This window comes from Haliotis rubra, unplaced genomic scaffold (assembly GCF_003918875.1).
Source record: "Haliotis rubra isolate DU_JTF1 unplaced genomic scaffold, ASM391887v1 Scf850, whole genome shotgun sequence".
NCBI classification, from domain to species: Eukaryota; Metazoa; Mollusca; class Gastropoda; order Lepetellida; family Haliotidae; genus Haliotis; species Haliotis rubra.
The window spans coordinates 8,721-69,668 of record NW_025767580.1 but is presented as its reverse complement, the minus strand read 5'-3'; the positions used below and the strand labels follow the sequence as shown (position 1 = coordinate 69,668).

Sequence of the window (60,948 nt, the reverse complement as noted above, 5' to 3'; positions counted from 1 at the left end):
ATGTGACACGCCTTTATCCAGATGTTTGCTTCCTGCGTAATCTGGAACAACTGGAATGTGAGCTGCAACAGGCTTGGAGATCTTGTGGATCCTTGCCGATTTATGGAGAACGCCATTGTGGAGTTGTCCGTGTGGATCATCAACATCTTGTTGTTCAGCAAACTCGACCATAGTTGTAAGGCGTTGATCACTGCTTTCATCTCTAGTAGATTGATGTGGAGCTTTTATTCTGTTTGGGACCACTTTCACGAGGCCACTTGATCGTTGAGATGCTCCCTCCATCCTTGCATCGAGGCATCTGCGTAGAGGTGTGTGTCGAAGGCCGGCTCTTGTAAATAGACTCCTTCGCAAACATTCGACCTGTGTGTCCACCATAGTAGATACCTCTTGAGGTTTTCCGGCAGCAAGATAGACGCTGTCTAGATGTTTTATCAGGAACCGTTGCAGTGGTCTTAGCTGTAATCTTCCTGTGTGCGTCAGGTCCTGCGCCGAGGTTAGTAGACCCAGTAGAACTTGCCATGATCGTAGTGTTAACGGAGAGGTGACTGCTGGCGGAATCATGGCTTGTATCTTGACCCAGCGATCCTCAGAAGGCATTGCGTAGACCATTGATGATGAAGGTATGCGACTATAGGCTTGGTTATTCATGTGAATAGCCACTGGGCCCAAGATATTCCAAACGGTAGGACGTTCTATTGGTAGTACTTCCGTCTGAACAGGAATCGTAGATACTTTCTTGATTCTTGATGTATCGGGATGTGCAGGTAAGCATCCTGCAAGTCCATGCTGGCCATGTTATCTGCTGAATGGACGAGTTGTTTCAGTTGAGGTGGGTGGATCGTGCTGAACCTCTCTGGTTTCAGTAGGTAGTCTCTTCTAGAATTCCCCAATTCTTCCAGTACCCTTGTAGACGTCCACTCACTGTCGATAGTTTTACAGGAACGGCTGGGGGTGGAAGACTCCAGTCATTCCGAACCCTGATATCAACGTCTGGTACCTCTGGAAACTGTGGGGCCGCGGCCTCTTCCTGAGTTTCCCCTGTAGTTGCCGGAAGGGCGACAAAAAGAGTCCTTCCCGCCTCTGAAGTTGGAGTACTTCTTATCCTTAGCTCTCTGTATTCCGGAATACTTGGACTTGTTGCTATACTTCTGGGACGTATGGCGGATGACGTTGGCCAGGATATCTATGGTTTTAATCATCATCACATCTCGGGAGTCGTGTGTGGCTTGTTTAGCTGCATCATCCAAGAGACCTCCAAAGATGGTAGGCGCCTCCCACGGAGCTCGTAGTAGTGGCTGCGTAAATCTATCATTCCAGGAGCAGGACGCCAGTAGGCCCTGTCTGCGTATTAAGGTGAGCCCCGCCGAGATGGATGTGAGGTGGTCCGACACGAAGAATTGATCCTTCTTTTGTGTGATGAGGGCCGAGTAGATCATCTTATCCTCTTCCGTCGTGGAATTCTGGAATTTCTTTATCAATGCTTCATTGATGGCTCTAGATCTTGCCAGTCCAAAGAAGGATGTTCTAGAAGCTGTATCCAGTTGTGATAGCTTCTTGTCATCCACTTTGTACACCTTACTCCGGGGTGTCGTTCACTAGCTTGATGTTGTCATCCCACTCAGGCGCCTTCACAAATGGTTCCATGTGGTGTAGGGGGAATCTCCTCTTATTAAAAGATGGTAGTTGCTGCGTCTGGTACTTGGAAGCCTTCTCGAAGGCTGTGCGAAGGTTGTCCGGTACGTTGGATATAGGCTCGATCGGCGGGAATTGTGACGGAGATGAAGTCATCATCCTTCATCATGTAGGTGTAAATTTCATTCCTATCCTTAGAAGGAGACTCCAAGTTCAACCCGCTAGCAATCCATGCTGTTACTTCTGAGTCTGAGAAGACGGGGTCCGTAGTGTCCTGGGTAAACGAGCTGTGTCTTGTTGAAGTATCTCTGTGCGAACCTGTATCCCTTCGCGAACCGTCATCCTGGGTTCGCGAACCTGCAGCTGAAGATTCCTCCCTGTGCAAACGTCTATCCTGAGAGTGTTCTCTTCGCGAACGTCTTTCTCTGGATTCATCTCTTCGCGAACCTCTGTGTGGTGAGCTATGCCTTCGCGAACGTCTGCGTTGAGGCGATCTTGACCTAGAGCGGCTAGGTGTAGAGGCAGGATCCTTGGAGGTTCGCGAACGTTGGGGGGTTCGCGAACCTGGACAGCGTATCATCTTGACTATCTTGTAGTATGACGATGTCGTCCGGTTGTGGAGCCCTTTGCGGAGGTGTACGTTCACCAACGTCATCTGCAGGTGTAGCTCTGATGGGTGTAGATTCGCGCAGGCCTGAGGGTTTGCGAATGGTGTCGGCAGACGGGAGGCTCTTCCTTGTCTTCGATTCTTCCTGGAATCTCCGCTCCATCAAGGCCATCATCTGGTTGGTGAACTGCGTCATGAATTCTCCAGGGTCGAAGTTCTGCATCTGTTGACGCTGCTGCGATGTTGTAGAAGCGTTCGCGAACGCTGATGGGTTTTGTGCCTCAACTTCTCTCCTCGAAGTAAGAGGTCTTATGTCGAACAGCTGGCCTGCTGTGACATTCGTGGGGGACGATCTCGTAGTAGTTGAGGTCGACTGCATCGTTGATGTCATCGATACTTCGGGTAGAAGTATAGGGGGGTCGTCAAAAACGTCTTTCTCGTGAGGCGGTACAATCTCTTTATTGAAGGATTTCTGGTGCATAGCAGTGCTAGCACGTGTAGTCTTGCCCTCAGATCTGGTACCCGTAGACTTCTTCTGCGTAGTAGAAGAGGACACCGTCTTTTTCTTAGACTGGGACGCCGTAGACTGCGAGGTAGACGACCTTTTCTGAGCCCCCTTTGCAGCAGACTGGCCCTGTAACGTACTAAGCATAACATCACTGTTATGAACATCAGCAGCAAGTAACATACGGTTTGTAGGCTGATCTGCAGATTTATCACACGTGACTAGAGATGCTTTTTTCACCCGATACATGGCACATCTATAAACATAAGACAAATATTGATTAAATTAATGCAATAAGTACAACGCAAGGTGGATGAACATGGATCTGTACACGAAGGACATTGGGGGGTGAGGATCAGCCACGGACAACCTGTGCCTACACACACAGCAGGATTTCATGAATTGTAAACAAATACAACACGATGAAAACAGATTCAAAGTCAATAATTTTTACCAAATTTGTACAAATACAACATAATGATTATAGCCAAATCCATACACAGCTTAATTTAGAAGAATAGGCCTAAATAGAAACGATAAATTTGCCGTATACAGGACTCCAGAAAAGGGAGAGAGTGACAAGTATGGGCACGTCACATGGTACGTTTGCGCGGGAAAGGGCAATGGAGGTAACTCATGGGTGAGTATTTATACGTCCGCTTCGGGAACTTCAAGGGATTCAAGTGTTCCACTACCATTCGAAAGGGAAAGGGAGATAACCAAAAGTCAGGATCAGGAAAAATAGTTATTTTTACAAATGAACCAAGCTTACTCAACACTCAAATGACATTTTAATGACTAAGAAAATATGCTGGCACAACCTCATTGCCAAAAGAACTACTGTAGAGCTTGGCTTGGCTAACCGATGGGTCAGCATGAGTTTTCCTGCATTAGGTACACTCTGAAATAGATTTCATCATGCTTAATAAGCTGACATGTTAGCAGATATATTCTGATATATTCTGTTACACACAACATTAGCTCACTTGATCTATCAGTTCAGGTGTAAAAAGAATGGGGTTAGACATTTTGTTTGTTAAGATAATGGCCTATAGAAACCTGTAATGAGGCCAGGTACTGCCTCTTCTTGCGGAGCCTTGGATCAACATCAGGCTGGATATCTCGTGCGTCATACAGAATTCGCATCTCAGTGGCATCTGCATCTTCAGCATTCTGGATCAACTCCTGTTGAAGACAAAAGCTTTAGGTATGTGAATTTAAACAATGGCCATTGATAAAAAACTATGATCAGAATTTGATTCTATATATGTTTGTTGATCAACTTGTTTCACTTTACTGATTGTCATAATATGATTCTTGTCACATCTAATTAATAATGGTATGGAATTCAAAATCAACTCAAAACAGCACAGTCATTGACTCTTTTTCCTACAAGATCTAGCCACTTGTCCAGCTGGTCCAACACACACCTACCTTGAGGGTACTGGTCCAGCACAGACTCACCTTGAGTGTCTGTCCATCATCAGGGTACTGGTCCAACACAGACTCACCTTGAGTATCTGTCCATCATCAGGGTGCTGTTCCAACACAGACTCACCTTGAGTGTCTGTCCATCATCAGAGTACTGGTCCAACACAGACTCACCTTGAGTGTCTGTCCATCATCAGGGTACTGGTCCAGCACAGACTCACCTTGAGTGTCTGTCCATCATCAGGGTACTGGTCCAACACAGACACACCTTGAGTATCTGTCCATCATCAGGGTACTGGTCCAGCAGACTCACCTTGAGTATCTGTCCATCATCAGGGTACTGGTCCAGCACAGACTCACCTTGAGTATCTGTCCATCATCAGGGTACTGGTCCAACACAGACTCACCTTGAGTATCTGTCCATCATCAGGGTACTGGTCCAACACAGACACACCTTGAGTATCTGTCCATCATCAGGGTACTGGTCCAGCACAGACTCACCTTGAGTATCTGTCCATCATCAGAGTACTGGTCCAGCACAGACTCACCTTGAGTATCTGTCCATCATCAGGGTACTGGTCCAGCACAGACTCACCTTGAGTATCTGTCCATCATCAGGGTACAGGTCCAGCACAGACTCACCTTGAGTATCTGTCCATCATCAGGGTACTGGTCCAGCACAGACTCACCTCGAGTATCTGTCCATCATCAGGCTACTGGTCCAACAATGACATACCTTGAGCGTCTGTCCATCATCAGGGTATTGGTCCAGCACAGACTCACCTTGAGTATCTGTCCATCATCAGGGTACTGGTCCAGCAGACTCACCTTGAGTATCTGTCCATCATCAGGGTACTGGTCCAGCACAGACTCACCTTGAGTATCTGTCCATCATCAGGGTACTGGTCCAGCACAGACTCTCCACCACGAGTATCTGTCCATCATCAGGGTGGTAGTCCAGCATAGACCTACCTTGAGTATCTGTCCATCATCAGGGTACTGGTCCAGCACAAACTCACCTTGAGTGTCTGTCCATCATCAGGGTACTGGTCCAACACAGACTCACCTTGAGTATCTGTCCATCATCAGGGTACTGGTCCAGCACAGACTCACCTTGAGTGTCTGTCCATCATCAGGGTACTGGTCCAACACAGACTCACCTTGAGTGTCTGTCCATCATCAGGGTACTGGTCCAGCACAGACTCACCTTGAGTATCTGTCCATCATCAGGGTACTGGTCCAACACAGACTCACCTCGAGTATCTGTCCATCATCAGGGTACTGGTCCAGCACAAACTCACCTTGAGTGTCTGTCCATCATCAGGGTACTGGTCCAGCACAGACTCACCTCGAGTATCTGTCCATCATCAGGGTACTGGTCCAACAATGACCTACCTTGAGTGTCTGTCCATCATCAGGGTACAGGTCCAGCACAGACTCACCTTGAGTATCTGTCCATCATCAGGGTGCTGGTCCAACACAGACTCACCTCGAGTATCAGTCCATCATCAGGGTGCTGGTCCAACACAGACTCACCTTGAGTATCTGTTCATCATCAGGGTACTGGTCCAACACAGACTCACCTTGAGTATCTGTCCATCATCAGGGTACTGGTCCAGCACAGATTTAAGCTGCCTGATGAGGGTTGGTAGCTCCATGCAGGTGTAGCCATCATCCTCAGAGTCAGATTCTAAACAGAGTGAGAGTGTTATGACAGTGAAGCTTTTCAATATGTCTGCCCCTGGGAATCTGTGCACAGCACAGATGAACATGTCTGCTGTCGGCAATCTGTGTACGGCCCAGATCAATATGTCTGCTGTCGGCAATCTGTGTGCGGCCCAGATCAATATGTCTGCCCCTGGGAATCTGTGCACAGCCCAGATCAATATGTCTGTTGTTGGCAATCTGTGCTTTGCCCAAATTAACATGTCTGTTGTTGGCAATCTGTGCACAGTCCAGATCAATATGTCTGTTGTTGGCAATCTGTGCACAGCCCAGATCAATATGTCTGTTGTTGGCAATCTGTGCACAGCCCAGATCAATATGTCTGCTGTTGGCAATCTGTGCACAGCCCAAATTAACATGTCTGCCCCTGGGAATCTGTGCACAACCAAGATGAACATGAATGCCTCTGGGATCTGTGCACAGCTTAAAGGGGCACTGATCTAGAGCAATTCCCCAGAGCTGGTTGTTGCTTTAGTTATTTTTTTTCCAGTGGGTACCCGAATGATATCACAGAAATCTTGACTGGTACACGACCTCTGCTACAAAACCCTGTGTAACCACAATTCATGGCTTTAGGGCATATCCTCACATTGATCAACAAAGATAAAATACAGTCCATCTTGAAATTGATTGGAAAATGTGGTCATGTTTGTGACCAATTAATGTTTCAGTTATTTTACTAACTGGTTGTAAAACATGGCCATCAAGTGTATTATCATAACAATATAAACCATTTTGAAGTTTAATTTCATCCTCAAGTGACTAAAAGTGTTAGGTTTGAAAGTAAACAGAATTCAGTGTACTTGATATTTTAGGCATATAATCCTAGCATAATTAATCCATTATATTGCTTTTATGCACTTTTGAACTTCATAAAAATTGTTAGTAGATTTCTTTTTTCAGTGAATTTGAGACTGACTGAGTATGGCTTTGGGCTGCTTTTAGCAATATTACAGCAATATCACAGCAATGGACACCGGAAATGGGTTTCACACATTGTACCCATGTGGAGAATCGAACCTGGGCCTTCAGGGTGACGAGTGAAGGCTTTAACCACTTGGCTACCCCATCGTCCCTATGAATCTGTGAAATGACTGTAATATCCAAGCATTTCATAAATTACCTCAGTGAATATTGTAGACATACATGCCTACAACAAAAAGGCTTGTGAAACAACAATTTAGTGTTATCTGTCTTGCATTGAGGAAATTCCCAAAGATAATGTAACATAACTTAATTCTGTTCCATGTTATAACAAATGAATGAAAACAAAATGCAAATATAGTAAATTACAACTAATATATCTCTGACATAAAGGAACAATATCCCATCCACCTACAGTTGACAAAGAAATGTGTTCCATATCACATGCCCTCTAACAATCTATCGTAATATTGTACAATATGTATAACTTGTGATAGTTTCTCAACTGGTCTCGTAACTTTGTTACAGTTTTTTTGCATTGGCATGAAGTCTCATTGGTCAGCTGAGATAGTATTTTCATAATGTCCACGAATCTTTGAAACAAAATCATCCAGTAAGACAACAATGAGCAATCCACAACAGTTGGTTAAGCAAACGACATTATGACACGTTATGAAATGTGAAATGCACCACCCAGGAAAAGGAAGTACAGAGAGTTATATGCTCGGTCTGCCATCTACAGGATCAGCTCCAGAGAAGACAGACTTCGACTATTGACTTTTTTCGTGCTGCAGGCTGGGTGGCAAAACAGTTTTTGTAAATTCCCTTGAACTCTTTCCACAGCAATGACCTATATAATTAGCTGAATACATATTGTATGAACCTAGTACAGCTATGATTGTTTTGTTTTTGTATATTATTATGGTGGAACAGTCTACTTGATGGAGGAGAGAGAGCTAGTAATTAATAAACATTTGACTGGAACAGGTTGTGTCTTGGATGGGTAGTCAAACTGGGAGTAGTCATAATGGGAGTGAACCAAAGATGGGTGTATTCGGTCTGCGTAAAGAAATATGCAGATATAAATACTAACTTGTGACAAATCCACTGTGTAAATTAACACAGTGTATTACCAGTTAATCCTCTGATCACTGTTTTTTTAACTCATCTTATAATTCCTCTCTTGTTGCATTTCCATCTGCAGATTACACAACACGTAATACATTTGCCACATCAGACCTGACTAAATGTACTTGTGTAATTACCCTGACATGAGAAATGTCAAATGGGAAGCTTTGTCAGGTAATGTCAGAGTGGTGTTACCACTATGCCTGTTATGCCGGTTACAAATTCATCAACTGAGCATAAAGTGACTGATGGCATACAGGTGTAGGTTTATATAAAAAAACATGGATTACAACAAGGGAGTAATAATTGTTGTATTGCATGCAGTTTGGTTGCCTAAAGAACTGTAGGTTCCATGTTGTTTTTAGGATATGAATGGAACTAAGTTGCTGCTTAAAAAATTCTGCTCTTACATTTCTGTGTACAAAAGTTAATAATTGTATACACATAATTACCTTAGTGAGATTTTAAAATGTAGCAACGGCAAATGGGGTTGATTTTGTTTACGGGTTCAAATAAATGAAATGTGCGTTTAAGGTCAACGGACGTGACAATATTACCTGACGTGCAGAAATGGAATCCAAATCCATATTTGCTACCCTTAAAGATTGTAACTCCCTCTCACGTCACGCTCAGTTGTGTCAGATGGCATATCGTCTCGTGACATCTAATGACACCTGGGTGACAGTGTTAGCCGGCCATGTTGAAGCCAAACATCAGCATGACTTCAAATAACCACACATGCAGCATTTAAACTGTACACAGCTTTGAAGAATATGTTCACATCTTGGAATCAGTGTACAGCCTTAATAATCCCATACACAACATGGAATATGTCAGCAGAAGCCATACATGTATGGTCTCTGATGTCAACTTACCCCGACTCATGGTGCTGCCTCCCTCTGACCTGGAACACAGCTTACTTCTCACCACTGAAATATTGAAAAGAGGGCAAGGATCACCTCCTGGACCAGAAACCTTTTTTGAGTCAGTGAATTTTACACACAAGTCAACTATCACATTGGGCACTGATAGTTTCTTTGCTTTTGTTCATATATTACTAGTATTATATGTACATTCTTGAGTCCAGTTTGTAGGATATATTGGGAGGACATTGTTTGAAATATTCCTGCTTAAATGTTTATTTTGTATCCATATGTGCTGCCCTAAGTTTATGCATTATTCACGGCTCAGGTTCACATATGTGTGATTCCTGTATTTCTGCATTAAGTGAAGATTTGTCAAGAATGTTGAAAAGGAAGAAGGGAATAATTAGCAAATTGTGATTTTACTTTGGCATTGTTAAAAAAGGGTCTAGGTCAAAGGGCCCTTGGTACAAAAGCCCCTCGACCAAAAGCCCGTCACTCTATGTATTAATTGGGAAAATAAGATTAAAGACAAGAAATGATTAATGACATGAAACGTTTAATTGCTTCATAATATAATGACCCTAAATACTATATAAATTAATATGTAATTAGCAAATAATTCTTGTTTGTTTGTAGTCTTTAACTCCATGATCAAGTTTTAGTGAAATGTTTTTCACCAAAATATATACACCTGGTTCATACTTGTGCAAATTAGCTCAGTTAGAGTTAGGTTTTGCAAGATACATTGATCCCAGTGTAATAGGAAGAAAATTATTTACTAAAGTGTCACATGATGTACATCATAAAAGGCATCATAGAATATAGACATAAAATTGAGTACAACATCCAGCCAATATGGCCTACAAGACACTATATTGCATTTAGACACAAAGGTTAAAAATAATGAATAAATTACTAACAGCTATTAAAATAGTCTAATATTACTGAGAATGCGAAAGAATAGGTATGATGTGTTTGTTTGGCAATATGCCCATTTCCTCCGTGGGAAAGCCTGGGTTTGGCTGTGTTTGTTTAACAAAATACTAAGTTCCTTTCCAGGTTGCAGACTTTCCAAGTAAGAAATTATCACATTTCTCCATTTCCTTTACATTGGTATGATAAAATACTTAATATACTTTATATAACATATGTAATGAGAAAAGTTCCTCATACTTTATAAAATATAAAATACTTTTTCCCACTTAAAATACAGTATAAAATATATAAGAACCATAAGAAAGGTTCATTCTTTTATGAAATGCATGAATCAAGGGTCTTTTCACAGGGGTGCTCAAATTAGCGAGGGGCTTTCGTCCAGAGAGGCTTTTGAACCAAGGTGCTTTTTCGCTGGTCCCCCCTTAAAAATATGCCATGCATATGGTTTAAACATATTTTATTTGGAAACAAAAAGCAAAGGATTGGCAAACAAGCCGCTCCATAATACATGTATAAGTTTACATATATACATAATGTTGTACTTAATAATTGTAACAAGTTGTGAATATAAGAACAAGCTATCTCTGAATGATAACCATCTTGGATATTAACAAATTACCTTAGTTTAGTTTCGTGGCCAGTTGATACAAATAATAAAATAATAGAAATTTATTATTAGAATCTACAAGGCTTCTATGAATCAAATCGTTTTGATGTAATAATGAATTGATGCACTGACTTAGAATATCCATATTCGTCTGATGTGATACTGAGTTATTGCCATTTAGCACATCTCGATAGCGTTCACTAACATGAACAGCGTCATGTTCACTAGAGAACGCTATGTATCGTAGCTAATAGCTGGGCTTCAGATAAGATGCGTATCTGCGTAAATTACGGATAATTCAGATATACGCATAAAAAATCAAATCAACGAGTGAAAGATACGTATAACTTTCTCAGAATACGAGTCAGATTTTGTTTACATGCGTGAACCATACCTGTCAAAATATTGTTTCAGTCCCACACATCTCGAATAGTGATGTTGTCTGTATTGAAGCGAAGATTGTCGAGTTTTTCCGTTTGATATCCGTTAATATTTCTAATCCACGTTCGGTTCACAATTTGTTTAAAAGCCTGCCCTTAAAGAGCGTTACTATCACAACGTTTCCGGCCCGTATCAGTAATAATACAGCTTTAGGGCTGCTGTATATTACGTGATGGCCTTAAACGAGCGTAGGAAAACATTTATGTCAACGCGCACTGTAATTTATTTCCTGTCGTCTGCAGTAAGAATGAGTAACCAAAAGAAACTCGTCGAGTTGTTTTAAATGAAACTGTTTCAGTTAGCAAGGAAAAGTAATAAACCACGCAACCTGTGAAATACTCCTCCTTTTATTTCCATATGGTATTTTACTCCTCAATTTTAATTTTGAGGAGTGAAATACTCTTGAGTCAAAATTATTATCTGGAGCCGTGACTCAGTTGTGATACATGAAGGGGAAAGTCATTGTTGTTAGGAACAAAGAAGGATAAGATAACAAGGCAGATTACAACCATGATCTGCCGGTAGGAAAGAAAAAAAGAACATTTATAGACTTTATGAGAAAAGAAAAACGACTGATAAAGTTAGAAACACCAACTGTGAAAAGAAATATGAACCCTGTTTGCAAGATGTAAACCTGCATACAAAAAGACATGCAATAAAAAAAATACACAAATCTTTCTCATATTATATTGATTAACTTCAATAGCATAAAAGTAATAAGCCAATACAATCCAACTAACATAAAGAAAGAGAACTTTAGTGAATCGGTCGTGCCATGTCAATATCGCATGCTTCTCTGAGGGTAACTGTATTCATGCTCTTTCATATCATGATTACACAATGTCATTTAGAAAGTGGTCATATGTAACATATGTTAAACTTCATATCATGTCGTGCATGATTAAATCGGGCATCAAACATGATTAGATATCATGCATATATATTATGACATACATATGGGAAACTGTTTCTGTTCTCCTGAATAAACAGGATATTCACATGTAAAATAGGACTTGTAAACCTGAGTATTGGCAGGCCTTATCTCAGGCAGAAATTTCCATCGAAGAGGCGCGTATCATATGCTGTGGATCACTTAAATATGAAATAATTCTGTTTCAATTTTCCATAACTTCAGTGGAAATTACAGCTATTTAAAAAGGGGAGCACTTTTATTTTCTGTGTTTCTCATCGCCCGACCGACCCTTCTTATTTGTGTTGTCGACCCCCGTAAAAAAACGTCTTTTTTTACATTCCAACACCGTTGACTCGAACCTAAATCAGTCGCTGCCATAAGTCCAAAGTCCACGAGAAGTTATATTAAAAAATATAATAAATGAGAATCAAGAACACTCTTCAGATAAGTTTGTCTTTATTAATTTTTTGTTGTTGTTGTGTTGTTGTTTTTGTTTTGTTTTGTTTTTCTTTCCCGACCGACCTACCCATGTTCAGAATTTGGTGGCTACGTGAAACACATAAACATAAAATAAACGATGTCCAAATGACCAATTACAGTGAATCACTAAATGCATGATAGTCACCTGCAATAGCCATGGCTTTCATTTAGAAAATGGCATGATGAAGAGGAACACTTATCTATGGATAGACAGCTTCCAGATTGCAATAGATGCGACGTTTGGTGCAGATCCTAACACTGTTATTAAGTAACTTCCCTTATCAAGTAGCATCCCTCATCTATCTGTCTATCTGTCTGTCTGTCGGCTATATTATTTACTTTGAAAGATGGCCGAAAAAACATTAAGTTTAAATTTGATTCCTGCAATATAAAAACAGTTGATTTTCATAAACAATTGGGTTTAACCTTCTCGTCTGACGGGAGTTGACATCATCACATTGAAAGCATTGTCAAATTGAGATCTAGAATGATTGGAGCATTTCAGAAATTAAACTTTCTACTAAATTGAACAACACCAGTTTTTCTTCAGGATTCACTCCCACCTGTAGTAGGCAACCGGACAAGTTATGAGTTAAGAAACTCAGATAATTTTAGCCAACCATGTTCAAGACTGAGGTACTCAACATCATATTTTATTGCATAGCAGTTACAATTTGGAATAATATTCCCTTAGCTATTAGAAATTGCGACCCTGTTGCATCATTTAAATCTTATAGCCACGTGAAAGAAAAATGTGCACCTAAATATTATTCATATGGAATAAGGAAGTTATGTTTTGCAAACAAGACGCATCATGTCAATGTGACCATGGATGTGAGAATGTTTTTCATTACTTCCTCGAATGTCCACTGTGCACTATTCAAAGATATTAACTGTTAAATCTTTAGAAAATATTGTTAAAAATAGTAACCTTATCTTACATGGCAATGCAGGTCTCTCAGTTACTGAAGACCGGAATGTTTTCAAATATGTACATAATTTATGTTATCTCTCAGACAAAACGTTTGCTCAGTTAACGTCTGCTTTACATATCCTTGCCTTGTGTATGTCTGTCACTGGTGTACAATGTTGTAAGATCGATTCTGTAATTATTGGGAGAAGGCTTTTCTAAGTTGGATAACCTGTGTCCAAACCTTTTCTTGAATGATTAAACTATGTTTCCATCAATAAACACAATCAAACCTCTCGGTGACAAATCTGTTTTTATATTCGATAGTAACTGATAGTAAAAACCATTTTGCGAAGAGAAGACACATTATCATTTAATCACAACAAAGTTATGTTTACACACAATCAAACTTCTCAGTAACGAACCTGTTTCAGGCTCACCCTACTCTACTCACTGGACAGTGGACTGTTCCATTATACCCGTAGGTGTTACCCTAATTAACCTTCTAGTTCAGTGTCTGTCATGGGAGATAACCTTCCCAAGCCAACGCGCACTGCATGTGCGAGTAAACCATACACACTGCCCCGCCAACGCCTTAAAGCCTAATGATGACACTTCTTCGTGTTCTTCTGTAATCTGTTCAAAACCAAATCACCAAATAAACTCTAGTTGCTGTCCGGCTATTTATTGAGAGGGACAGGCATAAATTAAGCAAGTTACAAACGAGTTAACGACGTACTTTAGAGGTGAGGTGAGGTGAAATTGGGTTTTACGTCGTACTTGAGAATATTTCGCTCATATGACGACGTGCATGCGTGTATATGTGTATGTGCGGCTGCTTGTACTAGGTCAGACTTAAGCGGGTTTTATAGTGCTAGCCCACTGAGATACCCGCCGCAGTGAAGCATGAATACCCCACTCAGACACAATATACTGACTCCGAGCCGACCAGTCCTTGTCGTACCCATTGTTAATGCCGAGCGCCAGGCAGGGACCATTAGTTCCATATTTTAACGTCTTTTGGTATGACACGGTCGGGGATCGAACCCACGACCTTCCGCTCTCCGGACGGACGCTCTAACAACTACACCACGGAAGCGGTCTACGTACTTTAGAAAGGTAACACATTTATTAACTATTGATTACTAAAAGAACAAATACATTCTCATATACCAGATGTGTGTGAGCTGTTGGTGGCTGTAGTTCTCAATTCATATATATTTTTCAAATCCATCTTTATTACCTTTATTCTCTGAATTATCATATAAAGAGCCGCTCCCTTTCCCTCCTTAAAAGTTAAACGAAATAATGACTAATGAGTAGCAGATTTGGGCGAGCCCATATCGAAATAGTCTCAGTTCATCAAGTAAAGTAAAAAGGGTCCCTCTCTAGACCCTCGTCAAAAGTATATAGTCAAGTCAAGTATTTTTATTCCGTATGTAGGCCACAGGCCCATATACAACATATACATTTGTTTACAAATATACATTTGTTTACAAATATAGATACGCTTTAAAGGGCATACATATCAATAATACACGTGTTATTTGTTCAAATAGATTTCTTGTCAGTATAAATATAATATTTAATATAAACATTTATACACACCTTTATAAACATTTAAAATGGAAAAATGTGTGGTTTAGAGAAAATTTATTGGAGTTTGATTGCTCTGATTTTATAAGCATGAAAGATATATTTACACAAATTTCTTAAAAGTGTTTCATTATTTGTTGATAACAGGGACTTAAATTTATAGTAGTTTGGTTGTTCCTGATATACATATGGCAAGTATTTTAATCTAAGGGAGTTATATTCAGTACATATAAAAATAAAATGATACTCATCTTCCACACCCAGCTTACACAATGGACAATTACGTTCTGCAACCTCAACATTTAACCATCTTCCCTCATTATACTTTAACCTTAAAATTAACCCACATCTAAATTTGATCAAAATATTTCGAAACTTTTTGTCCAAGATACATGATAAATATTTTTCTGGAGTTAACAGACGTTTGAACTCTCGGTAAATACGGTATCGTGAACTGTTATTCAATGTACAATTCCAAGATTAAAAAAAAAAAATTGATTGCAACAGTCTTGAATCTATTTACAAATGAAGCTGCATCACCAACTGTCTGAGACATCCAGACGTAACCAAATCCATGTGAAAAAAGTATTTCTCTAATATATGAAGCATATGTCATATATCCACAGTTATCGTAATACATTTGCATTTTGTACACTTTCAAGGGAGTTCTATCTTGATGCATATGAATAACCTTTAACCAATACTTTAAAGTTTTACACAATAGCAGTAGGTGTTTGAGGGCTGACATTCAAAAAACGTTTGCAAGCTGTTAGATGAACCTTTTCAATTTCATAAAATTTATGTATTCCCCCAGATTTCTGCCCCATACAGTAATATCAGCTGTATCTGCGCATCAAATATCTTAAAATACACACTGGGGTCTACTATTCCAATTCCATTTAAATTACTTATTACTTCCATTAAAGCCCGCTTACCCTCAGTGCTAAATCATTGATGCAATTTCTCATCTTAAATGTTGATGAAAATATAACTCCCAAATATTTATAAGTATTTAATGTTGTTATTGGTTGGTCATTTAAAAACCACTTTTCATTTCTTGCTAAACGCCCTCCCCTTCTAAAAACAATATTTGTCTTGTCTAAGTTTACTTTTAGACCTGAATATTCAGTGTAATTATGTAGAATATTAAGTTGATTCTGTAAGCCTGGAATTGTATCAGACATAAGAACAACATCATCGGCAAACATAAGTAACATGATTTCTAATAAGTCTGGAAATAACTGCACTCCATATTTACCATATCTAGATATGTCGTCTGATAATTCACTAATGAAAAAGGAAAACAATAAAGGGCTAAGAACACAACCTTGCTTTAAACCAATTGGACAGTCAAAATACTCAGTATATCCGTTATCACTTCTAACACAAGCTGTTACCGAGCTGTAAATACTCATTACAGCAGTTAGCATTTTCCCATGTAAACCAGATTTGAATAAGCGCTTATATAACTTAGAACGGTCAATTGAATCAAAGGCTTTTCTAAAATCAATAAAAGCAACATATAACTTTTTCCTTTTCTTAATTAGACATTTTTCTATAACACCATGCAAAGTAAAAATATGATCAATCGTAGAGTACCCTTGTCTAAAGCCTGCTTGTGTTTCGGGAACTTTATTCCATATATTTGCCCAGTTCGTGATACGGACATTTAAAATAGATGTATATAATTTACTTAATATACACAATAAAGAAATCCCCCTGTAATTATCTGGGTTTTTGCGATCACCCTTTTTATGTAAAGGAATAACTATTGCTTTCCTCCAAGCCATGGGAAAAACACCTGTGTTAAAAATACTATTAAACAATATCTTTAAAAAAGGCATAATAATATGTATAGATGATTTCAACAGTTCAACAATTACACCATCTCTACCAGCTGACTTGCCATTTTTCAGATGAAAAAGACATGAACTTATTTCCTCATCAGTGATAGCAGACTCAAGAATACAGCGATCAATGTCATTTAAAGGAATATTTACATCAGAACTGAAAACATCTTTCTCAATGGTATCATCAGCTTGATTTTGGGATGTGAACAACCTTTTAAAATGATTATACAATAAAGTTTTATCTAATGGACAACGGGAGCTCTTTGTATTATTCAGACTTCTCAACTCTTTCCAAAAAGCAGAAGTGTTACGGATAGAAGATTTTAACTTAGAACTTTTCTTTTGCTGAAATGTTAACTTAGCTTTTCTACATTCATATTTGTATTTATTCCTTAGTTCACAATATCTGCGTCTACTGATATAGGTACTCTACAACATAAGGGGTTCTCTATGCAAAGCGTCACTGTAGAAATAGTCTTGAAATATGGACGGCGCCTTCGGGAGCCTGGCATTTTTCGTATCGAAATACTTGAAAATACGGGTTTGAAATATATATTTCTTCTTCCTTATCCATTTAGCCATCAGATAAAGTAAAAGAGTCGTCCCTAGCCGATCTTCAAAAGTACACAGATACCCTACAACATTATGAGGCGTCACTCAGATTCCGATCCACTACTTCAACCAATCAGAAGTGTTTGCTATATTTAGCCCGTGTTGTGACATAATCGATTCTGTCCACCACAGCGTATAGTCTCGCCCCTGAATTCGGAAGGTAGATCTATAGTTCTGTATTTCAGTCCTTCAGTCTCATATTGTCAATTTAAGATGTCACTTATTATCAAATCAAAGGTTTCGGCTAGGAAGTACGTTAAAACGTCACCTTTCTTTATACGCATGTCTACAATGCAAACAGTAATTACAGTTGGTCATTGAAATGTACGCCTTCAAATCTTCCGTCGGGACAGCAGTGGTCCGGGGTAGCAGTTTGTTTGAGCTCAGAATATGGAATGATCTACGGGACGACAGAATATTTTGTGTCATTACACGGTATTGTACCACGAACAGAGACATGGAGACTGACATCAATATAATTATTAATAGGCGCTGTTTGAATGACAGTGACAACGAAAGTTACGCATTTAGCAACAGTCACTGAATTTCAGATTCGTTCATGTACTCACCGTCTGTTCACGCAATCGTTTCGGAGCGTTACTGATAACTGCATGCATGATACAGGCTTCGTTTGGAACGGGTTTTGAGTTATGTTCATCTCCAACAATCGTTATGTACCCCAGCTATCACGTGATATAATCTAACTCTGGATTTCCCAGAACCCCGCCCAGGGTTCATGGAAGGCGCCCTTTGTACTTAGAAATACGTTGAAAACACCTTATTCGGGCATAGGCGTATGTAGTGTGATATTGGAAACACCTATCGATCAAAAGATTAACAGTGATAGCATTTGCTAATGTAGGCCTAAAGTTTTCAACTGCATTCATGCATGACTTGCTACGTGTCCAGCAGCGTACTTTATGAGAGAGAGAGAGAGTTAGCGAGAGGTGGGTGACAATTTGTTAGGGGCTTCTTATCAAGGCTGTACGGCAAATTTGCATAAGCCTTTGAGTTTGAAATTTAGCTAGGTTCGCCCAGGGGAACAAAATCGATTTCGCCGAAGGTAAGAATGCATTACACCTGTTGTAGTGTGTGTATGGTCCCGAGAAGGACACTAACGTGACTAAAATGGTGTTAAAGTCCACGTCCGACATGGGTAACCACTGTCGCCAAGCAGAGGGCAACTGACTGGTAACATTTACCCCTTGTTGAAACCTAACTTTCCCCAATTTCTTGCTATCCATGGCGGCGACGCTACGAGTAAGAGGTGCTTGCGAATATTTCGCTCATATGACGACGTGCATGCGTGTGTATGTGTATGTGCGGCTGCTTGTACTAGGTCAGACTTAAGCGGGTTTTATAGTGCTAGCCCACTGAGATACCCGCCGCAGTGAAGCATGAATACCCCACTCAGACACATTATACTGACTCCGAGCCGACCAGTCCTTGTCGTACCCATGAATGCCGAGCGCCAGGCAGGGACCAACAAGTACCATATCGTGCCCTCAGAACCACGTTGTTCTATCTCCAGTTTTGGTCCAAAATGAGTTAGGTTCATATTCTCTTTTTGGACTGTTTGTTCTATGTCCTTGTGAAGTTATACAGTAATACCATTACGAGAAACACGTATTTTTGCCTTTCATCATTATCCTATGTCCAAATTTGAAATTTAATCTCAGTTCCAAACTATTCTAAATCCATGACCAATCATATAGCTTCCTTTGGTCACGTGATGAGGAGTTAGAACACTCTGGAAATCGCACATAGATGGAAGTCACATGTAAAAGGTGAGTACATTTTGAATAATTTTATCAAATACCATCATCACACATCCCTTTTTTTGTAATGTATATTAGCAGTCAAGCCTTAACTTGTGTCTTTTATTGCAGTGTTACTTTGCCAAATATATTTTCCTGCAAAGTAAATGCTTTTTAATCTCAGTTGGGAGATAGTACATTTTGGTTCTTAATTTCTATGGAACTTTTATTGGTTATAACTGTGACATAGAACAATATCATGCTCTATTGCAAAACTAAGTTTGTGTTCTTATTTTTCAGATTGAGTGATCTTCCTAATGAAGTTCTTGTAAAAATTCTTCTCCTTGTACCTATTCAAGATCTTTTGCAAAATGTAGCCAGAACATCAAAATCGTTACATTTGCTAGTACATTCAGTTCGGCAGCTTTGGAAACATATAGATCTGTCTTTTCAAGAACTTTCTGTTGTGGAATTTCATCGAATTCTTAAGAAATTAAAGTATTTTGAAACTTTGAATCTTTGCCATATTTCATTCCACGAAAGTGTCTCTGTGGTAGACTACTCCTTGACAACAGGACTAGTGAGGGCGGAACATCTTACCAAGTTGGACCTATCCTTTGTGAAAATATCTACTCTTGCCTTCCTAGTCAGTGTATCCAACCTCGAAACCTTGAGCTTGGAGCACTGCTCATTGTAAGTTGATGAAGACTTTGAAATCATCAAATACTGCCGGAGTCTTCTGTCGGTCAATTTCAATTTTACAAAGGTGTCCCCAAAAAAAAGCTGAAAGACATTTTTGAGTACACTAATAACTGCTGTTGTCTGGAAGCTTTTGGTATTACATTTGATCTTACAAGTTGCTTCGACTTCCTTGAGGTTGCCCATCCGAACCTGCTGTTCTTTGACTTGACTCTTGAAAACACCGTCCAATTGGTTGACTTTACACATCTCATTGTTGATCGATTTGTTGACTGCACCTTTTGTGTTATGTATTAAGAAAGTCTAATAATGGCTGATACTTACAACTTAACCGATGTGCTGATGATGGTCACCTCAACTGTTCCTGATGATTCAACAGATTCGCAGGAAATTCATGAAGTGGAACCAATTATCCGACTGGAGCAAGATCATCTTGACGTCTCGTCTGTAGTGGAAGTATCTTCTGGTGCTGCTGCTGATATTGCCACCCTTACCCAAAATGTGAACAAAGCTGAGATGGACGAGTTCACGCTTGACTCACAGGACTCTCAGGACTCTCAGGAACAGATCACAGAAGATGAGGACAGTTCTTGTAGAAGTAGGAAAAGAAACGTCACCCAGGTGAATGGACGAAAAATCAAAGAAAAAGAAACGACAGTCTGGCCAGAGCTACACAAGTGCGAGGGGAAAAGTGTTCCAGAACGAAAGATCAAAACACTCTCAAGGACTGTATTGGGACTTGTAAATTTAAATGTGGAAGAAAAATTTCTACTGTTGAAAGACAACAAGTATTCAATTCATTTTGGTCCTTATCAGATGATGAGAAAAATCACTTCTACAATAAAACTGTAGACAGGATGGAAAAGAAAAGACAGCGAACTAGAGGCCAAAGCAGAAGAACCTTTTCTTTTGGATATTTCTTCAACATCAATGAAAGTAGAATCCGTGTCTGCAAGGAATACTATCTGTCCACACTCAACATTTCTCAGAGAAGAGTTTCATACTATTTTGAAGTCAAACATGATCTGACTACCACCAATCCAAAGCAGACTGACATGAGAGGAAGTCGACTAAAGACCGAGTGCCATTTGAACAGAAAACGTTTGTCCGGTCACACATTAACTCTTTTCCTAGGGTCGAATCCCACTACTGCAGGGCCAAAACACAAAGGGAGTATCTGGAACAAGGACTTTCTATAACCAAAATGTACAGACTTTACCTTGAACAATGTGAACAAAACAATCGGCTACCTGTCAAAGAAAACATTTACCGCACCATTTTCAACAGTGAGTTTAATTTGGCATTCCTTACACCCCAAAAGGATAGATGCGATATATGTGAAGAGTACAGGATCAAAGAGGAGTTCAACCAGCTCGATGAGGAACTCTGTTCAAGACATGAACGTCACCTGGCATCACAGGTAGCAACAAAAGCAGAGCGAGACAGGGGTCGACAGAGCACAGAAGCTGTGGTTTGCTTTGATCTGGAGAATGTGATATCCTGTCCCAGAGCAAACATATCTAGTTTCTTCTACAGACGTAAAATCGGTGTATATAATCTGACAGCACACTGTTCTCTTGATTCATCTGCTTATTGTGCAATATGGAACGAGAAGCAAGCTGGGAGGGGTGCCAATGAACTGGCAAGTTCCTTGATTGCAATTTTGGAAAAGATTTATGATGAGCATTGCCCAAAACGTCTCGTGCTGTGGTCGGATTCTTGTGTTGCACAGAACAAAAATTCTGGTATGGTTTTTGCTTTGAAGGACTTTATGCTTCGTCATTCTGTTGAGTCAATAGAACATAAATATTGTGAACCAGGTCATTCTTCTATTCAGAAAGTCGATAGTATCCACAGTCGCATTGAGAAGCAGATGAGCAATCATGAAATCTTCAGTCCAGTAGGAGTCTTAAAAGCCGTGAAAAGAGCTTGGAGTAAAGCACCGATGCACATCATTCAAATGAGGAGAACCAGTTTAAGAAATACATGGAAACAGCTAAACTCACGAATATGAAACAAGTGCCCTTCACCAAAGTGAAGTCAATAATGATCAGGAAGGATGACCTCTACAGCCTGGAATTCAAGACTTCATTCACAGAATCATGGAGTACAGTCAGCATCCGTCCAGAAACAATGCACTTCGTTTGTCAGCGCAGAGTCCTTTATCCATTGAGTGGCCTAAAACTAAAACTATCACAAAGAAACCAGAACTCACCAAAGAAAAGATTGATGATGTAAAAGCAATGATGAAGTTCATGTCTCCAGCTGACAAAAAGTTCATGGCGGGACTTCTATCTTGAACTTTGATTTTGCAACAGTTTCTGATCGTGAGATCCTAATGGAGTGTCCTTTTAAGACATATTAAGTTTATTGCTGAGTTAGGCTGATGTAAAAATGAAAGCAACAGGATGGTATGTCCATTATTTCAGTTATGTTTGTTATGATTATAAACAAGAAGCTATTCAAATTATCCACTGCAGTGCACGTGTGGTGTGCATTGAACTGTTAATGCTGAATGTTTTGCAGAGGGGGTATTTTCTTTTAGTTGGGTATAAAAGCACTGTCTATTGTTACAGTTGGTGCTCCTCTTCAGAAACTAATACGGAAAAAGTCATTGTATCTTTCAAAGTTTGCGTTTATGATGTGATTTTGATGGGAAAGCAATTTTTGCAAGGGTGTTCCTTGAATCATTTTCTCAGATCCAAAGCGTTGTAATGTTTGTGATTTTGGTTTGTTTTTGTTGCAAAAAGATGTTCCTAATAAAAAGATTTGTTTCTAATCTCAATGAGTCCTTTCATTGAGTAATTACATTTGACGATCACTACGAAATACAAATTTAAACCCAACCATACACTAAATGATGGCGCTTAGAACAAGGTGGAACTACAACTTTTTGAAAACTTTTAACATATTTGTTCTAACTCCAAACAAAAAAAGTGATTTTTCGGAAAATATTTGCGTTTTCTTAAACATATGAAAGAATCATGTAAGTATATCCATGCGAAATATTATCTGAATACATGGACAATCATAAAATATAGTAAGGTTCAAACTTTCAAATGCCTATAACTCGAAAAGTGTTTTTCTGGAGTTAGAACAACGTGGTTCTTGGGGCACGATATTTTAACGTCTTTTGGTATGACGCGGTCGGGGATAGAACCCACGACCTTCCGCTCTCCGGGCGGACGCTCTAACCACTACACCACAGAGGCGGTCGCTACGAGTAAGAAGAGAGAGGTGTTTCAAATTAAAGCATGTCCAGAGCTACATATGATTTTGAAGCCAAGTGCTATTTAGCAAGTGCCGATAAGTTGAAGACTATTGACATTCTTATTTCATGCTAATTCAAGATGTAATTCGAACCAACTGCAAAATATTTCAATACTAAAAAAGGGAAGCGCCGCGCTTTATCTGTGTTTACAGACGGCTGCATGGGTCTTAAACATGCACGTTGATACGCTCCGCCCACTGATGAATATTCATGATTATTCTACACTTAAGCCCATTCTACATTTAAGGTCACAACATACGTCGTCTATTACCTGGGCTTGCACGGGGAAGGTGACAAATCTGCGGACAATACTGTGAATTGTGAGTGAATCAAGTGTTCGTAATTCCTGAGATGGTGGGATCTCAGACTATGGTCATCCCCATTATTCATCTGAAATTCGCCAGTAGCAAGATATCGCAAAGTGACAATCACCTAGGTAACGAAGGTCAAGGTGCATCTTAGTTCCTGCTCGAGCAAATTTAACCATACGTCACAAATATACACAATTAGTGCAGGGGCTTGTGTAATTCCGTGGGAATTACATGTTAATTGTTGGAACCAATACTAATTGTAATCACTATTGTGTATGGATTCAGAAAAAAATACATGGTTCCATTTTTTCTGTTTGCTATAAGTGTCATACATTGTGGGGTAATTGAAAATGAGTTCCCAAAAATTGCATCATTTCGAGACAAACATATTTTCCTAAACTTATGCCAACATAGTCATGTAGCATATCCAAAGGCAGCTTATGATGCATGATATAGAGATAACCACATAATATGCTTCTAATTTCAATTTGGTGACATAAATATAACATAATCATATGAATTAATCAAATATTGTCTTTCCTTCAAAGGACACCAACATTGTAAGTATTGGCCTACATTAATGGAAACCATTTGTTCAATTAATATATTCTCCCATTTCATAATATACTGAACAGCAAAAGAAACGCAAGTTTCGAAAAAATGAAATCTCATGAAGGTAAGCGTTCATGTTTATGGAACGTTCATGGTAAAGTGACGTAATGATCCCAGATGAGATGATGTCATGCAATTTGACGTCCATACGAACCATTCGCACAAACACACCAACAGTGCAGCAAAACCATAATTTTAGCACGTACGTACACGGTTCTGGATCGAAAGCATGCATTTCACTCTGAGGTATTCTTTATAAAGGTTTGTGTCAAACAACAGTTCAGTATTGACGCTAGGAGGTGTAAACGCCACACAAACGATGCCTAGACTAACGACTGAGCAGAGGGGAGTGGCCATTGGAAAGTTGCACGGAGGTAGCTCTGCAACCGCTGTAGCTAGGCAATTGGGCTGTCATCTTACCACATTACGCGACTTGCTCAACGTCATCAGCAAATCGGAGTTGCTGCTGATCGTCCCCGTACCGGACGGCAACGAGTGACAACTCATACGCAAGATCGGTTCATCCGGGTCACTCATCTAAAGAACCGAACTCAAGCAGCAACAGTAACAGCAGCCTTAGTTCTTGGGTCAAGTGGAGCAGTGTCCAGCGATACGATTAGGCGTCGTCTTCGGGCTGCCGGAATCCACTGCCGACGGCCATATGTGGGGCCAGTTTTGACACGTCAACAACGCCAGCAAGGATGTTGATGGATCATCTGGCTCAGAACAGCGTTAACATTTTTCCATGGCCGTCTCTTTCCCGGATATGGCTCCCTTTGAACATTCTGGGACGAAACTGGACAGAGGATTGGGGCAGGTAGACAGCCACTCACACTTGCACAATTGGAATACAGATTGGTGTTTGAGCGGAACCAGTTGCCTCAGGCAGTCTTTCAGACTCTAGTGAACTCAATGAGGCCACGTTGCACAGCCTGTGTGCGAGGTCAAGGTGGCTTTACGCGCTACTAAAGAGACTGTCACTTTTCGCGTTCAGGGTTATCTCCATTTGACGGACTGTGATCAATTTGAACGTATTGCAATTCAATGTCAACAGCAACTTTCAACTGTTAAATTGACAGTGTTTTCTATAGAATAAATGATTAGACATGATTTTGGTTGTTTTCTATTAAAAAACTTGACAAAAGCCAGACTTGCGTTACTTTTGCTGTTCAGTATACATACTACCATGACACACTTATGTAGTAATAAAAGTGCTATCATATAGTCATGCATGCACAAGTGTCAAATCAGGCCTACCAGTACAGTCACTCGTGTGTGTTTAATTAAATGACAAATGACATAAAGCCAAACCTGCAGTCAATATAAACTGAATGTATTAATACTGGAGTGACAAATTATATCATAGTGAACGGATAACTACATAATACAAGTTGGGTATGCAAGTGCAATATATAATGTGTACTAGTATATTTATTTTAACTTCCCCAAGGATTTAGCATTGTTAAGTAACTTGCATTGTCATCAATCCGTCATTAACCTGCAAAAACAAAATATGCTGTTGAAATCCAAGCTTCGAAACTATTTGACACACAGACACAAGCATGACTTCTACGCATATTTTTTCTTAATTTGGAAACTAGAAGGGCCCGCGTTAGAGAACAACATGCCTCCGCCTTGCACAGCAATCTCCTTTCACTATTACATTTTTAAAGTATTAATGTGTACTTGTACTTTAATGTACTTTTACCAAACCGTACGCAAATAACCCTTGTGTCATACCTAACATAACTACCAAGATTCATTCAAATCCAATCCATCTCGTTTGTGGGATCTTTTTGTGCATTCCAATTCGACAAGTGATCATCCACGACCAGGAAGACCGCGAGTCACCACACCAGCCCAAGATCGGTACATTCGGGTAACCCACCTACGTGACTGCCATCGTTCCGCCCGGAACACAGCACAAGAACGGGTTGGAGCCCGGAGAATGTCCAACCAGACAATCAGGAACCGTCTCCGAGAGGCAGGTATTGGGTGCCAGACGTCCAAAAGTTGCACCCTCTCTGACACGATGACATCAACGTCCGCGAGTCAGGTGGTGTAACACTGTGCAACCATGGAAACTGAGGCACATTATATGGTTCAGAGAGTGGTATCCCCTCAAGCGACGTGACGGAAGACAATGTGTCTACAGAGCACGCAATGGACGTTTTGCACCCAACTGCATCAGGCAAGTGGACAGATTTGGTTGAGATGGTGTCATAGTGTGGGCAGCCATCTCATACACCTGCAGATCGGAAATGGTGCTCGTCCAAGGCAGTCTAACGGCCGCTCGATATATCGACCAGATTCTCTGTCCTCACATGGATCGCCTTGTCGACCGCCAGAGGGAGCTGTAACAACATGACAACACCAGACATCACACAGCACGTGTTACAGTGAACTACCTGGCCAATAACAACACAAGTGTTCTCCCCTGGCCCTCCAGATCCCCGGATCTGAAACCAATTGATTATCTGTGGGATCAGATCGATAAACGTGTAAATCAACGTCGTAATCCGCAAATGACCCTTCAACAGTTGTTCAGCATCAGGAGGAATGGAGAATGATTCCACAACGAAACATCCACAACTGATTCGATCTGTGTCAAGGAGGTGCCATGCAGTTCTAGCAGTAAGAGGTGGCCATACAAGGCAGTAATGTCAACCCCACCTCGTGGACAGCAGTAGTGACTCTGTTGACTGTCATTCTTGTGAAATTTGCACGAGATACCAATGTATTGCTCTACATAATTTCAATGCTGTACCGTTTATTTTCGTTGATTTACATATAATTGAATAAGACCAAATTTTTCAATGATATTTTGCCTTTGCGTTTCTTTTTTGAAGAGTGTACTTTCTTCAACATCTAACTGATTTGCCCTGGGGACATACCCAAGAGATCCAGTATGTTTCATTGAAATCCATCGAGTAGTTTTTGAGTAAAGTTGCTTTACAAACAGCAACGAATACATACCCTTTGCTACAAACCTTCGGTTTTGGCAGAGGTAATTATTATGATCATAGTGATTATTATGCATACATATATTACTGAGATTCATGATATATAATTGTAGTTGTAAAACACCCATCACAAGGTATATTTTGACATACTACATGCCTATGTTGTGCTAGGTTTATAAACATATGTTTTTCTCACATTGGTGTTGCAGCTCGATTATGGGTACCGATGTTCAGTTACCCCAGAATGACACTTATAATCATCCGAAAAAAATGGAACCATGTTTTTTTCCGAATCCATATGCAATACTGATTACAATTATCAGTGGTTCCAAAAACTTAACATGCACTTTTCACGGAAAGCATATGTGCTACATAAGCCCCTGCACTAAATACTGTCAAATTTGTACCACTGTTTAAGTTAATTGTCATCAAATGAATGTGAAACGTCAATATTCTTCAACTTGGCATACATACATACATACGCACGCGCACGCACGCGCACACGCACACACACACACACACACGTAAATGCAAATGCTGATATGCCCATAGCAGCGAGCGAATGAGTGAAGATCTTTGGTCACCTCGGCAGTCTTTAAGCCATATCGTGACTAAACATGTCATGACATAATAATAAAAACCAGTCGACAAAGGACTAGAATGTCACAGATATAGATGTAAAACTGGCATGTAAATCTGAAACTACATGTATTTACTACTGAGGACAAAGCAATATGAAAACTGTCCATAGATCAACAATAACTGAAGGTTGATACAAAGTATTCGTGTGTATATCGTGAATGGCCAAAAAGACAATCACCTAGGTAATGAAGCTCAAGGTGCATCTTAGTTCCTGCTCGAGTAAATTTAGCTATAAGTCACATATATTGATAATACTGTTTCTGTCAAATTTGTACCACTGTATAAGTTCATTGTCAATGGATGTAAAACGTCTCTTTGTTCATTAAATATTCTTGGACTACGTCTGGCAGCCATTTTGTTTCTCTTGTTGATGAACTCGGGCAAGGGGAGTCTTAATAGTAAAGTCTATTGATAAATATGACTTGTAAGTTTTACCACAAATAAACGATGATTTTTTTCATTACTTCATTTGTCTGAAAATACGACCCCTGGTTGTATCAAACCCTTCATGAACTATTGAGTGCAATGAACATCATATGATACATACAATTCTGAATGTGTTAGCTAATGTAATCATTCAAATCTACTCGTTCGGAACGTTGATTTGACCTTCATTGTGATGCCTATAAATGCGTTCCTAAGTGTTCAAATGGTAAGGAACCAGGTTGTTGCACCTTTACTGATATTACGAGTAACTAAGAACAGCACGACACATTGCAGGGCTATTTACTCTCTGGTAATGTCTATCTGCGTAAGGGAGTTTTAATGACATGTTAAAGGGTAATTAAAGCTTGATATAACTGTGTCTTCTGTGAATGTCTAATAAGACGACTGGGTAGGTGTTACCGCATGTCCTGGCCGAGAATGAACCATCCTCACTAGGCCGGGATAAGGGGTTCCGATATCTACCACTGGCTTGGCGGGGCACTATTACCTACTTGAGGCCTGTGCGGGAATACTTCCTGTATTAACTAACTCACCAACGAAAACGAACTGAATCTTATAACCAAATATTTATTGGTAAACAGAGTAAAAAATATTACAAAATTATGGTAGACACCTCTTCCTTTTAAATATACTGTGAATAAATATCACCGGATGTTTAAGTCTTGCACATATAACACTTGCAATTATTGCATGTCCAAACGTTGCATGCACGTGATACCCCAGTGCTTGTTGCTAATGCTGTCAATGATCTGTTATCCTCAATCATCGTAGCTCACAACAGTCTCCTGGCCACATGGACCGCCAATATAACTGAGGGTACGTGTATTGTAACTGTGAGAATTGAGATGACAGTGAGCGATAAACCATGCATTCTCTTGAAACCATGATGCCCCATGTCACTGATGTCATAGCACGTTGTAGTGGGTTGTGCCAGGGTCCCGATTCACAAAACGTTACGACATTCGCAAGCCTATGATAAACTGTAGAGTTACGACAGGTCGTAACGTTACGAAAGCTTTGTGTATGGGGATCCAGTTCGTCCCTGATCTTCTACTGATTGAGTTCAATCGCGATCTTGGTCTGAAGATCACCGTGACATAATTCTAACTGAAGACAATGCAGGACCCGGCCCATGTCCTTCCTTCGTCCGTAGATTACCGTTACATGTTCTCCCAGTCTACGCCCAGGACGCTGATGACATCCAAACGCTCCATGTCCTTCAGTTTGATGACCAGGTCGGCAACAGTAGATCTAGGATGTGTTGAGATCCAGTCGTTAAGAAGAGCCCCACATGGGTCTCTGGGGCAGCGAAATGTGATCAGCTCAACATCGTGTGACGTCTTTCCAAGCATTCCTAACACAAAGGAAATACGTATTTATGTACACATATCTACACACATAAATGACTTAAGTTTGTAATCTATTTTATTAATTCTCTTACCATTTACATTCAATATTGCTTACGTTTAAGTTCGGCGAAATCGTGTGAAATAGCACGAACTCCCCGTTATCTGCATTAACCATAACCATGGCATCTACATGAATGTTAGGTGACAGAGAATGGACGCATATAAAACCTATATTTGACACGTTGGTGTCTGAAGCAACATTTATGGTATTTTGACTATTATTATAGGATATTTATATAGCGCACATATCCAGGCATCTAGTGCATGCTCAAGGCGCTGGTATTTTTCCCTCGGTCATTGGATTTCAATCTCAACGGCACATCGCATTATGAATCTCAACTCCCTGGGGACTATGCAACCACAGGAACCCGTTATCGCCATGTAGGTTATACATGGACCATAGATCTACATGCCCCTCATATATATAAATAGAGAATCTCACCCAAGTGTCTACTGATATCAATTATATCAACACGAGTTTATAAAGTTGCAAATATCCGAGGCTTGCCGAGGATATTTTAACCATTATCAACGAGTGTTGATATAATTGATATCAGTAGACACGAGGGTTAGATTGTATTTATCATCAAAAATCATTCTTCATTAGTTTTCAATGAAAAATGTACGTCTCTCAACACTGAACTACCATTAGACTTACAGTGCAGCGATGTCATAGCATTGTGACGTCATCAAGTTGATGACGTCATAGCATTGTCAGGGCATTGTTCAAATCTACTGTCAAAACGATATCTCCTAGGAGATATCATATGATCTTACACAATATCTCCTGTTGAACACAGTTTTGGATGATAAATAGAGAATTCTATTTATATATATGATGGGCGTATATAGTCTATGTTATAACCTACATGGCGATAACGGGTTCCTGTGTATGCAACTTTTGCAGCCACTAGGCGCACCGAGTTATTGTGGCTTTCTCATCCGAACGAGGTACCCATTCACAGCTGGGTGGACTGGGACACATATTCACAGTGCTTTGTCCAAGTTCACTGCACGTTGCTGTCCTTTTTTTTGTAGGTGTTTGCATGTATTCATGTGGCCACCATCTGGTCATATACCAACGGATTCGTGGGCACAGGGTTGTGTATTGTACACTAGGGGTTGTGCATCACTGAAAGAGTCTGCACACAAAGTTGACTGCAAGGTTTTTACACCCGGTCACAGGTGGGCTCGATCCCGACACCTAGACCTCGCTGGATCACTAGCCTGGCGCCTTAGGCAGCTCACCCTCCGCGCCAAAATAACGTCTTCCCACAGGACAGACAACACAGCGGGCGATCTCTTGCAGTGGTGCGTGATTAAACTGACAGATCAAAGTGTTCGACACTTCGTACAATATCAGTCCTTATCATTTTAAACATGTATAGTAAACGCTGCAAATAAAATGCTGGATCCTGGACTATAATTTCCACAATGTCCAGCAGAACACGAAATACAACTCACATAATTCTAAAACCATATTTACGATGATTTAATTTGAATGTGGGTGGAGAAAGTAACTGGCAAGGGATTCTGTTATCCGTAAATTCGCTTGTCCGGACAAATATGTTTCATGTTGTCATATTCTTTAGGGGCTGAAAGGGCAACTGTGGCCATTAGAAAATTGCCTATCTGAATTCAGTTAGATCGCAATGGTGGATGACAATGTCAAAAAAAGATATTCTTACCTGCCAGGTATCGCCAGTCCTTACCCAGGGCACTGGGAATATTGAGGTAGTCACACACCCGTCCCGTCACAACATATGGGAGGTCACTCAGTCGTGTCGTCATGCTGCAGCCTCCAGGAGGAAACACTTGCCGCTCTTGCCGGAGCACAAGTGATGCCTACAGTCAATGAGCGTAAAGCGTATGCTAATCAATAGCTAATGTATATGATATAGGTGAATATCTAATCAGTTTCCTATTCTAAACGCGAAACAACAAGTTAGCTCTCATCACTACAGTATTTGATATATACTAGCCACATAAAGAAACTATGCATTGTCAAAGTATTATCCCAGTTGATAAGTACGATGACAATGCCAAAGGTACATATAAACTTTAATGAAGAGGATGATGAGACCATAACAAGTCGGGAGAATTTCAATTGAAAAGCCAATCACAATGACGTCACGAGTCCACAAGCGGGACAGGGGTCAAGCGACCATGTCACAAGCTCAATAACGGGTATGTCCAGCATCGGCATTGAGAACACCAGTGCGTCGACGACGCATAGAGCCTATCAAACGTGCAAGGAAGGCTTGTGGGATGTCACGCCAGATTCTCTCAAGTTCTGTTGCAAGGTCAAGGACGTTATCTGGCGGATGAGGAAGACGGCGTAGACGTCGATCCATCTCGTCCCTAACATGCTCTATCGGGGAGAGATCCGGTGAATTTGCAGGCCAAGGCAGTAAGTCAGCGTTGTGGTGTTGCACGAAATCCATAGCAACCCTTGCCGTATGAGGGCGGGCATTGTCCTGTTGGAAGGTTAACCCAGGGCCATGACGTTGCAGAAAAGGAATTGCCACAGGTCGAAGAGTCTGATCCCTGTAGCCCACACCAGTTGAGTTGCCCTGAACAATAACCAAAGGAGTTCTTTGGCGTTCTGTTATTCCACCCCAAATCATCACGGAACCACCACCAAAGCGATTCCTCTCCAAGACACAGGCCTGTGCATAACGTTCTCCCACGCGTCTATAGGCACGTTGACGTCCATCACTACGGGAAATGTTAAACCTGGACTCATCTGTAAAAACAGGATAGGCCGTATGGCGGGACGTCGTGGTCTGATCCCGTGATGACGTAAATGTTGTCGAACTGTGTTGGGGTGGATACGACGAAGTCCTGGGATGGTTCGGGCAGTCATCACTGCAGTCTGAAACCTGTGGCGAAGATGGGTCACCCTTATCCATCTGTCCTGTCTTGGCGTTGTTACACGTGGACGTCCAGAACGTGGCCGATCGATGACGTCATTTGTGTTCTGGTAGCGTCTCGCCAGTGCAGAAATGGTGGTCCGGTGGCAGTGGAAATGTGCAGCCACTTGTCGTTGAGACATTCCCTCACGGACCATCCCAATGGCCTCATGACGTTGTGCAGACGTGAGCCTTGGCATGCTATGCGTTGCAATAGCCGTTTAATTTTTTGAACGATCGCATGGGCAGGGGTTGAGCTTTCAAAGTGACAGTATTGTGTGGCATTCATTTGCTCTGTTTCTCTTTCCCGGAATGCACGTGCAACAACGTATTGCACGTCTCAAGGACGAACCCACTAACGTCACGGAACATGGCACGTGCATGCATGTTGGATACATGTCACTAATCTTGAGTTTAAATCCTTATGTGTCTACACAGGTTTGATAAATTTAGATTTTAAATTTTTGTATGCACAGTTTCTTTATGTGCCTAGTATGTATGCGGATACGTATTTCAATTCACCGGAAGTAGAAGATAGTTTCACTACAGACATATTTCCCATCTGATGTTTCTGACTGTTACCTTTCCGTTTCTGACAGCCACCTTTCTACCACGGCACCAATAGTGTTTTGCCCTGACACAGTCAGTGTCTCCATCGTGATCGTCATCGTCTCCAAGTGGCAGGATATGAAAGCTTGTCTGTAATAGATATGCGATAATTGTCAATATCCAACTTCGCACACATGTAAATATAAATCACAAATATAAACAATACTGTTTCTGTCAAAACTGTACCACTGTATAAGTCTATTGTCATTTAATGAATGTAAACCATCAATATTCTTCAACTTGGCATACATACATATGACAGTAAATACAAATGCTGATATGCCCACAGCAGTGAGCGAGTGAGTTAATATCTGTAGTCACCACGGCATTGTTTCAGGCATATGTATACATTCATGACATACACTTACATAATAAATCCTGTCGACGAAGGGCAGTTTAAACAACTAGAATGTCACAGATATAGATGTAAAACTGGCATGTAAATGTAAAACTATCTACCACTGAAGACAAAACAATATGAAAACGGTATAGATCGCCAATAACTGAAGGTAGATACAACGGACCATGGGGATTACAGGACGTTCCAGCATGAAGCCTAGCTAGATTTACACCATCACTGGGCGATTGTGCTTATTTATTTACAAAAAAAATAATTATCAAAACCTTTCAAACAATTCTATTTCTATAAAACAAATTGATGCTTACACGAAAACTGACATTACTAAAAGATCCTTGGCTGTTTTCACATTGAACTATTTATCCCTTGTGATGGAAAAGTCAAGCAGAACATGCTTGATCGAGATTCTTTCATCACAGGGGATACAAAATGGAGGATCCTCACCCTTTAATAAGTATTCGTGTTTATAATCGACATCGTCGCATAAATGACCTTTTCCAACCTGGGCTGACAGCCCAATGAGGTGTAACCAATAGTTGGCGTAATTTCGTTTTGTTTATTTGGTTTACTTCGCCGTATTATATCTATTTGTTGAGTGCTGCTTTAGCTGTAGCACCAGCCACCGTGTTACCAGAAATTTCATTATGGCGTGGTAACCAACAAAAACGATGACGTATTGACCAGTAACAAGAACGTTAAATAATTCAATAATTCCAGTTATCCACATTAGAATTAAACGATAGTATTATGAAACATGCAATGCAGCCTAACCTACCTGGTGTTTCATATCCTGGTGAGGTGGTTCGCATGGACACTCAACCCCGAGTTTCAGCTTACATTTGGCAAAGTCTCTTTTCACAATTCGGTTTAATTGCTCCCAGAGAAGATTTACCATTTGAATATAATCAACACCAATCTCACAACGTATAACGATTCTGAGGAACTGCTTGTCAGGTGTTGGCACAGATTCAGCATCAAAGCTTGAAGACGTGTTCTCACACGTAGCTTCAGGAGATTCGTCTCGATATTTTGGAGTACTAGAATCTAGCATCTCCAGTTTATAGCTGAACTTGTCCCTGTAAGAAAAGAGTGCTTTTGTCTGACACGCGTTAAGGACTATGCTTTGATCGTCTGATATAATACTGTCATCAAATGCGGCACATTTGCAAACAAGGCGAAGGAATGCCGGGAGTGGAAGAGCAGGCACACACTGGACAAAAAATATGTGATCGTTGCTTGTATCGGGCCAGTAGTTATCTGGCAAAGGAAGTGCCTCCGGTAGCAACGCTGGAATGAGATACAGCCGATCTCGCATCGTCTGACTTGGTTTTGTTTGTATCTTGCAAAGTAGATTGAAACTTTCTAACAAATATGCTGCTTTCTCAATCCCCCCAAAGACATCTATAGTTTGATATGAGCCTAGTATATTTTCTCTGAAGAGCCTCTCGGTACATATACCGAATGTTTCTAAACATTCCCAATCCTCAAGTATGTGCCTTTCACGCTGAGACATTTTCGGCACAGTTATCAGCTGACTTAAGATCTTCACAATGGTGTGAGGATTGAATATGATGAACTCACGCAGGATGTTGTCTTTTGAAATGTAAAGTATTTCTCCTGTATTTGAGAAGAACTTTAGTAGTTCTTCAAAATCTTCTTCCGATTCAATAAGACAATCATTTTCTTTACATATGTCATAAACGTCTTCATATTTTTTTATACATATCCCATCCTTGCGAAATTTCTCTATGAGTTTGAAGAAGTAGATGTACTTTATTGGGTATTTCTTAACGTTAATGTATCTTACTTCCCTCAATATTCTCCTCCTCAGATTCAAGTGATCGCTATCTTTATCATTTCTTACTGAATTCTCCACAGGGAATAGAGGAGTGTCATCGTCATTCCACACCACTATGTTGTGGAACTGTCTTGGCAATGCTTCCTTTAGTCGCTGGCCTAGTTTCATGATCACAGACTGATCGAGGGATGGGTCATTTCTGTGAGTACCAACAATGAAGACTCTGATGTCTGGATAATCATGGTGGACATAGATAGAGTAAAGCCATTGAAGAAGATATGCAAAAGCTAAGTCAAAGTCTCTTGAAGCGTCCAGCATACTGAAAACGAGAAGGTACATGCACTGCCCAGTCATGTAAAGGTGATGAGCGGTGTAGTACAGTGGATGACCCGCAAAGTCACGGAGCACCAGTTTTAGACTAGTGTTTATTACTCTCGCCTCGATAACCTTACTTGGATTCTTGACAGGACAGGTTTTAGTCCCTGTTGCCAGGTTATTCAAAATTTCAATAGTCGCTACAACAGACAAGGACATTAAAACATAATTCCAAGAGACGACTGATAACTTCCAATTGAATAGATAGATCATGAATGTTCCTGGAATGGTTCCAAGAAAGTGACGAATAAATCGACGACATCTAGGACTGTCTGTGATGCTTTTGATATATGTGTTTATGATACAGTAGGTATTTTGTCCTGTCGAGAGCCCAACTGCATGAAAATGCCCCGTACCTAATCCACACATTAAGAGAAAGGCATAGTCTTCAGGTAGAACGTGTATTACTATGGCTAAAAGTGGAGCTACAACATATAACAACACAGACCTGTAGTTGACAGATCCAAGTCCTACGTAACACCCCATAATGAACATGTGAAGACGAGGAGACAGGAATAACTGAGATGGGTCTTCTCCAGTCGTGTGAGGTGGCTGAGCTAGACAGAAAGTGCAGACAATACCTACTCCCAAGTGACATTCCAAACGAAAACGCCACACATGTTTCCCCAATACCGTAACACAAAAATCCTATGAAAATGGCACATGTTGAACCAAATTCGGATTTCAAATTATTGAATACCGTCCCACCAACATCCCATCTCAAAAGCGCCTCACAGAGAAGGATCTGGTGGAATATTCCTACTGCAATTCCAAATCCTTCTCGTATCCCAAAAGCAAGACCAGAAGCACCAAAAAGTCCAATTACAACAATTCCCACCCAGGGATATCCCTCCAAGCTTTGCATTGAGACAGCACAGAGAAACAAACCAAGGATAAGATAAGTCACAGCCGCAATTTTAGCAAAACACACAACTGGTGCTACAACCTTTCCAATGCTGAACCGCGACGTTTTTTCCTTTAGTCTTCCTAAAACATGTTTTCCTAGGATTGCATCAAACTCTTTCTCGTTTGACATGTGGATATCCAGCTGAGACCAGGATGATGCCGGTTGTACCCCGACAGTTTCCACCAACTCGTGATCAATGCCAACTGTGCTTTCCTCATCCTCTCTGAACTCCTGCCATGCCAACATCTTCCTGAGGCTGGTCTTGCCCTGTCTCTCCCGGCCCACAATGTTGAGGATGACCCTGTAGGAGCGATCCTTGTCCTCCCGGAGAGCCTCCTGCTCGGCCTGCCTGCCTTCTGGACCCATGATGTACTCCATGCCAGGAGTGATGCCCATCTGGTAGATGGCTTGATTCTCTGCCATCATTCATGGTAAACGCGCCTTGTAAAGTAACCTGAAAAATAGTAACAGAGACATCAGAAGCTCTTTCTGGAAAGTGTAATGATCAAAATATATAGAAATATATGCAACATGTACTTTATGTCATTGCACATGTATTAACCCATAATGTGTTTACATTCCACATATATTGGTAAATGGCCGATAATAATAATTTTTCACAACGGGCATACTCCCTGAATGTTGAATAACACATTGACACATCGGCGGTATACTTCTAACGTCTGATTTAACATGTAAATCTAGAATTGAAAAGTCCTGTCAGAAGGCAAGACAGAGTGTTAATTCCCTTAAATGCTTGGGGCTAAATAACACTGACCTACATCCAGCTACCAGTGTTAAGATATGGCAAAGAATGATTCTGAAAACAAGTTTTTATGGCTGTGACTATTGTTTGACATTAAAGGGCAGCAACTTTGGTTGCTAGAAAACACACAGCGGTACTTTGCCCGCACTGTCCAGGGACTAGATAAGAGATCTCCGTCTGAATCCACTATTGTAAACTTAGGATTGTGGACCATGATTGGCTACATTGATAAAAGTAAACTCCAGTTCTTTGGCTCTTTATGCAACACTAGTTGTGACAATGTCATAAAACACATATTCTGTGCTTCCATGGCTAATACACCCCGAAAATCAACTATTTGTGGAGATCTCCAGTCTGTTTTGTGCAAATACAACCTTAGAAACTACTTAAATACTTACTTATACAGTGGTTCATTTCCCCCCAAACACCAGTGGAGACGAATTATAAACAAACACGTACAAGAATATGAAGAACACATGTGGCGTAACAAAGTATCACTTAATGCAGGACTGTCTCGTTACATGCGAGCTCATACATCACTGACATATCACATACTTTTGAACTTAGCATTCTTATACCCTGAACACAGAGCAGCCTTGCAATTATGTTTGAAACTTTCATCACGAAATAAAATCTCAAAAGAATGTTTGCTTTGTAACAAGCACGCTTATGACTATGACAACCATGTGATACTACACTGTGAAAAATTATTAGGTCTCCGAAATAACTTTTTCTCATCTCTGATTGATCTACTTGATGTTGAAACCTATGTAAATTTTGAAATGTTGGAAGACGACGAAATGCTGTCAACTCTCCAAGGTGCAGCTCACAGTTCACACGATCCCTAGTGCGGGACACATACCATGCTGTCATTATAAACTTTGCAAACTATGTCCATCATTTGAAACAATATCTTGAGTTTGTATTTTAATGGAGGCACAAGTGACGCCATCCCTTTGTGAATGTTTCTGTACATATCAATTGTCAACTATGAATAACATTGTCCTGTTTGTAAATACTAATGTGTTGTATGTTTGATTGAATTAATGTATCAATAATCTTCGGATTGATTTCTGGAGGAAATAAAGAATCTCTCTCTCTATATATATCTCTTGCGTCTTTGTCCACAGTAAAGCTGACATCCATTAAACCCACAAAATATGAAGTCCAACTGAGACCCAATATCAGGATCTGAGTTTCCGTGCCTTCGTGGCCCCGCATACACTACCATCTGATACACAGACAATCATTTTGTGCTGTTCACATAAAAACCCACCTGTATGAGTAACATGCTCATACCAATCACACAAACATACAAATTATCAGGCACGTTGAATCTTGAAGTCGACATGACTTCATGAATATGTATGGAGATACATCATCAAATTTCAGAATATATTTATCTTTATTTATCTTCACTTATATGAAGTATGTTTACTTTTATTCTCCAGTACAGTCTCATCTTTTCAGCCTTTACTTCCAGAGCACTCAGGTTGACCGATATTGTGACTAGAACAGGTGAGGTAGGATTTAACAGCGGCTTACTCCCCGGTGTTAGCCGAGTGGAGATTGTGTTTGCATATCGGCCATATGTCAACATTGCCCGGGACATCAGAAAAGAAGACTACACAATCATTATCTTGCTGCCACAAGTAGACAGAAAGAAAAGATATTTCAGTAACATTCGTGTGTGTTGCAATCACCTCTAAGCCACTAGTATTTCAAGTCCTAGTGAGTATTTCAACCCGAATGTATCATCAGGTTACCTGTTAGGATGACATGGATGAAACCTAAATGTTGTCAGAAATGGAATATAGAGGGGAAATCCCGCCATTGGGTATGAGTTGAGTCACATAGGGGTGAAATTACAACACATCCACTAAAGCTCCTCCAGCTTAACTGTCACTGATCCTGTGTGTTCGTGTTATTGCCCGCGATTTCATCCGCCCATCCGGATATGTAAGCCCTATTTGGAACCTGGCCAATGTTAATGACACGTTTTTGATCGCGACATCGCAGTGTACTTGATGTCACGGAATGACCTAAGTCCATGTGTCCGCTCACAAAGGGTCCATTTGGTAATCAGAGGGAGATACACGTACACACGATCTAGAACAGCCTGGAACAGTCTTCACTGGCCACCATCCAGAGCATGAGACGGTGGTGGCAGACTGTGACGGCATCACGCGAGTGGAAGTTTTTAACAAAAATTAATTCTCGTGATTTGCTTGGGTCTTATTTTGATGTGATATTTAACTTATTATTGGTGGGTTGTTTCTTGGCACAAGACAATGGAGTTGTGTTTATTGATCATGTCAGTGCGGAATATCGACTTTGACTATTTAAACAGATGAAAACAGTTTGACTTTAGAGTGGTGATCCTCAGCCAACTTTGAGTAGTATAGCAGTAGTATGAATGTGTTCATTGTAAAACATCAAGTGTAAACTAATTGATGTACTTACGTTATCAGTTGTTCATCCACATTAACCCATAGAGAAATAAATTAGGAAATCCTCTTGTAAATATTCAGGACACTGTAACTAGTTAAAATGTCCGCCCCATCACCGTCACTGTAGACGTCTCAACAAAGCGGGAAGTGATGTGACCGAGTCGTCAGGGAAGACGTTTCAAGGAAACCAGCCGGATACGTTTGGCCTACTTTTAAGAGGACACGGTGAAGGTAGTTTTGATTGGATCTATGTTGTGACGTCATTTGGGTAAACCATTGATTCAGTTATCCACTTGCCTTTCCACGGGTAGTCTGAATAAAGAGGTCAAGTATGTGGTTGTGCACTGGTAATCATGCAGGTAACTTCAGTGCACGCTGACAGTGGACAGTGTTGATCTAGACTTGAAATGATGTTAATTAACCGGTTTTATATGGTTTGGTATATTAAATGGTATCAACTGTGCGTGTTCTGTCACAGCTTTCTAGCAATTCTGACGGTGATACTTCACAGACTTACAGTTAATAATGTCATATTTGCAAAGTTAAAATGAGTGAGTGAGTTGGGTTTTACGCAGTTTCTAGCAATATTCCAGCAATATCACTTCGGGGGACATTAGAAATGGGCTTTTACACATTGTACCCATGTGGGGAATCGAACCCAGGTCTTCAGCGTGACGAGCAAATGCTAAACCACCTCCCAAAGTTACAATGACACACTTTATGGATGACACCTTCTTTTATTTCGTAAGTGCGATATTTTGAAACAGATTCTCCTACCGTTGTCAAGCAGGATGTCGCGGTGTTTTACGAAGTAAAATACGTTGTTATCCATAACGTTTGTCATTTTATTGTTCTTCTCAAAGAGGTCACCAGTAAAGATGACACGTTGTCCACATCACGGCATCTTCTCCCAGGAATCACGTGTTTACAACCCTCGTACATTTCAAGGTATGTCGGCAGAATGTCAGTTGTCTGGACAACACAATTACGCTAAGAAACTTCATAGTAATATTGATGAAACAATGGGAGCAAAACAAAAGCAACAAAGTCATTGAAAATAAGTAAAGATAACACTGGGCAGAAATAACAGATATGTTGAATAAGGAGCAATAGTATTAGATAGAAATGGCATAGAAGGGAAATGAAATTGAATAAACAAAGTATTGACGCCTGATAGATGTAGTATGGGAGTTGTATAGGAATACGTACCGCCACTAAAACTGTTCATGTTCTAGATTTGACCACATTAACGGTAAATCAGTGCGTATGTGGATGATTACTCAACTTCCTTGGCAGTACACTAGCCAAGCGTCTTGTTGTGTACAGTAAGATTTCCTTTCACAGTAAGGTCTGATACAACCGTGTTTAGTATACACGTAACCATGGCAATGAAAGAGAATGCCAACATTTAATACATTACCGGAGCTATTGCACAAGATGAATGATGTCATGCAGAATGTTTGACAGAGTGCTTACTACATCAATTATCCTTTCGCCGAGTGCATCAATGGGGACATTTCTATTTATCCAGGTCAGTAGACAATCGGAAAATCGGTAACTGCTTCAAACTGATACCTTCCGAAAGCGAAACCCGAACAGGTTAGTATGTGTATAAAGGTGAAAGGCTCGACGGACTAGAATGTATCTCCCATGCCTGGGATACCTGCGTTGTTGTGGCCTGCAATGGTAGTTTGGGTGATTCTATTTTAAGGTTTTACATGTTCGCTGTGTTTTCACGACACAAGAATTAACCTGGGATTCAAGAAGTAAATACACACACTGAAGGATTAGGAAATGTATGCCAAAACTGTTCTAATGTATGTTTTAATGTCATAATTTAGCTCATGTTAAGTAGTTTGCTACCGATACGGTAGGTCTGTATACAATGAGGATTTGGGCTGCGTGACAGTTGGTGAATGCTATCCAAGGTGATATTCATTGCACACATCCCCAATGATGTCTTGTTGAATACTTTCTGAGCGACTGGATTGACACTGTGGACAATGTGCGTGCACGCGCGTGTGTGTGCGTTCGTGCGTGCGTGCGTGTATGAGTGTGTGTATGTTGTAATTCCGAAAAACTCAAAACATTTAAACAAAAATCTAAATCTTAATGATAAAAGTGGGTTATATCATTAAGAGGCTTGCATCCACGCAACAATTTGATCACACGAATATTATAAATTAATAGTTTTATGAACAACCCACATATATTAAATCCTACTGGCTATCTGAACAGTGTCAGTCACTTTACCCATATCTCCCATACAAGGGGTGTCCGTGGTCTTGTTCAACATCATCAACAAAATAGTCTTTCTTTAAAATAAATTGTCCTTTCCACACGCGGTCCAATGTACGACACCAACCAACGGCAAGCAAGGTTACCGTCGCCAAAGAATAGAATCTTTTCACATTAAGACATCACGCATTGGACATGCGGGATTGCAGATAGTCACATGTACGTCACTGTTTAACATTAGATTCGGACCACAATCACTGTTCTGAAAAAGGGCATATCCCTTTGGTGGCACTACCGGCCTCTCATCTGTCTCTCTATGGCACACCTGCATGTCATGTATATAGCTGAGAACATCATCATACTGGTTCATGGTATATCGCTGCAGTACGCCCCAAAAACAAATAAAAAACGAAGGAGTGCTCGGTATTTACCTGCTTAACTCAACTGTTTTGGGCTTTCTTTTGATAATGTCGGTGGACATGGTTGCGATGGAAAGGTTTGCCACCCTGCCTGTTTGCCCCATTGAGTTTAGTTTTACTCCGCTTAGCAATATTCCAGCAATATCACGGCGGGGAACACCAGGAATGGGCTTCACACATTGTACCCTTCTGAGGAATCAAACCCGGCTTTTCGGCGTGACGAGTGAAAGCTTTAGCCCTTAGGCTACCACATCACCCCAAACACCATCAGTAAGATGGGTCCTCCATGCACGGGTTGTTAGTGGCCTGGTGTATTCAACATGAGTAAAGATGTTCCAGGCTATTCGATAAAATACTGTTATTATGCCCAGGAAGCGCCTGATTCCCAACATATCTTCACATACGTACATACTTTCATGATCAAAATATACTACCGACAATGTGAAAAGAACGGGAGTGAAGGTACAATGACGAGAAATGTGTGACACGTGTTGCCCTGGCATACAGGAGACGACATATTGTCTCGGCTGAGAACACTTTGTAACGACACAGCCAATCCCCAGTGTTGTCCAGCATACCCCAGTCTTTACCGCCAACATGATGGTGAAAACGGCACTGCTGTTACTACACGGGAGCAGCGCTGAAATCTACCGCGTTCTTGTCTGGGCCTGAGACAACCACACCTGTTTGTGACAGTATCTGTTTCTCCCTGAATTGTTGAGGGTAGTATATAAAGTATCTGTTTCTCCCTGAATTGTTGTGGCAAGTATATAAAGTATCTGTTTCTCCCTGAATTTATGTGGGTAGTATATAATGTATCTGTTTCTCCCTGAATTTATGTGGGTAGTATATAATGTATCTGTTTCTCCCTGAATTGTTGTGGCAAGTATATAAAGTATCTGTTTCTCCCTGAATTGTTGTGGTCCGTATATAAAGTATCTGTTTCTCCCTGAATTGTTGTGGGTAGTATATAAAGTATCTGTTTCTCCCTGAATTGTTGTGGTCAGTATTCAGTTTCTCCCTGAATTGTTGTGGTAAGTATATAAAGTATCTGTTTCTCCCTGAATTGTTGTGGAAAGTATATAAAGTATCTGTTTCTCCCTGAAATGTTGTGGCAAGTATATAAAGTATCCGTTTCTCGCTGAATTGTTGTGGCAAGTATATCAAGTATCTATTTCTCCCTGAATTGTTGTGGCAAGTATATAAAGTATCTGTTTCTCCCTGAATTGTTGTGGAAAGTATATAAAGTATCTGTTTCTCCCTGAATTGTTGTGGCAAGTATATAAAGTATCCGTTTCTCCATGAATTGTTGTGGCAAGTATTATCAAGCATCTATTTCTCCCTGAATTGTTGTGGGTAGTATATAAAGTATCTATTTCTCCCTGAATTGATGTGGATAGTATATAAAGTATCTATTTCTCCCTGAAATGTTGTGGCAAGTATATAAAGTATCTCTTTCTCCCTGAATCGTTGTGGGTAGTATATTAAGTATATGTATCTCCCTGAAATGTTGTGGCAAGTATATAAAGTATCTGTTTCTCCCTGAATTGATGTGGGTAGTATATTAAATATCTGTTTCTCCCTGAATTGTTGTGGGTAGTATATAAAGTATCTGTTTCTCCCTGAATTGTTGTGGTCAGTATTCAGTTTCTCCCTGAATTGTTGTGGCAAGTATATAAAGTATCTGTTTCTCCCTGAATTGTTGTGGCAAGTATATAATGTATCTGTTTCTCCCAGAATTGTTGTGGCAAGTATATAAAGTATCTGTTTCTCCCTGAATTGTTGTGGTCAGTATTCAGTTTCTCCCTGAATTGTTGTGGAAAGTATATAAAGTATCTGCTTCTCCCTGAATTGTCGTGGTCAGTATATAAAGTATCTATTTGTCGCTGAATTGTTGTGGCAAGTATATAAAGTATCTGTTTCTCCCTGAATTGTTGTGGCAAGTATATAAAGTATCTGTTTCTCCCTGAATTGTTGTGGGTAGTATATAATGTATCTGTTTCTCCTTGAATTGTTGTGGCAAGTATATAAAGTATCTGTTTCTCCCTGAATTGTTGTGGTCAGTATTCAGTTTCTCCCTGAATTGTTGTGGCAAGTATATAAAGTATCTGCTTCTCCCTGAATTGTCGTGGTCAGTATATAAAGTATCTATTTGTCGCTGAATTGTTGTGGCAAGTATATAAAGTATCTGTTTCTCCCTGAATTGTTGTGGCAAGTATATAAAGTATCTGTTTCTCCCTGAATTGTTGTGGGTAGTATATAATGTATCTGTTTCTCCCTGAATTGTTGTGGCAAGTATATTAAGTATCTGTTTCTCCCTGAATTGTTGTGGTCAGTATATACAGTATCTATTTCTCCCTGAATTGTTGTCGCAAGTATATAAAGTATCTGTTTCTCCCTGAATTGTTGTGGTCAGTATATAAAGTATCTGTTTCTCCCTGAATTGTTGTGGGTAGTATAAAATGTATCTGTTTCTCCCTGAATTGTTGTGGTCAGTATATAAAGTATCTGTTTCTCCCTCAATTGTTGTGGGTAGTATATAACGTGTCTGTTTCTCCCTGAATTGTTGTGGCAAGTATATAAAGTATCTGTTTCTCCCTGAATTGTTGTGGGTAGTATATAACGTATCTGTTTCTCCCTGAATTGTTGTGGGTAGTATTAAACGTATCTGATTCTCCCTGAATTGTTGTGGTCAGTATATAAAGTATCTGTTTCTCCCTGAATTGTTGTGGTCAGTATATAAAGTATCTGTTTCTCCCTGAATTGTTGTGGGTAGTATATAATGTATCTGTTTCTCCCTGAATTCTTGTGGTCAGTATATAAAGTATCTGTTTCTCCCTGAATTGTTGTGGTCAGTATATAAAGTATCTGTTTCTCCCTGAATTGTTGTGGTCAGTATATAAAGTATCTGTTTCTCCCTGAATTGTTGTGGGTAGTATATAACGTATCTGTTTCTCCCTGAATTGTTGTGGTAGTATATAAAGTATCTGTTTCTCCCTGAATTGTTGTGGTCAGTATATAAAGTATCTCTTTCACCCTCAATTGTTGAGGGTAGTATATAATGTATCTATTTCTACCCTGAATTGTTGTGGTCAGTATATAAAGTATCTGTTTCTCCTGAATTGTTGTGTGTGTGTATCTGTTTCATATAATGTATCTGTTTCTCCCTGAATTGTTGTGGTAGTATATAACGTATCTGTTTCTCCAGTATATAAAGTATCTGTTGTGGTTAGTATATAAAATGTATCTGTTTCTCCCTCAATTGTTGTGGTCAGTATATAAAGTATCTGTTTCTCACTCAATTGTTGTGGGTAGTATATAATGTATCTGTTTTCCCTGAATTGTTGTGGTCAGTATATAACGTATCTGTTTCTCACTGAATTGATGTGGGTAGTATATAAAGTATCTGTTTCTCCCTCAATTGTTGTGGTCAGTATATAATGTATCTGTTTCTCCCTGAATTGTTGTGGTCAGTATATAAAGTATCTGTTTCTCCCTCAATTGTTGTGGGTAGTATATAACGTGTCTGTTTCTCCCTGAATTGTTGTGGTAAGTATATAAAGTATCTGTTTCTCCCTGAATTGTTGTGGGTAGTATATAACGTATCTGTTTCTCCCTGAATTGTTGTGGGTAGTTTTACACGTATCTGATTCTGCCCGAATTGTTGTGGTCAGTATATAAAGTATCTGTTTCTCCCTGAATTGTTGTGGTCAGTATATAAAGTATCTGTTTCTCCCTGAATTGTTGTGGGTAGTATATAATGTATCTGTTTCTCCCTGAATTCTTGTGGTCAGTATATAAAGTATCTGTTTCTCCCTGAATTGTTGTGGTCAGTATATAAAGTATCTGTTTCTCCCTGAATTTTTGTGGTCAGTATATAAAGTATCTGTTTCTCCCTGAATTGTTGTGGGTAGTATATAATGTATCTGTTTCTCCCTGAATTGTTGTGGCAAGTATATTAAGTATCTGTTTCTCCCTGAATTGTTGTGGTTAGTATAAACAGTATCTATTTCTCCCTGAATTGTTGTGGCAAGTATATAAAGTATCTGTTCCTCCCTGAATTGTTGTGGTCAGTATATAAAGTATCTATTTCTCCCTGAATTGTTGTGGGTAGTATAAAATGTATCTGTTTCTCCCTGAATTGTTGTGGTCAGCATATAAAGTATCTGTTTCTCCCTCAATTGTTGTGGGTAGTATATAACGTGTCTGTTTCTCCCTGAATTGTTGTGGGTAGTATTGAACGTATCTGATTCTCCTGAATTGTTGTGGTCAGTATATAAAGTATCTGTTTCTCCTGAATTGTTGTGGTCAGTATATAAAGTATCTGTTTCTCCCTGAATTGTTGTGGGTAGTATATAATGTATCTGTTTCTCCCTGAATTCTTGTGGTCAGTATATAAAGTATCTGTTTCTCCCTGAATTGTTGTGGTCAGTATATAAAGTATCTGTTTCTCCCTGAATTGTTGTGGTCAGTATATAAAGTATCTGTTTCTCCCTGAATTGTTGTGGTCAGTATATAACGTATCTGTTTCTCCCTGAATTGTTGTGGGTCAGTATATAAAGTATCTGTTTCTCCCTGAATTGTTGTGGTCAGTATATAAAGTATCTGTTTCACCCTCAATTGTTGAGGGTAGTATATAATGTATCTATTTCTCCTGAATTGTTGTGGTCAGTATATAACGTATCTGTTTCTCCCTGAATTGATGTGGGTAGTATATAAAGTATCTGTTTCTCCTCAATTGTTGTGGTCAGTATATAATGTATCTGTTTCTCCCTGAATTGTTGTGGTCAGTATATAAAGTATCTGTTTCTCCCTGAATTGTTGTGGGTAGTATATAACGTGTCTGTTTCTCCCTGAATTGTTGTGGCAAGTATATAAAAGTATCTGTTTCTCCTAATTGTTGTGGGTAGTATATAACGTATCTGTTTCTCCTGAATTGTTGTGGGTAGTATTAAACGTATCTGATTCTCCCTGAATTGTTGTGGTCAGTATATAAAGCATCTGTTTCTCCTGAATTGTTGTGGTCAGTATATAAAGTATCTGTTTCTCCCTGAATTGTTGTGGTCAGTATATAAAGTATCTGTTTCTCCCTGAATTGTTGTGGGTAGTATATAATGTATCTGTTTCTCCCTGAATTGTTGTGGTCAGTATATAAAGTATCTGTTTCTCCCTGAATTGTTGTGGTCAGTATATAAAGTATCTGTTTCTCCTGAATTGTTGTGTGGTCAGTATATAAAGTATCTGTTTCTCCCTGAATTGTTGTGGTCAGTATATAAAGTATCTGTTTCTCCCTGAATTGTTGTGGTCAGTATATAAAGTATCTGTTTCTCCCTGAATTGTTGTGGGTTGTGGTATATATAATGTATCTGTTTCTCCCTGAATTGTTGTGGGTAGTATATAAAGTATCTGTTTCTCCCTGAATTGTTGTGGTTAGTATATAACGTATCTGTTTCTCCCTGAATTGTTGTGGGGTAGTATATAAAGTATCTGTTTCTCCTGAATTGTTGTGGTCAGTATATAAAGTATCTGTTTCTCCCTGAATTGTTGTGGGTAGTATATAATGTATCTGTTTCTCCCTGAATTGTTGTGGTCAGTATATAAAGTATCTGTTTCTCCCTGAATTGTTGTGGGTAGTATATAACGTGTCTGTTTCTCCCTGAATTGTTGTGGGTAGTATATAACGTATCTGTTTCTCCCTGAATTGTTGTGGTCAGTATATAAAGTATCTGTTTCTCCTGAATTGTTGTGGGTCAGTATATAAAGTATCTGTTTCTCCTGAATTGTTGTGGGTAGTATATAATGTATCTGTTTCTCCCTGAATTCTTGTGGTCAGTATATAAAGTATCTGTTTCTCCCTGAATTGTTGTGGTCAGTATATAAAGTATCTGTTTCTCCTGAATTGTTGTGGTCAGTATATAAAGGTATCTGTTTCTCCCTGAATTGTTGTGGTCAGTATATAAATGTATCTGTTTCTCCCTGAATTGTTGTGGTCAGTATATAAAGTATCTGTTTCTCCCTGAATTGTTGTGGGTAGTATATAATGTATCTGTTTCTCCCTGAATTCTTGTGGTCAGTATATAAAGTATCTGTTTCTCCCTGAATTGTTGTGGTCAGTATATAAAGTATCTGTTTCTCCCTGAATTGTTGTGGTGAGTATATAAAGTATCTGTTTCTCCCTGAATTGTTGTGGGTAGTATATAACGTATCTGTTTCTCCCTGAATTGTTGTGGTCAGTATATAAAGTATCTGTTTCTCCCTGAATTGTTGTGGTCAGTATATAAAGTATCTCTTTCACCCTCAATTGTTGAGGGTAGTATATAATGTATCTATTTCTCCCTGAATTGTTGTGGTCAGTATATAAAGTATCTGTTTCTCCCTGAATTGTTGTGTGTAGTATATAACGTATCTGTTTCTCCCTGAATTGTTGTGGTAGTATATAACGTATCTGTTTCTCCCTGAATTGTTGTGGTTAGTATATAAAGTATCTGTTTCTCCCTCAATTGTTGTGGTCAGTATATAAAGTATCTGTTTCTCACTCAATTGTTGTGGGTAGTATATAATGTATCTGTTTTCCCTGAATTGTTGTGGTCAGTATATAACGTATCTGTTTCTCACTGAATTGATGTGGGTAGTATATAAAGTATCTGTTTCTCCCTCAATTGTTGTGGTCAGTATATAATGTATCTGTTTCTCCCTGAATTGTTGTGGTCAGTATATAAAGTATCTGTTTCTCCCTGAATTGTTGTGGGTAGTATATAACGTGTCTGTTTCTCCCTGAATTGTTGTGGCAAGTATATAAAGTATCTGTTTCTCCCTGAATTGTTGTGGGTAGTATATAACGTATCTGTTTCTCCCTGAATTGTTGTGGGTAGTATTAAACGTATCTGATTCTCCCTGAATTGTTGTGGTCAGTATATAAAGTATCTGTTTCTCCCTGAATTGTTGTGGTCAGTATATAAAGTATCTGTTTCTCCCTGAATTGTTGTGGTCAGTATATAAAGTATCTGTTTCTCCCTGAATTGTTGTGGGTAGTATATAATGTATCTGTTTCTCCCTGAATTGTTGTGGTCAGTATATAAAGTATCTGTTTCTCCCTGAATTGTTGTGGTCAGTATATAAAGTATCTGTTTCTCCCTGAATTGTTGTGGTCAGTATATAAAGTATCTGTTTCTCCCTGAATTGTTGTGGTCAGTATATAAAGTATCTGTTTCTCCCTGAATTGTTGTGGTCAGTATATAAAGTATCTGTTTCTCCCTGAATTGTTGTGGGTAGTATATAATGTATCTGTTTCTCCCTGAATTGTTGTGGCAAGTATATAAAAGTATCTGTTTCTCCCTGAATTGTTGTGGTAGTATAAAAAGTATCTGTTTCTCCCTGAATTGTTGTGGCAAGTATATAAAGTATCTGTTTCTCCCTGAATTGTTGTGGTCAGTATATAAAGTATCTGTTTCTCCTGAATTGTTGTGGGTAGTATATAAATGTATCTGTTTCTCCCTGAATTGTTGTGGTCAGTATATAAAGTATCTGTTTCTCCCTGAATTGTTGTGGGTAGTATATAACGTGTCTGTTTCTCCCTGAATTGTTGTGGGTAGTATATAACGTATCTGATTCTCCCTGAATTGTTGTGGTCAGTATATAAAGTATCTGTTTCTCCTGAATTGTTGTGGTCAGTATATAAAGCATCTGTTTCTCCCTGAATTGTTGTGGGTAGTATATAATGTATCTGTTTCTCCTGAATTGTTGTGGTCAGTATATAAAGTATCTGTTTCTCCTGAATTGTTGTGGTCAGTATATAAAGTATCTGTTTCTCCCTGAATTGTTGTGGTCAGTATATAAAGCATCTGTTTCTCTGTTTCTCCCCTGAATTGTTGTGGTCAGTATATAAATGTATCTGTTTCTCCCTGAATTGTTGTGGTCAGTATATAAAGTATCTGTTTCTCCCTGAATTGTTGTGGGTAGTATATAATGTATCTGTTTCTCCCTGAATTGTTGTGGTCAGTATATAAAGTATCTGTTTCTCCCCTGAATTGTTGTGGTCAGTATATATAAGTATCTGTTTCTCCTGAATTGTTGTGGTCAGTATATAAAGTATCTGTTTCTCCCTGAATTGTTGTGGTCAGTATATAACGTATCTGTTTCTCCCTGAATTGTTGTGGTCAGTATATAAAGTATCTGTTTCTCCCTGAATTGTTGTGGTCAGTATATAAAAGTATCTGTTTCTCCCTGAATTGTTGAGGGTAGTATATAATGTATCTGTTTCTCCCTGGAATTGTTGTGGGTCAGTATATAAAGTATCTGTTTCTCCTCCTGAATTGTTGTGGTCAGTATATAAAAGTATCTGTTTCTCCCTGAATTGTTGTGGGTAGTATATAATGTATCTGTTTCTCCCTGAATTGTTGTGGCAAGTATATTAAGTATCTGTTTCTCCCTGAATTGTTGTGGTTAGTATAAACAGTATCTATTTCTCCCTGAATTGTTGTGGCAAGTATATAAAGTATCTGTTCCTCCCTGAATTGTTGTGGTCAGTATATAAAGTATCTATTTCTCCCTGAATTGTTGTGGGTAGTATAAAATGTATCTGTTTCTCCCTGAATTGTTGTGGTCAGTATATAAAGTATCTGTTTCTCCCTCAATTGTTGTGGGTAGTATATAACGTGTCTGTTTCTCCCTGAATTGTTGTGGGTAGTATTGAACGTATCTGATTCTCCCTGAATTGTTGTGGTCAGTATATAAAGTATCTGTTTCTCCCTGAATTGTTGTGGTCAGTATATAAAGTATCTGTTTCTCCCTGAATTGTTGTGGGTAGTATATAATGTATCTGTTTCTCCCTGAATTGTTGTGGTCAGTATATAAAGTATCTGTTTCTCCCTGAATTGTTGTGGTCAGTATATAAAGTATCTGTTTCTCCCTGAATTGTTGTGGTCAGTATATAAAGTATCTGTTTCTCCCTGAATTGTTGTGGTCAGTATATAACGTATCTGTTTCTCCCTGAATTGTTGTGGTCAGTATATAAAGTATCTGTTTCTCCCTGAATTGTTGTGGGTAGTATATAATGTATCTGTTTCTCCCTGAATTCTTGTGGTCAGTATATAAAGTATCTGTTTCTCCCTGAATTGTTGTGGTCAGTATATAAAGTATCTGTTTCTCCCTGAATTGTTGTGGTCAGTATATAAAGTATCTGTTTCTCCCTGAATTGTTGTGGTCAGTATATAAAGTATCTGTTTCTCCCTGAATTGTTGTGGGTTCAGTATATAAAGTATCTGTTTCTCCTGAATTGTTGTGGTCAGTATATAAAGTATCTCTTTCACCCTCAATTGTTGAGGGTAGTATATAATGTATCTATTTCTCCTGAATTGTTGTGGTCAGTATATAAAGTATCTGTTTCTCCCTGAATTGTTGTGTGTAGTATATAACGTATCTGTTTCTCCCTGAATTGTTGTGGTAGTATATAACGTATCTGTTTCTCCCTGAATTGTTGTGGTTAGTATATAAAGTATCTGTTTCTCCCTCAATTGTTGTGGTCAGTATATAAAGTATCTGTTTCTCACTCAATTGTTGTGGGTAGTATATAATGTATCTGTTTTCCCTGAATTGTTGTGGTCAGTATATAACGTATCTGTTTCTCACTGAATTGATGTGGGTAGTATATAAAGTATCTGTTTCTCCCTCAATTGTTGTGGTCAGTATATAATGTATCTGTTTCTCCCTGAATTGTTGTGGTCAGTATATAAAGTATCTGTTTCTCCCTGAATTGTTGTGGGTAGTATATAACGTGTCTGTTTCTCCCTGAATTGTTGTGGCAAGTATATAAAGTATCTGTTTCTCCCTGAATTGTTGTGGGTAGTATATAACGTATCTGTTTCTCCCTGAATTGTTGTGGGTAGTATTAAACGTATCTGATTCTCCCTGAATTGTTGTGGTCAGTATATAAAGTATCTGTTTCTCCCTGAATTGTTGTGGTCAGTATATAAAGTATCTGTTTCTCCCTGAATTGTTGTGGTCAGTATATAAAGTATCTGTTTCTCCCTGAATTGTTGTGGGTAGTATATAATGTATCTGTTTCTCCCTGAATTGTTGTGGTCAGTATATAAAGTATCTGTTTCTCCCTGAATTGTTGTGGTCAGTATATAAAGTATCTGTTTCTCCCTGAATTGTTGTGGTCAGTATATAAAGTATCTGTTTCTCCCTGAATTGTTGTGGTCAGTATATAAAGTATCTGTTTCTCCCTGAATTGTTGTGGTCAGTATATAAAGTATCTGTTTCTCCCTGAATTGTTGTGGGTAGTATATAATGTATCTGTTTCTCCCTGAATTGTTGTGGCAAGTATATTAAGTATCTGTTTCTCCCTGAATTGTTGTGGTTAGTATATACAGTATCTATTTCTCCCTGAATTGTTGTGGCAAGTATATAAAGTATCTGTTCCTCCCTGAATTGTTGTGGTCAGTATATAAAGTATCTATTTCTCCCTGAATTGTTGTGGGTAGTATAAAATGTATCTGTTTCTCCCTGAATTGTTGTGGTCAGCATATAAAGTATCTGTTTCTCCCTCAATTGTTGTGGGTAGTATATAACGTGTCTGTTTCTCCCTGAATTGTTGTGGGTAGTATTGAACGTATCTGATTCTCCTGAATTGTTGTGGGTCAGTATATAAAGTATCTGTTTCTCCTGAATTGTTGTGGTCAGTATATAAAGTATCTGTTTCTCCCTGAATTGTTGTGGGTAGTATATAATGTATCTGTTTCTCCCTGAATTCTTGTGGTCAGTATATAAAGTATCTGTTTCTCCCTGAATTGTTGTGGTCAGTATATAAAGTATCTGTTTCTCCCTGAATTGTTGTGGTCAGTATATAAAGTATCTGTTTCTCCCTGAATTGTTGTGGTCAGTATATAACGTATCTGTTTCTCCCTGAATTGTTGTGGTCAGTATATAAAGTATCTGTTTCTCCCTGAATTGTTGTGGTCAGTATATAAAGTATCTGTTTCTCCCTCTCATTTGTTGAGGGTAGTATATAATGTATCTATTTCTCCCTGAATTGTTGTGGTCAGTATATAAAGTATCTGTTTCTCCCTGAATTGTTGTGTGTAGTATATAACGTATCTGTTTCTCCCTGAATTGTTGTGGTAGTATATAACGTATCTGTTTCTCCCTGAATTGTTGTGGTTAGTATATAAAGTATCTGTTTCTCCTCAATTGTTGTGGTCAGTATATAAAGTATCTGTTTCTCCCTCAATTGTTGTGGGTAGTATATAATGTATCTGTTTTCCCTGAATTGTTGTGGTCAGTATATAACGTATCTGTTTCTCCTGAATTGATGTGGGTAGTATATAAAGTATCTGTTTCTCCCTCAATTGTTGTGGTCAGTATATAATGTATCTGTTTCTCCCTGAATTGTTGTGGTCAGTATATAAAGTATCTGTTTCTCCCTGAATTGTTGTGGGTAGTATATAACGTATCTGTTTCTCCCTGAATTGTTGTGGCAGTATATAAAGTATCTGTTTCTCCCTGAATTGTTGTGGGTAGTATATAACGTATCTGTTTCTCCCTGAATTGTTGTGGGTAGTATTAAACGTATCTGATTCTCCCTGAATTGTTGTGGTCAGTATATAAAGTATCTGTTTCTCCCTGAATTGTTGTGGTCAGTATATAAAGTATCTGTTTCTCCCTGAATTGTTGTGGTCAGTATATAAAGTATCTGTTTCTCCCTGAATTGTTGTGGGTAGTATATAATGTATCTGTTTCTCCCTGAATTGTTGTGGTCAGTATATAAAGTATCTGTTTCTCCCTGAATTGTTGTGGTCAGTATATAAAGTATCTGTTTCTCCCTGAATTGTTGTGGTCAGTATATAAAGTATCTGTTTCTCCCTGGTTGTTGTGGTCAGTATATAAAGTATCTGTTTCTCCCTGAATTGTTGTGGTCAGTATATAAAGTATCTGTTTCTCCCTGAATTGTTGTGGTCAGTATATAAAGTATCTGTTTCTCCCTCAATTGTTGTGGTCAGTATATAAAGTATCTGTTTCTCCCTGAATTGTTGTGGGTAGGTATATATAATGTATCTGTTTCTCCCTGAATTGTTGTGGGTAGTATATAATGTGTATCTGTTTCTCCCTGAATTGTTGTGGGTAGTATATAAACGTATCTGTTTCTCCCTGAATTGTTGTGGTCAGTATATAACGTATCTGATTCTCCCTGAATTGTTGTGGTCAGTATATAATGTATCTGTTTCTCCCTGAATTGTTGTGGTCAGTATATAAAGTATCTGTTTCTCCCTGGAATTGTTGTGGGTAGTATATAACGTATCTGTTTCTCCCTGAATTGTTGTGGGTAGTATATAACGTATCTGTTTCTCCTGAATTGTTGTGGGTAGTATATATAACGTATCTGTTTCTCCCTGAATTGTTGTGTGTAGTATATAACGTATCTGATTCTCCTGAATTGTTGTGGTCAGTATATAATGTATCTGTTTCTCCCTGAATTGTTGTGGTCAGTATATAAAGTATCTGTTTCTCCCTGAATTGTTGTGGTCAGTATATAAAGTATCTGTTTCTCCCTGAATTGTTGTGGTCAGTATATAAAGTATCTGTTTCTCCCTGAATTGTTGTGGTCAGTATATAAAGTATCTGTTTCTCCCTCAATTGTTGTGGTCAGTATATATAAAGTATCTGTTTCTCCCTCAATTGTTGTGGGTAGTATATAATGTATCTGTTTTCCCTCAATTGTTGTGGTCAGTATATAAAGTATCTGTTTCTCCCTGAATTGTTGTGGGTAGTATATAATGTATCTGTTTCTCCCTGAATTGTTGTGGCAAGTATATATAAGTATCTGTTTCTCCTGAATTGTTGTGGTTAGTATATAACAGTATCTGTTTCTCCCTGAATTGTTGTGGCAAGTATATAAAGTATCTGTTCCTCCCTGAATTGTTGTGGTCAGTATATAAAGTATCTATTTCTCCCTGAATTGTTGTGGGTAGTATAAAATGTATCTGTTTCTCCCTGAATTGTTGTGGTCAGCATATAAAGTATCTGTTTCTCCCTCAATTGTTGTGGGTAGTATATAACGTGTCTGTTTCTCCCTGAATTGTTGTGGGTAGTATTGAACGTATCTGATTCTCCCTGAATTGTTGTGGTCAGTATATAAAGTATCTGTTTCTCCCTGAATTGTTGTGGTCAGTATATAAAGTATCTGTTTCTCCCTGAATTGTTGTGGGTAGTATATAATGTATCTGTTTCTCCCTGAATTCTTGTGGTCAGTATATAAAGTATCTGTTTCTCCCTGAATTGTTGTGGTCAGTATATAAAGTATCTGTTTCTCCCTGAATTGTTGTGGTCAGTATATAAAGTATCTGTTTCTCCCTGAATTGTTGTGGGTAGTATATAACGTATCTGTTTCTCCCTGAATTGTTGTGGTCAGTATATAAAGTATCTGTTTCTCCCTGAATTGTTGTGGTCAGTATATAAAGTATCTCTTTCACCCTCAATTGTTGAGGGTAGTATATAATGTATCTATTTCTCCCTGAATTGTTGTGGTCAGTATATAAAGTATCTGTTTCTCCCTGAATTGTTGTGTGTAGTATATAATGTATCTGTTTCTCCCTGAATTGTTGTGGTAGTATATAACGTATCTGTTTCTCCCTGAATTGTTGTGGTTAGTATATAAAGTATCTGTTTCTCCCTCAATTGTTGTGGTCAGTATATAAAGTATCTGTTTCTCACCTCAATTGTTGTGGGTAGTATATAAATGTATCTGTTTTCCCTGAATTGTTGTGGTCAGTATATAACGTATCTGTTTCTCACTGAATTGATGTGGGTAGTATATAAAGTATCTGTTTCTCCCTCAATTGTTGTGGTCAGTATATAATGTATCTGTTTCTCCCTGAATTGTTGTGGTCAGTATATAAAGTATCTGTTTCTCCTTGAATTGTTGTGGGTAGTATATAACGTGTCTGTTTCTCCCTGAATTGTTGTGGCAAGTATATAAAGTATCTGTTTCTCCCTGAATTGTTGTGGGTAGTATATAACGTATCTGTTTCTCCCTGAATTGTTGTGGGTAGTATTAAACGTATCTGATTCTCCCTGAATTGTTGTGGTCAGTATATAAAGTATCTGTTTCTCCCTGAATTGTTGTGGTCAGTATATAAAGTATCTGTTTCTCCCTGAATTGTTGTGGTCAGTATATAAAGTATCTGTTTCTCCCTGAATTGTTGTGGGTAGTATATAATGTATCTGTTTCTCCCTGAATTCTTGTGGTCAGTATATAAAGCATCTGTTTCTCCTGAATTGTTGTGGTCAGTATATAAAGTATCTGTTTCTCCTGAATTGTTGTGGTCAGTATATAAAGTATCTGTTTCTCCTAGAATTGTTGTGGTCAGTATATAAAGTATCTGTTTCTCCCTCAATTGTTGTGGTCAGTATATAAAGTATCTGTTTCTCCCTGAATTGTTGTGGTCAGTATATAAAGTATCTCTTTCTCCCTCAATTGTTGTGGTCAGTATATAAAGTATCTGTTTCTCCCTGAATTGTTGTGGGTAGTATATAACGTATCTGTTTCTCCCTGAATTGTTGTGGGTAGTATTAAACGTATCTGATTCTCCCTGAATTGTTGTGGTCAGTATATAATGTATCTGTTTCTCCCTGAATTGTTGTGGTCAGTATATAAAGTATCTGTTTCTCCCTGAATTGTTGTGGGTAGTATATAACGTATCTGTTTCTCCCTGAATTGCTGTGGTCAGTATATAAAGTATCTGTTTCTCCTGAATTGTTGTGGTCAGTATATAAAGTATCTGTTTCTCCCTCAATTGTTGTGGTCAGTATATAAAGTATCTGTTTCTCCCTCAATTGTTGTGGGTAGTATATAATGTATCTGTTTTCCTGAATTGTTGTGGGTCAGTATATAAACGTATCTGTTTCTCACTGAATTGATGTGGGTAGTATATAACGTATCTGTTTCTCCTGAATTGTTGTGGCAAGTATATGAAGTATCTGTTTCTCCTGAATTGTTGTGGTCAGTATATAAAGTATCTGTTTCTCCCTCAATTGTTGTGGGTAGTATATAATGTATCTGTTTTCCCTGAATTGTTGTGGTCAGTATATAAAGTATCTGTTTCTCCCTGAATTGTTGTGGGTAGTATATAAATGTATCTGTTTCTCCTGAATTGTTGTGTGGTAGTATATAAAGTATCTGTTTCTCCCTGAATTGTTGTGGTGGTGAGTATATAAAGTATCTGTTTCTCCCTGAATTGTTGTGGGTGTGTATATAAAGTATCTGTTTCTCCCTGAATTGTTGTGGGTAGTATATGAAGTATCTGTTTGTCCCTGAATTGTTGTGGTCAGTATATAAAGAATCTGTTTCTCCTTGAATTGTTGTGGGTAGTATATAATTTCGGGTCTGTTTCCCCTGAATTGTTGTGGGTAGTATATAAAAGTATCTGTTTCTTCCTGAATTGATGTGGGTAGTATATAATGTATCTGTTTCTCCTAGTTGTTGTGGTAAGTATATAAAGTATCTCTTTTCTCCTGAATTGTTGTGGCAAGTATATAAAGTATCTGTTTCTCCCCTGAATTGTTGTGGCAAGTATTTGAAGTATCTGTTTCTCCCTGAATTGTTGTGGTCAGAATATAAAGTATCTGTTTCTCCCTCAATTGTTGTGGGTAGTATATAATGTATCTGTTTTCCCCTGAATTGTTGTGGTAAGTATATAATGTATCTGTTTCTCCCTGAATTGATGTGGGTAGTATATAATGTATCTGTTTCTCCCTGAATTGTTGTGGCAAGTATATAAAGTATCTCTTTCTCCCTGATTTGTTGTGGCAAGTATATAAAGTATCTGTTTCTCCCTTAATTGTTGTGGCAGAGTAGTATATAATGTATCTATTTCTCCCTGAACTGTTGTAGCAAGTGTAAATGGTATTTGTTTGTCCCTGAATTGTTGTGGTTAGTATATGAAGTATCTGTTTGTCCCCGAATTGTTGTGGTCAGTATATAAAGTATCTCTTTCTCCCTCAATTGTTGTGGTCAGTATATAAAGTATCTGTTTCTCCCTGAATTGTTGTGGGTAGTATATAACGTATCTGTTTCTCCCTGAATTGTTGTGGGTAGTATTAAACGTATCTGATTCTCCCTGAATTGTTGTGGTCAGTATATAATGTATCTGTTTCTCCCTGAATTGTTGTGGTCAGTATATAAAGTATCTGTTTCTCCCTGAATTGTTGTGGGTAGTATATAACGTATCTGTTTCTCCCTGAATTGCTGTGGTCAGTATATAAAGTATCTGTTTCTCCCTGAATTGTCGTGGTCAGTATATAAAGTATCTGTTTCTCCCTCAATTGTTGTGGTCAGTATATAAAGTATCTGTTTCTCCCTCAATTGTTGGGGGTAGTATATAATGTATCTGTTTTCCCTGAATTGTTGTGGTCAGTATATAACGTATCTGTTTCTCACTGAATTGATGTGGGTAGTATATAACGTATCTGTTTTCCCTGAATTGTTGTGGCAAGTATTTGAAGTATCTGTTTCTCCCTGAATTGTTGTGGTCAGTATATAAAGTATCTGTTTCTCCCTCAATTGTTGTGGGTAGTATATAATGTATCTGTTTTCCCTGAATTGTTGTGGTCAGTATATAAAGTATCTGTTTCTCCCTGAATTGTTGTGGGTAGTATATAATGTATCTGTTTCTCCCTGAATTGTTGTGGGTAGTATATAAAGTATCTCTTTCTCCCTGAATTGTTGTGGCAAGTATATAAAGTATCTGTTTCTCCCTGAATTGTTGTGGGTAGTATATAAAGTATCTGTTTCTCGCTGAATTGTTGTGGTTAGTATATGAAGTATCTGTTTGTCCCTGAATTGTTGTGGTCAGTATATAAAGAATCTGTTTCTCCTTGAATTGTTGTGGGTAGTATATAACGTGTCTGTTTTCCCTGAATTGTTGTGGGTAGTATATAAAGTATCTGTTTCTTCCTGAATTGATGTGGGTAGTATATAATGTATCTCTTTCTCCCTGAATTGTTGTGGTAAGTATATAAAGTATCTCTTTCTCCATGAATTGTTGGGGCAAGTATATAAAGTATCTGTTTCTCCCTGAATTGTTGTGGCAAGTATTTGAAGTATCTGTTTCTCCCTGAATTGTTGTGGTCAGAAAATAAAGTATCTGTTTCTCCCTCAATTGTTGTGGGTAGTAAATAATGTATCTGTTTTCCCTGAATTGTTGTGGCAAGTATATAATGTATCTGTTTCTCCCTGAATTGATGTGGGTAGTATATAATGTATCTGTTTCTCCCTGAATTGTTGTGGCAAGTATATAAAGTATCTCTTTCTCCCTGATTTGTTGTGGCAAGTATATAAAGTATCTGTTTCTCCCTTAATTGTTGTGGCAAGTATATAATGTATCTATTTCTCCCTGAACTGTTGTAGCAAGTGTAAATAGTATTTGTTTGTCCCTGAATTGTTGTGGTTAGTATATGAAGTATCTGTTTGTCCCCGAATTGTTGTGGTCAGTATATAAAGTATCTGTTTCTCCCTGAATTATTGAGGGTAGTACATAACGTATCTGTTTTCCCTGAATTGTTGATGTCAGTATATAAAGTATCTGTTTCTCCCTGAATTGATGTGGGTAGTATATAATGTATCTGTTTTCCCTGAATTGTTGTGGGTAGTATATAAAGTATCTGTTTCTCCCTGAATTGATGTGGCAAGTATATAAAGTATCTGTTTCTCCCTGAATTGTTGTGGCAAGTATATAAAGTATCTGTTTCTCCCTGAATTTATGTGGGTAGTATATAATGTATCTGTTTGCCCGGAATTGTTGTTCTCAGTATATAAAGTATCTGTTTCTCCCTGAATTGTTGTGGGTAGTATATAAAGTATCTCTTTCTCCCTCAATTGTTGTGGGTAGTATATAATGTATCTGTTTCTCCCTGAATTGTTGTGGTCAGTATATAAAGTATCTGTTTCTCCCTGAATTGTTGTGGGTAGTATATAATGTATCTGTTTCTCCCTGAATTGTTGTGGTCAGTATATAAAGTATCTGTTTCTCCCTGAATTGTTGTGGTCAGTATATAAAGTATCTGTTTCTCCCTGAATTGATGTGGGTAGTATATAATGTATCTCTTTCTCCCTGAATTGTTGTGGGTAGTATATAAAGTATCTGTTTCTCCCTGAATTGTTGTGGCAAGTATATAAAGTATCTGTTTCTCCCTGAATTGTTGTGGGTAGTATATAAAGTATCTGTTTCTCCCTGAATTGTTGTGGTTAGTATATGAAGTATCTGTTTGTCCCTGAATTGTTGTGGTCAGTATATAAAGAATCTGTTTCTCCTTGAATTGTTGTGGGTAGTATATAACGTGTCTGTTTTCCCTGAATTGTTGTGGGTAGTATATAAAGTATCTGTTTCTTCCTGAATTGATGTGGGTAGTATATAATGTATCTCTTTCTCCCTGAATTGTTGTGGTAAGTATATAAAGTATCTCTTTCTCCCTGAATTGTTGGGGCAAGTATATAAAGTATCTGTTTCTCCCTGAATTGTTGTGGCAAGTATTTGAAGTATCTGTTTCTCCCTGAATTGTTGTGGTCAGAAAATAAAGTATCTGTTTCTCCCTGAATTGTTGTGGGTAGTATATAATGTATCTGTTTTCCCTGAATTGTTGTGGTCAGTATATAATGTATCTGTTTCTCCCTCAATTGATGTGGGTAGTATATAATGTATCTGTTTTCCCTGAATTGTTGTGGCAAGTATATAATGTATCTGTTTCTCCCTGAATTGATGTGGGTAGTATATAATGTATCTGTTTCTCCCTGAATTGTTGTGGCAAGTATATAAAGTATCTCTTTCTCCCTGATTTGTTGTGGCAAG

The 60,948-nt window shown here is 39.0% G+C and overlaps 2 protein-coding genes across 4 annotated transcripts; both read right to left on the bottom strand.

Annotated features, from left to right (window-relative positions):
* Window positions 1-3,742: 3,742 nt before the first annotated feature.
* On the bottom strand, window positions 3,743-17,857 carry LOC124262733. The gene is made up of 4 exons (XM_046697280.1): window positions 17,733-17,857; window positions 8,828-8,881; window positions 5,759-5,865; window positions 3,743-3,929 (listed from the first exon to the last, which is right to left on the bottom strand). Exons 2-4 carry the CDS (start codon window positions 8,835-8,837, stop codon window positions 3,765-3,767), a joined length of 282 nt encoding a protein of 93 aa, XP_046553236.1. The 5' UTR covers window positions 8,838-8,881; window positions 17,733-17,857; the 3' UTR covers window positions 3,743-3,764.
* A 10,561-nt stretch (window positions 17,858-28,418) lies between these two features.
* LOC124262732 lies at window positions 28,419-39,722 on the bottom strand. Of its 3 annotated transcripts, XM_046697277.1 has the most exons (6): window positions 39,463-39,680; window positions 36,273-36,687; window positions 33,929-34,229; window positions 32,769-32,885; window positions 30,963-31,119; window positions 28,419-29,219 (listed from the first exon to the last, which is right to left on the bottom strand). In XM_046697277.1, the coding sequence occupies exons 3-6, from the start codon at window positions 34,202-34,204 to the stop codon at window positions 29,026-29,028; spliced, it is 744 nt and encodes a 247-aa protein (XP_046553233.1). In that variant the 5' UTR covers window positions 34,205-34,229; window positions 36,273-36,687; window positions 39,463-39,680; the 3' UTR covers window positions 28,419-29,025. The 3 variants fall into 3 exon arrangements, with proteins under 3 accessions (XP_046553233.1, XP_046553232.1, XP_046553235.1); XM_046697276.1 differs by having other exon boundaries at window positions 33,929-36,687; window positions 39,463-39,706; XM_046697279.1 differs by lacking the exons at window positions 28,419-29,219; window positions 30,963-31,119; window positions 32,769-32,885 and having other exon boundaries at window positions 34,143-34,229; window positions 39,463-39,722.
* Between the last annotated feature and the right edge of the window lie 21,226 nt (window positions 39,723-60,948).

Excerpts from the sequence above, each read along its gene's own strand:
- LOC124262733 (XM_046697280.1), bottom strand. Across the intron at positions 3,930-5,758 it reads ATGATGGACAGATACTCAAG|GAGTTGATCCAGAATGCTGA; the intron begins GTGAGTCTGTGT and ends TGTCTTCAACAG.
- LOC124262732 (XM_046697276.1), bottom strand. The coding sequence starts at position 35,821 with ATGTTCATTATGGGGTGTTACGTAGGACTTGGATCTGTCAACTACAGG. Across the intron at positions 31,120-32,768 it reads TGGCTGTCAGAAACGGAAAG|GCATCACTTGTGCTCCGGCA; the intron begins GTAACAGTCAGA and ends CATTGACTGTAG. Across the intron at positions 29,220-30,962 it reads GGACTGGCGATACCTGGCAG|GAATGCTTGGAAAGACGTCA; the intron begins GTAAGAATATCT and ends CCTTTGTGTTAG.